The 72,089-nt window shown below is 43.1% G+C and overlaps 1 protein-coding gene, 1 long non-coding RNA gene and 1 pseudogene across 5 annotated transcripts; 1 reads left to right on the forward strand and 2 right to left on the reverse strand.

Annotated features, from left to right (window-relative positions):
• Positions 1-15,446: 15,446 nt before the first annotated feature.
• On the forward strand, positions 15,447-33,011 carry LOC104660073. Of its 4 annotated transcripts, none has more exons than XR_747662.2 (3): positions 15,447-15,782; positions 16,155-16,224; positions 32,786-33,011. It is a non-coding gene; the product is annotated as an uncharacterized LOC104660073 (long non-coding RNA). The 4 variants fall into 4 exon arrangements; XR_747661.2 differs by lacking the exon at positions 32,786-33,011 and adding an exon at positions 23,041-23,096; XR_004053267.1 differs by lacking the exon at positions 32,786-33,011 and adding an exon at positions 23,044-23,088.
• A 10,326-nt stretch (positions 33,012-43,337) lies between these two features.
• Positions 43,338-45,553, reverse strand: LOC115893256 (annotated as a pseudogene).
• On the reverse strand, positions 44,586-47,277 carry LOC115893278 (testin). Its single transcript, XM_030916900.1, has one exon. The coding sequence runs from the start codon at positions 47,146-47,148 to the stop codon at positions 45,883-45,885; it is 1,266 nt and encodes a 421-aa protein (XP_030772760.1). The 5' UTR covers positions 47,149-47,277; the 3' UTR covers positions 44,586-45,882.
• Between the last annotated feature and the right edge of the window lie 24,812 nt (positions 47,278-72,089).

Here is a 72,089-nt window from a genome sequence, read left to right on the forward strand (position 1 = left end):
CCTCCATGTGGAGTGTATCTGAAGGTGGGGCCCAGTCTTCACATATCCCATCAGAGAAAGTGAAAGATTCCAGTCCTGGATTTTTCTGCTTTACAGTGAAGTTTCTGCCTTCGAGGTAAGGAGCAGATGTTTCCTAAGCTCCCAGGGATTTATCTGCCTTGTTCACACCTTCAGCAGACAGTTCATTGCAGTTTTAATTTATATGGTTCTGTCTCACTGGTGGGACAATAATTCTCGCTCCACTTTAAGTCACAAAATGGCAGCATAAAGGAAAACCAGGCTGTGTCTCATCACACCCAGCTTGCATCCCTCCCTGCTCCTCCTTTTCTTTATGCTTCACATGCTCCCTGAATCCAAACAATACAGTCAATCTCAGGTTTGCAACTTGCTGCCAAGAGAGGCCCCATGGCACAGCAGGGAGATCATAAATCTGGAAGCTGCTTGCTGGGTTCAAGGCCCAGGTCAACCAACAACTCACCAGCCAGATCACCGCCCATCTCTGAGCCTCAGTTTATTCATCTGTAACCTCAGGGTAGGTTGATCTTAATGATTTGTAAGGTCCCTTCCAGCCCTGACATTCTGTTAAACTCAAGTTTATTTGTGAAAGGAGGCTTTCAATCTCTGTTCACCTTGTCCCATCCCAAGCCTAAAAAAGCTACCCAAGTGCCCCTCTGCTGCGCCCAGCCTTTAGGCTTAGACCCACAGAGGGAGAATCATTCCCAGCTGCTGGCAGCCTAATCCAGTTGCCATGCAGGGAGTTTCATTATGCCTGTTTCACATGGGTCATGTCAAGTCAATGTGTATTTCTTAAATGCCTCTGACAAGCCCAGAAAGAGGGTGGAGCCACCGGGATCTCAGTGACTTCCTCTGTGAAATAAAAGGCTTGCACGTGCTACACTTCTAAGTGTAGCCTTCAGAGATGCCTCCCACCTCTGAAGTCCTGAGATTCAGGACTCCGCTGGGGGAAGGGTGGCTACTGCCCAGGGTTGCCAACTGCCAGCCCCACTCCTGACATGGCCCAGGCCCAGTTCCTTTCAAGCCTGTGCACCTTGGGCTTCATGTGGGCAGGGTAACCCCCAGTCCAGATATAACCACATGGAGATGAGGGGATGTGTGTGCGTCACGAACACAGTCACATACCCAACACTTTCTCCATGGCTGAGTCCCAGCCCTGCCCCCTCCCTGGCCTCCAGCTCTCTGGGCCACTCTGAGATGGATGGCAAAGAGGCAGATGCTTGTCTAGATGGTGTGATTGAAAGGGAGTTCCCCACACACCCTCAAACTATCTCCATCACAGACCTGCCTAAAATCCTCATCACAGGCACTCCAATTCTTTACATTCAGGCATCTTACTTCCAGAAGTTTCCTGTTAAATGCAAATATACACAGAAGAGTCACATGTACTCAGCCTTGGACTTCTTTTTCCAATGCCACCCTTTCACTAACATGTACCAGCTCCCTTCACTACTCCCCAGCAGCCTGAGTCCAGAGCAAAGATCTCTGGTAAACACAAGAACTCCCCCACTAAGAGAAAGGCACGAAACCTAAATTTATGGGGGAAAAAAAAAAACTAGATAGGAAGAAGGAGAAAACAAATTGTCATGCTATCTGACTTCCAACCTGATTTATGCCCTCCCACAACTAGGGAAAGAAACAGGAATTGGAAGAGGAATTGGTTGGAAAAGAAGAAAAGGATAAGGGATAATATAATGGTGATTTTCATACCCATTGTCTTATGGGTGTATTTAGGAATAAAAGTTCTCACTTTTTAGAGTTGTAAAGCCTCATCACATTTTATTTGATTTGGCTACATGCAACTCTCCTTAAATTACTGCACATGTTTATAAACTTGAATGAATAAAAATTAATTTTGAGTGGGGAGACTTAGAGGGATACGTGTAGATATGCAGAAGTAAACCACAGATATGCAGAATTGGAATTAACTCTCTGCCCTTCTCACTGAAGCCAGGAGGAAAACTGGAGTCACCCGCATGGAGCAGAATTTAGACCACATGGAAGACTTTCCTAAAGACAGAGTTATTGAACTGAAAGAGAGAATTAGAGGAGATTGGGAGATTCCTTTTTTCATAAATATTTTTTAAACAGAATCCATCCCATTTGTGACTGGATGAAATATGTACCCCCCCTCCCCATCGTTCATATGTTGAAGCTGTAATCTCCAGAGTGGCTGTATTTGGATACCGGGCCTTTAGGAAGGTAATTAAGGTTAAATAAAGTCATTAAGGTAAGGCACTGGGTTTACTGGCAGAAAATACGGCAGCATCCCCTTCAGGAGTCCAGCAGTCTCCTCACAATACTCTGGCCCATTGGTTCTAGAATCTGTGTCCTTTTTTCTAACATGCCACCTCCAGGCCTACTCAGCCATCCCTTTTTCTTTTTTTTTTTTTTTCTTGGAGTCTCACTCTGCCACTCAGCCTGGAGTACAGTGGCATGATCTCGGCTCACTACAACCTCTGCCTCCCAGTTTCAAGTGATTCTCTTGTCTCAGCCTCCTGAATAGCTGGGACTACAGGCATGCACCTCCACGCTCCGTCAAGGGGTCCAGATTTGACCTGTCAAGAAGTAAGAGGATGATGCTGTAGAGAAATGGAAAATAGCCATTGTCCCTCACAAACAAACCCAAGAGGGGCAGGCAGTGTGAACCTGTACACCTGGATGGAGATTTTTGTTTTGTTTTTGTTGTTTGTTTGTTTGTTTGTTTGTTTGTTTGTTTTTGAGACAATCTCACTCTTTTGCCCAGGCTGGAGTGAAGTGGTGCAATCTCAGCTTACTGCAATACCCACTTCCTGTGTTCAAGTGATTCTCATGTCTCAGCCTGCCCAGTAGCTGGGATTACAAGCATACACCACTACACCCAAGTAATTTTTGTATTTTTAGTAGAGATGGGGTTTTGTCATGTTGGCCAAATTGGTCTCAAACTCCTGGGCTCAAGTGATTGGACTGCCTCGGCCTCCCAAAGTGCTGGGATTACAGGTGTGAACCACCACATCTGGCCTGGAATGGCTTCTTGAATCAAAAAGAACCAATGAAGAGTCTGACGTGTTACACTAGGGACAGTGTCAGGGGACAGCTGCCTTCAGGAAGCTGGAGGTGCCAGGATGGGGAAAATGAGGGAAATTTAAAAGGAAATTTGGGGGCAAATATCTCAGCTAAGCATGGGCTTAGGAAAAAGAATTGAACTGCCTCTAAAAGTTGGGACAACTTGCCTGTTTCTAACAAACCTCTGATTAACATTAACAGTAGAAATCTGTACTTGATAAAGGACTTCTGTTTCAAAGCTTTTGAAGGAGAAGAGTGAGGCTATTTTTTCTTTTTTTCCTAGTAAATATTTGCATCAAAAATTCTCAAGTTTGTTGCTATTAAAATGAGGTGATGTGGGTGTTTTCATTGGTACTAAGAGGAGCAGGTAAGCTGTAGAGTACTGGTAAGCTGCTGGAGGCCGGACTTGATTTGTAGTGTTTGCCAATTTCCGGGTTATAAATACTCCCACCAAGGGTGATTTCAAGCTACCAATGGTTTAACAAGCAGCTTGCAAAATTCCTGTTTAACCAGAGTCTCTGGCAAGTCACCACCAGCTGTCTGCAGCCAACTTCTGCAAGGCCTGCTAGCTGGGCAGGTGGCAGGTGACCCAGCACAGAACCAGCAGGGAAAGCCAGAAGACCAGAGAGCAGAGGAAAAACCCCAAAGGTGATGTCAGGAACGGAGGCAGATCCTCCTTTCCGGGATGCGTCTCTTCACGAGCACTACATAAGGTCCAACGTCATGGTCACCCAGCCATCCCACTTCCTGGAAGGGAGAAGCACATTTCTGTTCTTTGGGACGTGCTACCTTATCCCCTGCACACTGTGATTGTGCCATCTGGAGTCCAAGGGAAGAGCAGCAGCCACAGAGAATCCCCCAAATCCACCACAGTCTTAAACTTCCAACATGTCCACAAGAACTTTAGTTTACAGAAGAAAGAAAACAAAGGGAAGGAAGGGAATTTGATTCAGAAGAGATCTTCACTAACCATCGTAAAACCAATGAGCCCCACTTCCCCAGGGACCCCAAGAAAATTCCTATGGTTTCCTCCATAAAGTGAGGAAGAGAAAAGGAGTTCCCCAAATCCGTGTTTGGATTTGGCCAGACACATGCTGAATGTTTTTCCCCAGCAGATAGCAACAGGACCAGAGCAATTCCATCACCCATCTACCCCTGACCTTCTGTAGATGACACCTCTTGACTGACCTATACTCTGCACACTCACGTATAATTCATTTAAAACTTCATTCTGTGGTCCAGTGTGAGTCTCAAATAAAATACAAACATACATTTTTGTTTCCAAAACCAAACCAAACGCAGGAGCCAAGACTGGGGCTTATACCTCCCTAACTTACCCTTCAGTACCCAGCCCTGAGCTCTCCGCTTGGCCAATGTTCCATACATTTTTGTCTTTCTCCCCTGCAGAAATTCACCAGGGGATTCTCTCTAAAGGCTTATGCCAGTCACTTCCAGGGTGTTATGAAACCTATTTTTTGGCCCATGGGGCAGAGAATTGGGTAGAATTTGAGCCAGCACTGGCAAGCATTAAACTAATGCTTGATGAAGTGGATTAACAAAAAGGATTATCAATACATAACCTAGTGGTTCTTATTATATGTATGTGAGTTATCCATTTAAGAGTCCAGGTAGGGTAATACGTTTAAACAGTGCATACGTAAGAAGACACAGAGGGTGTGAATGATGCATATGTTTCCACCAGCCCTCTGGCTGTGCTTCAAGCTGAAAACTCCTGCATTTCCTTGGACTAAGGAACCACAACTAAGAAGCCATTTATCGGGAACGATAAAGGAGAAAGGGTGACCTCTGCTGGGGAAATGAGTTTGTATCTCATTATTTTCCCCAGCTCTGTGAAGAAAAAAGTGAATAGAGTGAGTGGAGGTAGAAATGTAACAATATCCTCCACGAACAAATGATCATTTTTCCCCACTAACAATTTTTACAGTCTCACCAACAAAAGGTCATTGTTTGGCGCAAGATCTCTTTAATGATGTGTAGAAATGAGATTCGACTAGGTTTTTATAATGTTTAATAATCATTCTCTAGAAAAAAATGAAGAAATGCTTTCATTTGGAACTGAATAATTTCCTTTATTTTCCTTTTTCTTTTTTGATATTTCACTAATGAAATGAAGAATTTGCAACTGCTTTTTAAACATGAGAACCACTTAGAATAAATGAAAGTCCAGCCACCAAATGTCTCATTAACGTCTACATGTATTTGTTGAATAAATCCATATTTCAGGAATTAAAATATTAAAAACACTTTCAAACAATCTCTACGTTTTACAATTGAATGTTTTATGAAAAACGGGAAATACATTACATTGCTTTAAAACTCAGCAATGCTCAGAACAAAATCACTTCCGTGTCGTTCTCATTACGTTGCTTGATTTCACTCCTTTGCATATCTTTCATCACCTTTTGACAAGCAAAAAACATGTTGTGCTACTGACCCTCCAACAGCAGTCAGTTGTTAGTCAGACTTTCCCTGATTATAGACATCACTTTGGTCTCTAGCTTTGCCAAGTTTAAAGCAAAATACCTAACTTCAAGTTTTCCATAGAAAAGCTGGGCGAGATCTTTTTAAATCTAGTTTTTGAATTGTGTGATGCCAGTGCATATGTAATTCTTATGTGTGTATAATTAGGCTCATCGAGGGAGGGAGTGAAGAGGGGACACACAGGAAAGCAGACTTGGAATCTCATTCAGAGTTATAGAAGCTGGATTACTCTTTTGGGAAACCATATGTCTTTTGGGAGCCATGACTATAAAAGACATCAGTATCCACTGTAATGGAACCCATGCTCTATCTTTACCAATAAAATTTAACAAATCAACTTAAATAGAGTGTTTCTTTCAATGACTGTTTATAAGCCGTACATAATAAAAGATGTATATCTTTGTCAGATGCTTTGCTTAAACCAGTGCACACTTCCTTCCCACTTCCCTCAGCCTGATGAGACAACAGACTATTTCACGGTCAACAGCTTTTTGGAAATTGGGCAGAGAGGACAGAGAAAGGGAAAAGAGTAGATTTAACGTTTATTGGTTGGGCTCCTGCCTGGGCCTAAACTGGGGTGGGCAGGGAGGAGAAAAGAATAGGAGTGAAAACAGGTCAAACAGGACTCATTCCCAGCACTTGCCATGACCTCTTTACTCCCTTGCTTTTTCCTCTAATATCATAAATGTATTCATTCTTTCCTCAGAATATCAAGGAGATGTATCATTCCTTGAAGGCAATGTTTTTGCTTTCTTTTGTTTTATTTAAAAAAGTAGACAATGAATTAAGAAATTAATCAATTCTAAATGTTCATATTTATTTAAATGCCAGTAGGCATCAAGTTTTTTAAAAATTAACATAAGACCCTAAAAATTCAAGTAATTGTATCTAATATTAATGACAAGAAACAGTAAAGATGGAAGAAGCATATTCCTGAAACCATATGTATTTCTTCGACTTTATAGGTGCAATCATTCTATTAGCATTTGATAGACAACCATCAGTTAGGGAAGTCACTGCAAAGGCCTAAGTCATTTCTCTCATTTGATTAATATTTATTAAGCACCTGCTATATGCCACACACTGCTCTGGGCATTAGGGAGACAACTCTAATAAAGTCAGATTTCTTTCTGGTCCTTCTGGAGCTTATAATATCATCCCAGACATCAATCAACCATCCACAATTGTAAATATAAAATTGCAATAGTGATGAGTGCTACCACCGAGAGATAGATGGTGCTACGGGAGCATTGTTTTTCTTAAAGAATCCTGTTCTTAAAATCCATCTGCATAGTAGGAAAATCCAGCATTGTTGAATTCTGGCCTACAGCAGAAATAGCTCAAATCAAAGAACTAAAATCAACATTTTATAGGAACAACATGACCGAGCAAACTCTGAGGTAATAGTCAAAAAGGTTCTTGATTCAATTTAAATATATTTGTTCAGCATCTATGCTATGTAAAGAAGTGCTTATCAAACTTTCATGTGCTCGGGAATCTCTTGGCAATCTTGTTCAATGCAGATTTTGTCTCTGTAGGCCCAGGGTGGGGCCTGGGATTCTGCATCTCTAACAAGCTCGTAAGAGATGCTGATGCTTTCGGTCCCTTGATCATACCCTGAGTAGCTCCAGCTCAGGCAAAGATGCTGAACTAACGAGGCCACTGGATGTCCACCCCACCTCTCACCCCCATTAATCCCACAGGAGCCAGAAAAGTAAAGAAGAGAACATTGTGAGAAGCTCTTAAGTTGACTGGTAATGTTTTTTCAAATGAGGTTGCAAAGTGGTGGCTTTGTCCCAAGGCAGGAAGCAGCCCAGCAGGGTTGTGGGAAGAGAAAATAGAAAAACTGGTGGAATTCTACTCCTGCTTCCTCTCACCAACCCCATATCACCTTGGGGCAAACAGTGTCTACACCTCACCTGCCAAGCTCAGATATCCTCAGAAGAAACTGACCTCTGGAAGTTATTTCTATGTCTCTTCCCCTTCAAACTCCCAGGGCTGGAAAATTACAATCTGATCTTGATGGTGGGCCTCAAACTTGGCTGCACACAGAAATCACGTGGGGAGTTTGAAAGTCCCGCTGCTTGGATTCCACCTCCAGAGACTCCATTGAAATTGCCCTGGGGCACGACGTGGGCATCCAGATTTGTAGAGGCTTCCCAGGTCATTTGAATGTGCAGCCAAGATTCAAAACCACTGAATTCTATCTCCTGCAAATCCGCTTCTCTCTGAGGGACAAAACATGAAGGCCTTACCTAAAGGTTTATTTTGTGGGATAAGGAGCAACAGAATATAATTTTCAGAGCTTTCCACTCTGGGGCTCACCTAGCCCCATCCCCTGAGTTCACTGGAGCTAACAGGCCTGGACCTGCCTTTCTCAACATGTACTGCCTGTGGAGTCAGTGCCCTAGGGAAAAAAATGAGCACACAAAACAAAATAACAGGGCATTTGAGGAGCACAGACATCTCAAAAGGAAGAGGGCCTCCTAGACGACAAATTCCAACAGAAGCAGAAATACTAGGACAGATGGATCAGGTATTTTTAATCATCCTGGTAAATATATTAAAAGATAGAAGGAAAATTAATAAGAAGCAAAGAATACATAAAAAGAATCAAGCAGAAATACTAGTAATAAAAATATAAAAATACAAATAAAGAGCAGAATTGATACTACTGAAGAACAAATTAGTGATTTGGGATATCAGATTGAAAAAAAATACATCAGAAGGTAGAAGAAAAGGACAAGGAAATAGACAATATATTAACAAAAAGAAAAGCTAAGAGATAAGGAAAACAGATGCAGAGGTACTAACATCCAAACAATAGGAGCTCCATTTAAAAAAAGAAAAAAATGGAGGGGAAAAAGATTTGAGGACATAACAAAGATCAATTATTCTGCCACATCTATAGAGAGAGAAAGAGAGCGCAGAATATACACAAACACACACACACACGAGAGAGAAAAAAAAGAAAAACTCATACCCAGGTACACTATAATAAAACTTAAGATTTTTATAAAACAGAAAAAGTTCTAAAAGCTGTCATAAAAAGAGACCACATACAAAAGAACGAGAATCAGATTGGCATCAACGATATTGGATGCAAAAAAAATAGAGTAATGTTTTGACAGAATTGAAGGAAATAGAATTTAGAACCTATTATTTTATAGTCAACCAAACTGTCATTCAAATATTAAGGTCAAATAAAAATATTCTCAGGCATAGAAGATTTGCTGCAGAAAGATGTGCACTGTAAACTGTTTTGGCTAAAGTATTATGTATGAGAGAGAAAAATCCAGGAGACTCAGCAAGAGATTTGTGGAACAAGGGTGATCAAACACCTAAACACTTATTGCTTAAAAAGCAAAAAGCAAGCTAAGACCAATGAAAAGGAGAAAACATATCTGTAACAATGCAGAATTAAAAGCCTAGGTTATATCAACATAACAGGGCAGGGGAGGGAGCAAGGAATCCTATATTTTCACTTTGTTAAGAAGAATTAGGGAGATAAAAATATATTATTAAAAATAAAAGTAAGAAAAATAAAAGAAAGCATTGAAAAAGTAGCACAGCTGAAATAACAAGTTAGAATTATAAAAATTGGTCCATGTATGTCATTTATTATAACAAAGGTAGATGGATTGAGCTCACCACTTAAGACATTAGGTGTGACAGATTGGATTCATTTGTAAAATTCTGACACATGCTATTTACAAAAAAAATACCCCAAACATATAGATATGCAAAGACAGAAAGCAAAAGAATGGAAAAAGACATAGTACATAAATATTAATCAAAAGAAAACTGACCTAGCTATATTAATTCCACAAAACATAGCCTTTAAGTAAAGAGCATTATTAAGAAAAGAAGACCCTTGGACACAGCAATTTGCTCCCAGGTATAAGCACAGAGAAAATCATACGCATGTGTAGCAACTGAGGCAGATAGAATCTAAAATGGTCACCAACTATCCCTTCCTTCTGGTATTTATACGTGCAATCTCCTTCCTTTGACTGTGGGCAGGACTGGTGAATTACTTCTAACCAATAGAATATGGTCATGGTGATGGATGATATGTCTGTGATTACTTTACCTAAGAATATAAGGTTTGTCATGCCTGCAGACCCTCTTCCTTGCCAGCTTTAATGAAGCAGGTGATCACTCTGAGGAGGCCCACATGACAAGAAACTGAGGGTGCCCTCTGCCGAGAGCCAGCAAGAAAATGAGGCCCTGGCCTGGCAACCTGCAAAACCCTGAATCCTGCCAACAACCACATGCACTTAAAAGTGAATCTTCCCCAATCAAGCCTTGAGATTAGACCACAGCCCTGGACAACACCTCACCCTGGACAACACCTTAACTGCAGACTTCTGAGGACTTGAAGCAGAGGACCCAGCTAAGCACTGCCCAGACTCCTGACTCACAGAAACTGTGAGATAACAAATGTATGTTATTTAAGTAACTGAGTTTTGGGTTATATTGGCTGAGCACAGCGGCTCACACCTGTAATTCCAACATTTTGGGAGGCCGAGGTGGGTAGATCACTTGAGGATGGGAGTTCAAGACCAGCCTGGCCAACATGGCAAAACCATGTCTCTGCTAAAAAAAATTTTTTTAATTAAAAAATAATAATAATAATTGGGTTATATTGTTATGCAGACATAGATAACTAATACAAGAGACATATTTAAGACTATCAGTAGTAAAACAAAACAATAACAAAATCCTGGAAACAACCAAATGCCCATCAAGAGGAGACAGGAACAAACTGTGTAACAATATGGATAAATCTTAACATTATGATCCTAAGTGAAAAAAATGTTAATTACTAAAAGATTACCTCAGCATGATACCCTTGTAAAAAATTAAAAACAAAATCAAATTCATATATTATTTAGGAAGACAAACATATACAAATTTCTTGTGAAATTAAACATGACATTCTTATAAAGTTATACATAAACTTACCACATGACCACTATATATGTTTATTATATATAAACAATACCACTCCTAGATATTTACTCAAAAGAAATAAAAACATGGCCGGGCGCGGTGGCTTACACCTGTAATCCCAGTACTTTGGGAGGCCAAGGTGGGCGGATCACGAGGTCAGGAGATTGAGACCATCCTGGCTAACATGGTGAAACCCCATTTCTACTAAAAAATATAAAAAATTAACCGGGTGTGGCAGCGGGCGCCTGTAGTCCCAGCTACTTAGGAGGCTGAGGCAGGAAAATGGCATGAACCCAGGAGGCAGAACTTGCAGTATGCTAAGATCAGGCCACTGCACTCCAGCCTGGGCGACACAGTGAGACTCCGTCTCAAAAAAAAAAAAAAAAAAAAAAAAAGAAATGAAAACATATAGCCACACAAAAACCTGTATATGAATGTTTAAAGTAGCTTTATTTATAATTGCCAAGACTGGACATATTCCCAGCGTCCTTTAACTGGTGAAGAGCAAAACATACTGTAGTCCACAACAGAACCCTGCTTGGCAACACAAAGCAACAAATGACAACAAACATACCACCACATGGATGAACCTCAAATGCGTTACGCTGAGTGAGTAAATCCAGACTCAAAAGACTACACATTGTGTGATTCCTTGTATATGACTTCCTGGAAAAGGCAGAACCATGGAGATAAGAAACTGAGCCGCTAGGTTGCCAGGGGCTGGAGGTAGAAGAGAGGAATTGACAACAAAGAAGCAGGAGAGAACACTTTAGAGTGACGGATCTGTTCTATATCTTGATTTCGGTGGTAGTCATGCAGCTGAATTTATGTGTCAAAACTCATAAAAGTATACTCTAAGAAGGGTGAGTTTTACTGCATGTAAATTATACTTCACTTAAATAGATACATATACACACATCAGGTAAGTGCTCCTTTTGACAATTCCCCAAACCACATCCTCCACCCTGCCATACCGTAGTGCCCCTTCCTGCTCCCTATGCAAAGAACAAAAGGAGAAGTTGTGTCATTGGAAATGTTATGGTTAAAATAACTACAGAGAACAACCTGGAATGGGAACCGGCAGAGAAAAAGGAGAGTTTCAACAATTAAAATGATGACTAGAAAACAATCAGGAAAATAGAGAGCATGTTCATTCCTCCGTTTGCTTTGAGATGCATGTCTATGACTTGACAATAGTGAATCTCATTTAGCTTAAAGTGGGAAGTCACTGAGTCATTGTCCAACCACCTGCAACACAGGGAGACTTATCCCAAAGTCAGTAGCCCTATTTCTTCCAGATTCACTTTGCCTTGGAACACCCTGATAAACGGCCCATTAGCAGCCCACAAAGAGATTAAGAAACAATTCCGTTTAAGAGAATGCACAGTTTAGCAAAATGATCCTTGAATCAGAATGTTCTGCTTCTGCTATCTTTTATGAACAAAAGGAGCAGAAGTTTTGAGGTCAGTCAGCCTGACCATATTTTGTTCTTATCTCCCTATTTTCTACTCCATAATGAAATTTAAATAGCTCACTATCACTAAGTAAATAATTGGCGCTGTAACAGCCTTCTGGAAGCTTTTAATTGTGTCAAAGCAGCTCTTCAATTCTAAACATTCCTTACAACCGAATGATACTTAGAGCTTTGTGTGTCTTCTTGGCAGATGGAGATAGGAACACAAAACGGGATAAGAAGGCAAGAACTTCCCATTAAACATGGCCGTGTTCCTTTATTCCAAGATCATAAAATGCCTGAAATCACAACTTTGTCTTGGTGAGGGAGGGAAAGGGGCCTGACTGAGAAGCAGAAAGTCTAGGTTCTAGTTTCTGCTGGGCCCCTGCCCAGCTTCCTAATGTGGAACAAGGAGCTTAATTACCTCTTTGGACCTCATTTTCCTTCTGTGTACCCCAGATTCTGTAGCCAGGGCGTCCCCTCCACATTGCCCCAGGTCAAGGTGCTCTACCAAGCAATAGGCTTACCCCCAGTTCCAGATTTGGAGCTTCTCCCCTTCACTTTGCTGTCTGTCCAGGGATCTGTTTTGATCTTACCAATGTCCTAGGGTCCTTGTGGAGAAGTGTCCCCACAGGGTGGCCAAATTATGGCATGCAAGAGAGACTCCAGGCACTGGCCAGACACTGCTAACCCAAGATAAGGGTTACCCCAGACAACACTTTCCACGATCAGAAACCACTGGGAAATCCATCTGAAACAAATGAAATAAATTTCTTTGCCACATGACTTCCCAGAGTCTTTATTTTCTCATGTACTTTGAGACTCTCCTAGAGGGAGGGACTGAAGTATTTGACCAAGGAACCAATTTTTTTTCAAAGATCTATGCTCAGGTCTGGCAAGCCTTAAAAATGCTGGTCCAGATTTATGATTCCGTCTGTTGATTTTTCATTCATTATCTTCACATCAGGAGGGACTCAAACTTGGCTGCAAAATAGCATCACCTGGGCCCACTCCCTGGGTCTCATCCCAATGTGACAATGCAGTAGCACTTGTCACTCTGTGCTACAGACAATCACATTTGTCTGAGAGGTGGGTACTGCTTTCAGTTCTCCTACAAAGTCTGACGTGCAGCCAGATGGAGAGCCGCTAGCTTAGGCAGCAGGAGAAGGGGCTTCCTGCTCCGAAGCGTATTCTAGAGTATACAAAGGGGAGCCCCACTCCCAGGTCAGTGTTAAGGAGTAAACCCAAGAAAGTGTTTGTCTCTCCACCCAGAGTCAAACCTACAAGCCTCCTAAGCCCCCTACCTACTGGGAGGATCTCCGTGGAGGATGTGGAATGAGTGACAGAGCATTTCCTAACAGTTACTCAATTAGGATTCTGGCCCTAATCATCTCTTTTAAAAAACCTGTGGACTTTTCCTTTCAAAACAAAAATAACTTTACTGATTTTCTGGTTGCAAATTTAATGCCTCCTCATAGTAGGGGGTGGGACTACGTAGAAGTGTAAAGCGAAAACTAATTGTTCTTAATTCCCCTGCTGTGAACATTTTGTATTTACTTCTAGGCCTTTATATGTTTTTAATGTTGCTTTGTAACTTGTTTTTTTGTTTGTGTTTTTGGTTTGTTTTTTTACTTATCAACATTTCTCAAATGTCTTTTCATCTCAATATAAATAAAACAAGATCATTATTTTTAATGGTATCACCATATTCTATGTAGACCATAAATTATTTAACTGAACCCCGTGTTTAGCTATTCTAGTGTTTACCATCAATAAAGGAATAGACATCTTTGCACATACACCTGATTGGTTTCGTAGAATACATTTTTAGAAGTGGAAGCACTCACTCCAAATCCCAGAAGCCAACAGAACCCACTTAGGTGGGCTTCCCTTTCTATTTACCATCCAGGGGTATTGCTTTTCCTTCTCATTTCCCCACCCTAAGTCCCTCCAGCTTTCTCCACTCCCTAGCTCTTATAAAGTATTTTCTAGCTGCTGTTGATCCATATCCCTCCACCTTTTATTGAATCTCCCTCAAGGTTCTCTGTTAAAGCCAGTATTTTACTTTAGAAAGTCTTGGTTCTATGCAAATCTTCACTCTCTTTGCACCCCCATCTAGTTCAGGCTGGAGGTCTCATCCCCCAGCAGGGGTCACCAAATCCTCTTTTAAGGAACAAGCAAGGGGAAGCAAGCTGAGGTTGTTCATTCTGCAAAGTCTTACGTGACCTCCCTTCCACACACACCCTGGCCCCTCCAGCCTTCCCCAGAGCACCTGCCCTTCCTTCTGCAGTAGCACTTGTCACTCTGTGCTGTGATTATTTATGCATCAATTTTCCCTTGACACTGAGTCCCTTGTCCCCATCCCTGTGCCTCCCGACTTCACCACCACCCTGCCTGAGAAGATGCCTTCTGGGTTTACTGAATGTCTGCTATTAAAAGGCCACATTTTTTCCAGGAAAAACTCCAAGTGGTCTTTCTTTATAATATTAAAAGTAGTAACTATGACCCACATCCTCTCCTTTTGCCAAAAAAAGACACAGTCTCAAACTCACACCTAGGCTGAGGCTGACTCCTGTGACCTCGCCACTGTCAGAGGCATGTGAACCACAGCAATTTCATCTTGAATTGGGGCTGAGTAAAATAAGGCTGAGACCTGTTGGGCTGCATTGCCAGGAAGTTAGGCATTCTTAGTCACAGAATAAGATGGGAGGTCAGCACAAGACACAGATTACAAAGACTCCACTGATAAAACAGGATGCAGTCAAGAAACTGGCCAAAACCTGCCAAAATCAAGATGGTGACAAAAGTGATCTCTGGTAGTCCTCACTGCTCATTTTACACTAATTATAATACATTAGCATGCCAAAAGACAGTCCCACCAGCGCCATGACAGTTTACAAATGCCATGCCAATGTCAAGAAGTTACTCTATATGGACTAAAAGGAAGAGGAATCCTGAGTTCCAGGAAATCCTCGCCCCTTTCCTGGAAAACTCATGAATAATCCACCCCTTATTTAGCATATGATGGAGAAATAACCATAAAAATAGCCAACCAGCAGCCCTTGGCAATGCTCTGCCTGTGGAGTAGCCATTCTTTACTCCTTCACTTTCTCAATAAACTTGCTTTCACTTTACTCTGTGGACTTGCCTCGACTTCTCTCTTGTGAGAGATCCAAGAACCTTCTTTTGGGGTCTGGATTGGGATCCCTTTCCAGTAATAAATACCACTGAACTACGGAGAGCACATTACATCTTCCAATGATCAGGCATCGAAAGGAGCTCCGCTTTTCTTACTGCATTTTCCACACTGATGCCTCCTGATGTCCCCGCCTGGCCTTTGGCAGGGGCAGCAAAGTTGCTGATAAAAACCCTCTCGATGCCAGGGAGTGACTCTACCAGCAAATGGCTTAGTGTGTTTCCTTCCTGCCAGCTCCATTTTTACATGACTCACAAGTTTATTCATTCATTCAACCAGTCCTTTGCGACTGGAAACCCTAGGGTAAAGCAGAGAGACATAGTCCCAGCATTCAAAGAGGTTAATTTTAGGGAATCCAAAAACCAGTAAACAAACAAATAAAACATGTATGAATTTTGATGAAAGTTTTGAAGGAAAGAAAAGGAGGCTAAAATAAAGAATAAGAAGTTATTATTGATTACTCTCAGTGATCAGGGTGATCAGGGAAGGCCACCTGTCTGCAGTAGGAAAGGAAGGAGAATATCCTTCCAGGACAGGGAACAGCACCTGGAGGCAACTTTGAAGAAGAAAGGGAGAAAGGGGCCTGGAGCCTGGTGAGGCAGGGGCAAACTGGAGGTGAGTTTGGGGAGACAGGCGGGAGTGTTGATGTGTATATTTAGATACATGAGTTTTAGATTATCTGTTGGAATTCAGGGTCCAGTTGGTCATTATCAGTAAGTTACCAAGAAATTACAAAATACCTCGGGTTTTTTAAATTTCTTCCATAAACAAAAACTTATTATATTTGACTTTTCAAAGTATCTCAAACCATGGTCATGTCAAGACCATCCACTTGGATAGAATGAAACTGGGGCACTATATTGAAGGAGAGTCACATAAAAATTATTTGAAACTCTGATTTTAATGTGTTTTCAGTTTATTTGAATCAAAAAACAAAGCACTTCTAGAGGTGTCATTTTCATTTTGTTTTTTGTTTTTTTTTTCTAGTTTCAACTTTTTAATTACAAGATCTTCACAGATGCTTCCGTGAAGGAGGGAGGATACAAGAGGAGGAGAGGTAAGATAGAGCCATTTTATACAAGTTTCAACATAGAAATGTGGGCCCTCCTTTGGCACTCTAAATAGTACGGCTTAAGCTGCTCTTTCTTAGTTTCTTGTACCTATTTCTGCTCCTCTCTGGGGCCCCATTTCTAGCCATGACTTCTTTCAATGGAGGTATTTTTGCCTTCAGCCTCCTGTTTATTTATCTGGCCCCAAAGTTAGAACAGAGAACATATGCAGGCAAGTGTCCATGTAAACAAGGTCTGACCTGAAAGGACTGCATAGATAAGGACCTGGGTTCTGCTTCAGAGAAGGGAGGGCCACACTGGCTAAGGCAAGCAAGTGTTACTGGGAAATACAATGACATTCACACAGTCTTCCTTAGTCGCGGCTGTTTGTGAATACAACATGCATTGAATCCTTCTGAGTACTGCCTTTAATACGCTGCCTCCCAGTAAGAACATCTCCAGCTACTCAGCTTCAGAAAGTTGGTCTTTGAGGATTTCCAAAAGCAACTGAAATCTGAACACCTGGAGAAGGGGGAAAAGGCAGAGAGATGGAAGGCACAATTCCATCACAAATTGCCTAGGTTAACACGGCTCAGTCAGCCTTTTTATTCTTACCCTGAAAACAATTTCAAAAACAAGTGTCTTTGAAATAAGTCACTTTGCAAACACATACTAGGGTCTTAGAAGGGTCTTTGAAGGGGTCTTTGCAACACTGCCAGGAGTGCTGAGAAGACGAAGAAAAGTAAAACACAATAATTGTCCTTCAAACATTTTTGCTGATTAAATGTTAGAAGATTTTCATCATCTATAGGGCAAGAGGGGGATGAAGGGGAACCTAATGAAAACAAAGCCAAAAGCACTACATAGTTAACCTAAGAGGTTAAAAATGCTGTGGGATTCAAGGGAGGAAAATCCGCCATCCATCTGTGAGTATCAGGCATAGTTTGACAGAGGAATTTTCTCTAAATTCTATTCCGCTTCTTAGGCCTCAGTATTGAGGTAGGTGTTGAGAGAGGTTGGGTCTGCCAGGGTCAAATTTTCTTGGCACTTAAATTACAGGGAAACATCGCAGAGTTTGTGCAACTACAAGAAATTTCAAGGTTCTGAAATTTTAAAAAGAAAGGCTAAGATTCTAAAATTTCAATATGGACATGCCAACCAGCTGAACTCAAACATATCTTGTTTGGTACAGGCTAGGGGTGAGGGGTGCACTTCATTTACCATACTCTGTACTAAGGGCTCCTTTGTTGCAATGGGTTGGAAATATGTGTGCAGGAAAATCACCCAAAGCCTCAGCAAGTGTTCTCTGGTTCCTCCCATACAGGGCAACACAGCCAGGGTTCCTTGTTTAGTAAGAAAGCACATGAAATAGACCAGTGCTCATGGCCAATGAAGGACCACGGTCTTTCCAAACAAACAGAGCCCCTGAGAGTTATTTTTAGGCCAGGAATATCATGTATGCTGCAAACACCTGGATAATGTTCCCATTCCACACCCAAGTAGACATCACAAATCGATCATAACCCTCATTCTCACCAAGCCCAGATGCTACCCCAGAAACCTTTTCAACATAGGACTCCAGGAAGTTACTACCATTAACAGGAATTGTCACAAGAGATGAAACCCAGGGGTCCTCTCTGTCCTCAACTTTATAGCAGTTCATGATGTGGGAGTCTCGTCTTCCCATGCAAAGAACAATGGGGTGGGTGGCCATTAAGGGTCTTGCGGTCTTGGTCCCTGCCAAAAGTTTTACGGAAACTTGAGGTAAATCATTAAGAAGATGGCTGCATCCTTTTCGACAAAATGAATTTGTTATGTACAATCTTCCAAGGCTTCTTGAATAAATAATACTCTTACATTTTAGGTTGACTCGGGTTTGAGCTATAAAGTAGATATAAACCTTTGGAGGTTCCAACTTTCAGAGCAGTTGAGGGGCTAAGTCACTTTCAAAAGGGCTTTAAATGCCAAGCTCCCCTCCACCAAACATGTTAAAGACTCTTAACTACCTGACAGAAAAGGAAAGGAGGAAGATAGATAAATATAAATTCTACCTGCAGCAAGGCACCATGGCCATTTGAAAATGAATCTCAAATGACCATAAAGCAGCGATGGGAAAATGTGATTCTATTTACATAAGTCTGATCTATACACACTTCTTCAGAAAGGACTCAACTCTGAAACCATCACACGCTGGGCTTGACCTGCAGAGCCTTGTGGCTGAATAGTTCTCAAGTGTGAACCACGGGCCAAGGGCAGAGTAACCTCATGGAGAGGCAGGAAAAAAAACTGGACATTTATCACTGAAAGCACGCATGAGGCCATGTTCACAAAGCACAAGTCAACTGCTCTGAAGTCATTCTGAGGTTTTCACCCAATCAAGAACAGTCATTCTCATTCAGGGGCTGCTAAGGTCAGTTGGACCGTGGCCAGTTTAATTTTGAGCAGTGGTTGTCAAACATTCCCTGGAGGTGCCTCAGAGCTGCCCAGCAGGCAGAGGAGAGGGAGGCACAGTGGACAGGACTGATACAACACCCAACAAGCACACACATGCTTCCCTCAGAGCGGCTTCTGTCATCTCCTCTGCAGCTTGATGCCCCACATAAGATTTTATTTGCAAAGAAAGCGTTTCACTACCCAAAATAAAAGATTTTTTTAATTCCTGGCATTATCTATTCTAAGACATGGTCAGACATCAACAGGATCCCCAGAACCAAAACCAACCTACGGCATAGTAGGGAGACAAATGTTCCCGAACCAAAGCAGAACATGCAGGACTGAATATTTTTTATTTCAATATAATTTTAAACTTAAGAGAAAAACTGTAAGAAAAATAGTAAAAGAATGCCTGTATTTCTAGGCTGGGCACAGTGGCTCTCGCCTGTAATCCCAGCACCTTGGGAGGCAGAGGCAGGCAGATCACCTGAGGTCAGGAGTTTGAGACCATCCTGGCCAACATAGTGAAACCCCGTCTCTACTAAAATCAAAAAAAAAAAAAAAAAAAAAAAAATTAGCCAGGCATGGTGGTACATGCCTGTAGTCCCAACTACTCAGGAGACTGGGGCAGGGGAATTGCTTGAACCCGGGAGGCAGAGATTGCAGTGAGCCGAGATCGCGCCACTGCACTCCAGCCTGGCAACAGAGCAAGACTCCGTCTCAAGAAAAAAAAAAAAAAAAAAGAATGCCTGTATTTCTTTTTTTTTTTTTTTTTTTTTTTTTTTTTTTTTTTTTTTGAGACGGAGTCTCGCTCTGTCACCCAGGCTGGAGTGCAGTGGCCGGATGTCAGCTCACTGCAACCTCCACCTCCCGGGCTCACGCCATTCTCCTGCCTCAGCCTCCCGAGTAGCTGGGACTACAGGCGCCTGCCACCTCGCCCGGCTAGTTTTTTGTAGTTTTTAGTAGAGACAGGGTTTCACTGTGTTAGCCAGGATGGTCTTGATCTCCTGACCTCGTGATCCGCCCGTCTCGGCCTCCCAAAGTGCTGGGATTACAGGCTTGAGCCACCGCGCCCGGCCAACCTGTATTTCTTTTACCAAGATCCACCCATTATTAACAGTTAACCCATTTGTTTTATTATTTGTTCTTCCTCGCTCTCTCTCTTTTTCTATGTGTATTAGTTGATCCTTGAATAATACAGGTTTGAACTGCACTGGTCCACAAATACCCAGATTTTTTCCAATAAAAACTTTGGAAATTTTTTTGGAGATTTACAACAATTTGAAAAAACTTGCAGATAAACTGCATAGCCTGAAATACCCTAGATGAAGCTATTTTAAGCACATAGCTATAAAAATTAAGAAAAAATGAGGTATGTTATGAAAATATATGTAGATACTAGTCTATTTTGTCATTTACAACTGTAAAATATACACAAATCTATTATTATTAGATGATATTTATCAAAGCATACACACACAAATACTTCCAGACTATATGTGGTATCATTCACAGTCGAGAGAAATGTAAACACACATAAAGATGTAGTTTGAAATCGCCACTGCATAAAGTTCACTGCAGTACATACTGCACTACTGTAATAATTTCATAGCTACCACCTATTGTTATTGCAGTGAGTACAATGATGTGAGTAGATGCTGTGCAACACTAATCATCTTCACGTAAGCAGTTCGTCTCTACTATATCCTTCATCACAGTAAAATGTAACCTTTCGCGGTTCTCGTGTATTTTTCATCATGTTTAGTGCAATACTGTAAACTTTGAATAACACCATGGAACCCATACCAAGTGCCACAAGTGATCCTGGAAGTGCTCCCAAGAAGCAGAGAAAAGTCATGACATTACAAGAAAAAGTTAAATTGCTTGATATGTACCATAGATTGATGTCTGCAGCTGCGGTTGCCATCATTTTAGATGGACGATTCATCTTGTAAACAGATGAGGCAAACTTACAGCATCAATAAATACAGTACAGTGCTGCAAATATACTTTCTCTTTTTTATTATATTCTTCATAACATTTTCTTTTCTCTAGCTTACTTCATAACAATATAGTATATGATGCAGATAACATACAAAATATATGTTCATTAACTGCTTATGTTATCAATAGGGCTTCTGGTCAACAGTAGGCAATTAGTAGTTAAGTTTCAAGGGAGTTAAAAATTGTATGAGGATTTTTGACCATGGGAGGAGTCAGTGTCCATAACCCCTACACTGTTCAAGAATCACTGTATGTGTTGGCCGGGCACGGTGGCTCACGCCTGTAATCCCAGCACTTTGGGAGGCCAAGGGGGACAGATCACGAAATCATGAGGTCAAGAGATCGAGACCATCCTGGCCGACATGGTGAAACCCCGTCTCTACTAAAAAATATATAAAAATTAGCTGGGCGTGGTGGCACATGCCTGTAGTCCCAGCTACTCAGGAGGCTGAGGCAGGCGAATCGGTTGAACCCGGGAGGCAGAGCTTGCAGTGAGGCGAGATCACACCACTGCACTCCAGTCTGGGCGACAGAGCAAGACTCTATCTCCAAAAAAAAAAATCACTGTGTACGTGTACGTGTATACATTCTCTTATATAGCCAGAATATCATCCTCAACTTCAGTAAATTTAACAGTACTTTTATCTAATCTACTGTCCCATTTTTGTCAATTGACCCAATAATGTCTTTACAGCATTTTCCCCTCCAGAATGGAATCCAGTCTAGGGTCAGGGATTGAGTTTAGCTGTCTCCATCCTTCATTGATCTGGGGCACTTCCAGACCCTTTCTTAGCCCTTCATGATGATATTTTCCAAGTCAAGAGCCCTGCCCCATTTTTAACAGAATGTTTCTCATTTAGAGTTTGTCTAATATTTCCTCATGACTCAGGTTATACATTCTTGGCTGGAATACGACAGAGGTGCCATTGTGTCCTTCCCAGGGCATCACATCAGGAGGCACACAACATCCATCTGCCCTCATTGCAGATTTTGAAAACCCAGTCAAGCTGTCAAATTTCTCTACAGTATAATTGCTACTTTTGTTTCCCTTGGAAATAATACTCAGTCTGTAGGGAAATATTTTTAGACCAAACAAATATCCTGCTTCTTATCTAAATTCCTCCCTAGTTTTTGCATCCATTGATGATTCTCGCTTGATGATTCTTGCTGATCTTTGCCATAATGGTTCTAAAATGCTAACTTACCAGCTCCAGCCCTTCCTCCCAATTTATAAGTTGGCATTCAGCATTTCACTGTAAGCAAGAGCCCTTGCTTTTCCCCATATAAATAAAGTAAATATTTTACCCATTTATTATCAATAGGGACTCATAAATTCTGATTTTTAATAGCTTATAATTCATTATTATACTTAATTACTTAAATTGTCCCAGATTTAGCCAGCGGGAGTTCTTTCAGGCTGGCTCCTGTGTCCTTGTGACGTGGTCCCATCTCTTTTTGAGCTCATTCTTAAGTTCTAGTATCAGCATAGCAGAACATTCTGTTATACTAGAAATTTAGAAAGTTCCAGGCTCACCTGGTACAGCCTGCCCTAATCTGGAATCAGTTGGTTCTCCCAAGAGCCCTGAGTCCTTTTGGTGGGGAATGGAATTAGAGACCAAGATGTGGGCACAAGGTGTGTCCATTGCCACTGAGGTGTTATTGCTTCTTGGCCCTTTCAGCAGACAAAACTAGGTAATACACACAGGTGTATATATTCATGCAAATTTATACACACATATACGTATGCATTTTAGAAATATAATACACAGTGATATCCCAAATTTCAATCCATCTCAACAGGGCTCTTTCTTGCCTTCTCCCCATTCCATATATTGTCACTTTTTCCTTAATGAGAACCCTGCTTCCCAATAGCAACACATTTAGTCATTTGCTCACTCCTGTAATACATATGTCAAACCTAAATAACAGAGTGGGAGATTCTCTGAAAGAAAATGATATTTATTAAGGAGTCGCATTGCAATGGGAATGCACACGCCATAGTAAACTACGTGCATATTCAGGGAGGTTGAGACAAATGAAAGTTTTTAAAGGAAAAATGAGGGAGATTACATAAGTTGCTTTGAGTCAATTATCCTTGGCTACAAGGATCAATAACAAGGGTGGTGTCAGTCTGAAGTCGGATGGGCAGTTGCTGGACAGACATCCTTGCAGAAGTATTTTCTGTGTAAAGTTACAGTGACCTTTGTGCAAGGTTGGGGTTTTTGCAGTGTTTTGCAATAGTTCTTATTGTCAGGCATACATTCACGAGAACCCTCCCTTCATATCCTTCCCTGGCTCCACTTGTCAGGATTGTAACACAAGTGACTTCCTTTTGATTGTGACAACTTTCACAGATATAAAGTTGTTTCAGAATTGCTTTTTCTCAGCAGGGTGCAGTGGCTCACACCTGTAATCCCAGCGCTTTGAGAGCCCGAGGTTGGTGGATCACCTGAGGTCAAGAGTTTGAGACCAGCCTGGCCAACATGGCGAAACCCCATCTCTACCAAAAATACAAAAAATTAGCCAGGTGTGGTGCCACGTGCCTGTAGTGCCAGCTACTCAGGAGGCTGAGGCATGAAAATCGGTTGAACCCAGGAGGCGGAGGTTGCAGTGAGCCAAGATCTCACCACTGCACTCTAGCCTGGGAAAGACAGCAGGACACCATTTCAAAAAAAAAAAAAGAAGAAGAAGAAGAAGAAGGAGGAGGAGGAAAAGGAGGAGGAGGAGGAGGGAGGATAGAGGAGGGAGGAGGGAGGAAGGAGGAAGGAAGGAAGAAAGAAGAAAGAAGAAGGAGGAGGAGGAGGAGATGTAGTAGTAGTGGTATGTATGTATGTACAGTTCTACATATTCCTTCACCTAAGTCTGAGGGTATATAGTCAAATACTATGTTCATAAGTTACTAGGATTAGTCCTTTCTTTTTTTCTCTTCGAGGTGCTTATGGTATTCATTTGAAAAACAATTGGCTAATTTGTTTCAGCCTGCATTCAGTTTTAGGGATTTTTGCCCTTTTCCATCCTTATTAATTTTACTTTAGAATATATAAAACATTAACATGCTTCTGAAGGTCAAAACTACACAAAAAGATCTATTCAGAGAAGTATTCCTCCTTCCATATTTCTTCTGTCCTATTCCCTTCACCGACTTTAATGCTTCCTGATTTATCCTTTGTTTTTTAGAGATAAACAAATATATGTTTTCTTATTTTTCCTTGTCTCTTACATAAAAGATAGCATACCATATATATTATTTTGCACTTTGCTTTTTTCTCTTAACAATATCTCTTAGAAATAATTCCACATCAGTTGATAGATAGTTTCCTCTTTCTTTGTTGTTGTTGTTGTTGAGACAATGTCTCACTCTATCACCCAAGCTGGAGTGCAGTGGCATGATCTCGGCTCACAGCAACCTTCACCTCCCAGGCTCAAGCAGTCTTCCCACTTCAGCCTCCCAAGCAGCTGTGACTACAGTGACATGCCACCACTTCTGACTAATTTTTCTTTTTTTTTTTGTAAAGACAAGATTTCACCACATTGCCCAGGCTGGTCTTCAATCCCTGGGCTCAAGCAATCCACCCACTTCAGCCTCCCAAAGTGCTAGGATTACAGGTGTGAGCCACCTACCCAGCCACTCACTCTTGTTTACAGCTGTATAGTACTCCATTGTGTGTGAGTACCCATAATTTAGTCAGTTTCCTATGCTTGGACATTAAGATGGTTTCCAACTATAATTAATAATTTTGTGCATTTTTTTGTATTATTAGAAGTATATCTTCAGAATAAATTACTATCAGTTTAATTGCTGGGTCAGAGGATAAATGCATATATAGTTTTATTAGCTATTACCAAATTCCCCTCCATAAAAATTATGCCGTTTTTCATTCCTACCAACAATGGATAAGAATACCTGTTTCCCTATAGCCTTGCCAATGAGTGTATTGTCAAGCTTTCAAATTTTTGCAGATATGATGGGGCAAGTTTGGATTTCAAGAAAAGGAACACAGCTATGCACATTAAAGATTTATGATGGAAAAATAAAAACCAGACATAGAAAGATTGTTGGAGAGATTGAGGTCAGGATAGATGACCAAATGCATTTTACATTATAAATATATAAATTAGGGATTAAGAAGTATAATGAGATGAAAGAAGAAGAGACTAGAACTAATAAAAACCCAAATTACTTCTCAATCTCTGGAATTCAAAAGATTAACATTATATGCAAGAAAGAATCCAGTTTTGCCAAGTGATTGGTGAATTCTGAGGTTACACACTTAGACAGTGATGATATCAACATGTATCTTCTCCTCCCAGCTGAAATGCCAAGGTGTCTTTGTTCCTTCTTCCTGAGATGCCACCTCTGTACCCTGTATATATTTATTCGATGGCATTTGTCTCGTGTATTGCAATTATTTATTTTCAAGTTTGTCTTCTCTCCCAGACTATGAACTTATTGAGGACAGGACTACATCTTATTCCTGTCTATATTTTTATTATGGAATAATTACAGATGAGCTTGGTCTCCAGCAATTACATCTTGGTTGAAGAAAAAGAAAAAGAAGTGGAATGGAAAATGAAAGTATTTAGTAACAACTAAAATAGAGGCACTGTATATCAAAACATTGAGGTTCAATCCAGTGTGAGATTCTCCTTCAAAGAAAGCCCTTTTTTTTTCCATTAACTTACTGGCTCTGAAACAATACTTTCTTAACCTATATTTAAATATATGTTTAGAAATCAGGATAAGAGAAGGATGTCACATACCAGGGATGATGGCTAATGTCTAGTGAGCAGAAACTTCATGAATTTTGTCAAGATTAATCTTTTGGTACCTAAGTAAATATTCAAGCTTTGATTACAGGTGTCAGTGCAGAATGGCACCTTGGTGAGAAAAGGAGATCAGTAGGATTCAATGAAGCATGAAATTTAAGCACAGAAGCCTTCACTAACAGACATTAGTGGCTAATACGGCATCATTATCACTAATGTAATAAATAACTAACCTTGAGAGATTGAAAACATTTTACATGTTACTTTTTAGATTCTTACAGCTTCGAGAAATAAATTTTGTGATAGTCATTTCACATAAGAGGAAACCAGGTCTTACTTACTTTATCCAAGATCATTGGATCCTGGTTTTCTGAACTCTATGGCTGTACCCTGCAGGCCAAAGAAGCTGTGTTAAAATCTAGCAAATGATTAGAATTGACTGGAAAAACAGGAACCCAACTTTAATTAAGGAATTTACTAATTACCCTTCTCTCTGCAGACATTACTCCATTCTTGGTCTTCAGCCCTGGCATGGATTTGGCCTCTATCATGGTTTTTGCAAAACAGAGGTGGCAGACAGATTATTGTTTCCAAGTTACATTTGGCTACAAAACAAATCCCTTCTGTCCTTTCTAGAGCTATATCCCCAGCCCTTGGAAAGCAGAGCTGCCCACTGCACCCTAGAAACCATATTAAGCCTAGCTTCTCACCTAGGCTTTCCCAGGCATCAGCTTCCCAAGGCTCTGGGTCCCACTAGCTTGCCTCTTGGCTTTTCCTTCCTCTCTTGTCCCATTTGGACCTGGTAACATAGGCTCTGGGCAATCTACTTCCTGACCAACTGGGACATCTGGAATGCAGCCCCCAGAACCACCCCCAGAAGAAAGTGCCTTCCCATCAGCTGCTGCAATGGGCCCTGGGGACTCTGAGGTCCCTGGTTCGAACTCAGGGTGCCTTTCGGGCCCGCTAGGGGTACCAAAAAGAGGGCCAGAGGCTACTGGGGGGAAAGTAAGGTTTGAAATGCCCCAAGGCATTATCAATGCTCAGTGCCTACCCCAGGCCAAGGCTTGAAATTGTCAATGACCAAAACAAAGGGCAGGTTATCAGATCTGTGTGTGGTCTTCCAAGCCCACGTGGGAAAGTCAACTCAACAAGTTTTCTATACCACGTACAACAGAGCACTACAGAAGTTAAATATAATCAAGGAAAAAGGAGAATAATGTGGAGAAAATAAGTGGTATCAGCACACAGATCTAGATATTTCTGTGTTCCCTCTCTCTCTATTCACAGTGCCACCACAGGCATAGTGGTTGTCTTAGTCCATTTTGATTGCTATAACTAAAATATCATAGACGGGTGGCTCAAGCCTTCATTTCTCACAGTTCTAGAGGCTGAGAAGTCCAAGATTAAGGCATGAGCAGATTCAGTGTCTGATAAGGCCTTGTATTAGATTGTTCTTGCATTGCTATAAATAAATAGCTGAGACCGAGTAGTTTATAAATAAGAATTTTAATTGGCTCACAGTTCTGCAGGCTGTACAGGAAGCATGATGCTGCCATGTGCTTATCTTCTAGGGAGGCCTCAGGAAACTTACAATCATGCCAGAAGGACAAGGAGGAGCCAACACTTCAAATGGCTGGGAGGAAAAGAGAGAAGAGAGGGGTGCCATACACTTTTAAACAGCCAGATCTCACAAGAACTCACTATCATGACAACAGCATCAAGGCCAATGGTGTTAAACTGTGAGAAACCACTCCCATGAGCCAATCACCTCTTACCAGGCCTCATCTCCAATACTGGGGATTACATTTCAACATGATATATGGGCAGGGACAAAGATCCAAACCATATCAGGCCCTCCTCCTGGCTCACGGAAGACTGTCTTCTCATTGAGTCCTCATGTGGCAAAAGGGGTAGGGAGCTCTCTGGGGTCTTTTTTATAAGGGCACTAATTTCATTCATGAGGACTCCATCTTCATGATCTAATCATCCCCCAAAGACCTCCCCACTTCCAAATACCGTCACACTGGAGATTAAGTTTCAACATTCAAATTTTGAGGGGACAGAAAGATTCAGTCTACAGCAGTGGTTAAGGGTACCAGCTCTGGAACCAGCTGCCCAGGTTCAAATTCTGGTTCTGCTACTAACTGTGATGCTTGGGCAAGCAAATTACCTCAATGTCCCATTTCCTTCATCTGCAAAATTGAGATAATAATAGCAGGACCTACCTCATAGTGCTGTCATGAGGAATCAATGTGAAATACATGCAAAAACACTTAGACCAGTGCCTGGCACATGTTAGCTATGGTTTCCACCACTTCACTTTACTCAGGCTCCAAACCTCTCTTATTTCCAACCCATTTCTAATCACTTGTCAAGCCCAGTCATTATGTGCCTGCATATCTCACATATTCTCCCTCTCCTCTCCATTCTCTTCACCACTACTTGAATTCAGACTCTGAGGCATAATACCATTTGCCTTCCCCAACATCCCTTCTCCCTTTTTTCCTTAATGAACTCTCCATTTTAGCCGGGCACATGGCGACTCAGCTAAAAGACTACATTTCCCAGACTCCCCTCCAGTTAGATGTGGCCACATGACTAAGTTCTAGCCAATGGGAAGTAGGCAAGCATGTTATGTGGGACTTCTGGGAAGCTGTTCTACAAAAACATGCTTTTCTACCCAGTTCCTCAACTTTGCTGCTGCAATGACCTTGAGAACGACAGCAGCACCCTAGGGATGGCACAGCAAAGAGCTAGAAAAGGACTAGATCCCTGATAACTTTGTGGTGTGTACATATCAGTTCTGGACTGCTTACCATAACTTCTTTTATATGAGAGAGAAATAAACTTAACTTGTAAATGATCCTAGTACAGGCAGAGGAAATTTATCTTGACCTCTCTGTTTCCCAGATTGCAGGAATGGGTTCCTAATTTCTCTCCCTCTATATCCCCATCTGACCTCTCTCCCTACACTGCTGCCAGACTGATTTCCCTGAAGCACAGCTCAGCACCCTCACGGAGTCTTCAATGACCTCCCCATTGCCCAGTCTTCTCAACTACCATGATTTGCCCCCACCTTCTTTTCCACTCCTACCCCCACTCCTTCCCTCTTTTTCCCAACCAAACCCAATTATGTCTCATTTCACATTGTCATTCCATTCTGTCCTGCCCTCTGTCTTTACCTATACACTCTCCCTTTAGACTTTATGTGCCCAATTCTGGACAGTCTTTCAGGGTTCAGATGCCATTCGGCCTCCTCAATGGAGCCAGTCTACCCCTAAGCCAGGAGTAATTCTCTATCCTCAGAACCTCCCCAACGCTCACCTCCTGCTTGTGTCAGGGAAGGTAACAAACATGATAAATGTGAAGCAAGTCACAGGCTTAAGGAAGCTCACAAGCCTCTTTTTCTTCTTTTTAAACTTTTTGTTTTGAGATCATTATAGATTCACATGCACTTGTAAGAAATAATACAAAGATATCTCCTGTACCCTTTACCCAGTTTTGCTAATCACACCATATTTCAAAACCATAGTACAATATCAAAGCCAGAAAAATGACATTGATACAATCCACTAATTTTAGTCAGATTTTTTTTTTTTTTTTTTTTTTTTTTTTTTTTTTTTTTTTTTGAGAGAGTCTTGCTCTGTCGCCCAGACTGGCGCAATCTCGGCTCACTGCAAGCTCCACCTCCCGGGTTCAAGCGATTCTTCTGCCTCAGCCTCCTGAGTAGCTGAGATTACAGGCACGCATCACCATGCCCGGCTAATTTTCTTTGTATTTTTAGTAGAGACGGGGTTTCACCATGTTGGTCAGCTGGTCTCAAACACCTGACCTCGTGATCCACCCACCTCAGGCTCCCAAAGTGCTGGAATTACAGACGTGAGCCACCGTGCCCAGCCTGGATTTCCTCATTTTTATGTGTGCTCACACGTGTGCATGTGTGTGTGCGTTTGGGCTTCTGCAGTTTTATTACATGCGGAGATTAGCACATCCACTACTACAGTCAAGATACAGAACTATTCCAAGGCTTCCTTCCCCTGTTACCCTTTCATAATACCTGCATACATCCACTTCACTCCCACCCCCACACTCCCGTTGCTAACCCCATCCATCCCTAATCTGCTTTCCATCTCTACCATGTGTTATTGTTCATATAAATGAAATCATACAATATGCAATCCTTTGGATTGACTTTTTCACTCAGCACATTTCCCTTGAGATTCATCCAAGTTGTTCCATGCACCAGTAACTCATTCCTGTTTATGGCTGAGCAGTATTCAGTGATATAGACGTACCATAGTTTATTTAACCATTCGCCCACTGAGAAACATCTAGCTTATTCCCAGTCGTTGGCTATTACAAATGAAGCTACAATCAATATTTGACTACAGGTTTTTGTGTAGTCTTCCTCTTTTTTTAGAAATACAAATACAAATCCCGGTGGACTTTGGCTACAAAGATGTTATTTCCTTTAAAGCTGTAAGTTAAATAAGAGAGTCACAAGCCTCCTCAGACCATGACCCCTGCTCAGAGGCTCTGGCATCTTCTTGAGCAGGAAACCATACCAGCATTGGGCTTCCTCCTTCTGGCTTCACATCTATCGGTGGGGTTCACCAAACCCCCAAACCATGCCCCCCATTTTAAACCTGCTGTCAATGTCCTCCATGAAAGCCCTCTTTCCAGAAGCTAGGAAAGAAATAGAAATAAAAGCCCAAAGCAGATTTATCCTGGCTCAAGTAGACATTACGTATCTCAGAGAACCTTCAAACTAGAAACTGCCTTTTCAGGGGTTCTCTGCCCCTTATGAGGAGTCACTGGGGCCATTTCCTCCCATCTTCTTTCATTACATTTTGCCTCTTTCTATCTTAACACACCCTATAGTAACGGTGTGTTTATGTGCATCCCTTCCCATCCCCGGCTATACTTGACTTCTCTCCTGGTAGACTGTAAACTCCTTGGGGAAGAATCTAAATTTGGTTCATCTTTGCAGCCCAATACCTAGACCAATACCTCGCATGAGTAGCCACTCATTCAAGCATTAAATTAAAATAGATGAGATTTATCAATTAACTGCATCATTGAAGACCAGACTTGGCAGAAATAATCTATGGAAAAGACAGAGCCCAAAACCATCATACAAAGAAGGGACCCACTTGGATTTGCTGAGGAAAAGAAGAAAAACTGTTTGTTGAGCAGGGTTTTCCAGGACCCTAGATTGGTATTCTGGAAGACACTCTCCCTCTGCCTCTCTCATGAGCACATACTGGCCCTCCAAGCTTCATGCAGGAGATCCTCTAGCTTTATGTTGGCTTTGGGAACTCAAGAATTTCTGAAGTCAGGTATCTCAGGGCCCTTCGATTCTACTATTAATATATCTGGGATAGCTGGTCTTCTGGAAGACCAGTGACAGTTTCAAGGGAAACCTCAGACCCAGGCTCTACAACTTGCACAAGTTTTCAACTCCCACATTCTCCATTCAGTTTTGGAATTAAAAATAATAATAATAGGCCAGGCACGGTGGCTCATGCCTGTAATCCCAGCACTTTGGGAGGCCGAGGCAGGCAGATCGCGAGGTCAAATCGAGATCATCCTGGCTAACACGGTGAAACCCCATTTATACTAAAAATACAAAAAATTAGCTGGGCATGGTGGTGGGCACCCAGTCCCAGCTACTTGGGAGGCTGAGGCAGGAGAATAGCGTGAACCCGGGAGGCAGAGCTTGCAGTGAGCCAAGATCGCGCCACTGCACTCCAGCTTGGGAGACAGAGCGAGACTCCATCTCAAAAAATAATAATAAATAATAATAGTAGCAGTAATAAAAGGCTATGTGTGTGTGTTGAGAATATGGAGGGGAAGGCTGGAAGTAAACTTATTGAGTAAATATCCTCCAATCTGCATAATTCATTGTAAGGAAAGTCATTAGACTCCTATCAGGTCATCTTTGTGAAAGCCAGTTAAGTGAAATTGTTTGGACTTGCAACCAAGGCAAGAAATCCTATCTTTGGAAAGGAAACAGTTATTTTATTATAAGATAGGCCATCAATCTCAAAATAATTACTGATAGTCAAGGAAAGATTCAAACCAATTAGGTTTTTTGCTCAAGTTGATTCTGTCCCCGCTTCCAGTACTCTTGTGAAGTCTTTATATAATCCAGAGCAAGCCCCTCCTGACCACAGGAGGTCACAGATGAGAGGGGCAGCCTGACCCAGGTTTCATGCAGAGCAGATGTCCCCACTTCAAGCCAATTTGGAAACAGGAACTGTGCTCTCCAACTCTAGCCTCTCATTATCTGTTTATATGAAGTTCTATGTAACTGGAACTGCTTGGAAAACTAAGCCATGTGGAAGCCATTTAAAATCATTTCACTTCTAATTATAAACCAGATAGAGTCATTTTCATGCAAGGGCAGGAACACTTCAGAGATTGTCAGGGTTCAGAACATTCCTTGGGTGACAGGTGGCTGGAATATTTAAAGAACTCTCTGTGCCCAAGATAACCTTGACTAGAGGAGTAAGTAAGGGAATTTTAAAGATATAAAATTGGTGCTAGACCGAGCTGGGCTAAGTAAATGAGCAAGTTATAAGTTTCTCAGAGCCTCAGGTTATTTATCTATAAAAGATGAGAAATGTCTATTTGCAGGATTATTGTTCTAAAAACTAAATGAAGCTGGACGCAGTGGCTTACGTCTATAATGCCAGCACTTGAGGAGGCTGAGATGGGAGGATTGCTTGAGGCCACTAGTTCAACACCAGCCTGCACACCATAGCAAAACCCCATCTCTACAAAAATTAAAAAAAAAAAAAAATTAGTCAGGCATGGTGGCACATGCTTGTAGTCCTAGCTGCACAGGAAGCTAAGGCAGGAAGATCACTTGAGCCCAGGAGTTTGAGGCTGCAGTGAGCTATAATGGTGTCACCACACTCCAACATGGGCCACAGAGCAAGACCCTGTCTCAAAAATAAATAAATAAAATATAAGTGAGACAATGTATGTGAAACCATCTAGCCCTGTGTTCAGCACATGGCTGCTCCATCACTACATGACAATTATCATCCTTCTTATTATAAGTCCTACTTATTATAAGTCATAATTATACGTTTGGAATAGTAGGTCAGGACTGGCCTACCACATATGACTGGCTGTGCTTATGCAAGAAGTATTTACGATGGCCCAGGAAAAGTGAACGAGAGAAATACAATCTCCAACTTCAAAACTGTTACATAACTCCCAAAACTTTTTCCCGTCTTCCTCCCCATTCTCAGCCCTTGCAGACAGAGTGATGCATCTGAGAAATTCAGTGTAGGATACAACATTCAGGACTAAGGACTCAATGTGACCTGGGGATCAACTTTCTTGATCTTGCAGGAAAGCACATGTACAACTCCACAAGAGCTGACCTAATAAGCTGAACCATCAGAGTCATGGAGGCCAGAACATGGTTGGACCAGAGGAACGTGTCCACTAGTCTGGACTCTAGGGAGAAATGGTTACAAGTAAGGGATGTTACTGACCTATGGTCCCAGGTATGATCAACCCTGGTTTGGTAATCTGCCCACTGGAAGTTTAATGGACTGTAAATAAAACAATTATTTCAACAGCACTCAGTTGCCTCATTTGATGAAGCCTGGGGGGTAGCTCCTTGTAAATCCACTGCATTTCACCAGTTGCCCATAAAGTTTAGACATGTCAGTGGGGTTTATTTTCATGGTTGGACAGGTCATCTTGGGTTACAGCTTGGTAATCCAACCTACATGTGAAGAAAAGAGTGCAGATGTAAGTCAGAAGCAATATTCAAAATATTCTGATAGCCAGGATGACACTAATACAGACCAATCAAGCATGAGCTCTGTAGCAGGAAGGACACTGTCCCTTTCCACAAAATGGATCCAACAGCACCAGTGCATGTAGGCCGAGTTGCCTGAATTGAATTAATTTTTCTTCACACTGGTAGTCAGAATGCACATTTACCAGCTAGCACTGGCTTTATACAAAACTTGAAAGCCAAGTGTAATCCTGTGTGATTAAAAACACTGAGCGCCACATTCCCTCAAACTGGGCTTAAACGCAGAACTCAACAGGCTTGTAATTACATGCAGTGCCACTATCTGGCATGATTATAATACCATTTTACAATACAAAGGAGAACTATTGAGTTCTATTCACAAGAGAAAGTGCTACAGTGATTCATCTCTTGGTGGGATAGAAAGCATATGTCACAGCATATATTTTTTCTGCAATTAATTTTTATGAAACCAAGCATAAAAGATAATGCACCTGATTTCTGTATTTGTTTTAATGTGCCCTGGAGAAGTTCTAACAAACTAGGAGAAGCAGGAACAATGATGGGACCCATCCGGATTTCAGCAACTGAGTAAGCAGATACCCCCAGTGTGAGAAGTAAACTTGTTTTGTTATCCTTGACTGCCTTTCCTCCTCCATCCCCTATCCCCCATTCCCTACCAGGCAAGACCACACAAAATCCAAAATCCACCTCCAAATGGATGAGACTTGCCTATTTCAAAGATCCCTAAGGAAAGCCCACTTGGTCTTCATCCCAGTGACTAACACACTTCATTATCAGAAAACTCTGCCTCACAACTAAGCCCTATGCTACTGAGATGTCCAGCCCTTCTGACTCACCCACATTTCCCCAGGGGGCACTTGCATGCTTCAGACTCCTTCCAAAGTATGGGCACTGGAGCCCCTCTCCCTGACTGGGTTAGTGGATGCCATTGCCTGCAGAGCCCCCAAGAGAACCCTGGAGCACAGCCTCAGTGGGTAGGAGGGACAAGCCAAGAATGAGGGACACAGGGACACACCAGGCCAGGCTAGGTGGGTCCATCGCCCCACTCTTGCCTCAGGTGCTGGCAGGATGCCAGTCATCACAGCTATTTCTCTGTGCTCCCTTCCTCCCCCACTTTGTGGACTGCAAGCCAGCCCTAGAATGCAGGATTCAGGTGGGCTCAGCTTTCACTGCCTCATGGCCCCAGGGCCCCAGGCACCATCTCTGCTCCAAGTATCCTCCAGAGAATTATTAGTCTCTCCTCCCAGACCCTGGTCCCAAAATGTCTGCTCACACCTCTTTTTCGGAAAAATAAAACTACCTGTCATCTTTCTCCATGTCTCCAGGAGTCCCAGACCTCCACATAGGAGCAGGAGACAGGGTACTTTCAGTTATTCAAAGATTTATTCTCCCTAAGAAACAAGATATCATCAGGCATGGTGACTCATGCCTGTAATCTCAGCATGTTGGGAGGCTGAGGCAGCAGAGTCGCTTGAACCCAGGAGTTCAAGACCAGCCTGGGCAACATAGTGAGACCCTATAACTACAAAAAATTTAAAAATTAGCCAGGCTGGCAGCATGTGCCTGTAGTTGCAGCTACTCAGGAGGCAGACGTGGGAGGGTCACTTGAGTCTGGGAGGTCAAGGCCGCAGTGAGCTTAGATTGACACTGCCCTCCAGCCTGGGTGACAGGAGTGAGACCCTGTCTCAAAAAAAAAAATAAAGCCAGGGGAAATAAGATATCTTTCCAAACCTTTCTTGCTAGAACAGGGAAGATACAGGTTTAATCTCCAATAGAGCACACTGCTACATTTACAGTATACATTTATTTTCAGTTTTTTAATTCCCTCTATAGTGGATACAGAATAAAATTGATGAGTCCTCTCCATGCAGTCCTTGAAAATTATTGTAGTAAATCTCCCTATGATTCGTTTTTCTTCAGTTAGAACTTAGTTCATTTCCTTCACATGCCAGATAATTCAGATAAAATCCCACTAGAGCAAATACAATTAAGTGAATGTTCTACATAAAGCAATTGGCCTTTTATTAAAAACTTCATTGTTAAATGCCAATGTGAAAACAGTAAATTTTTTATTTCAGCAGCTTTATATTTACACTGACTATGAATGCATGTCTCAGTTCAAATTGGTAGCAATTTACTAATTAATTAATTGCATTAAAGAGATTATAAGGTTAATAGCTGCTGTTTCTGATCATCGTTGCTCTTTCATGCAGAGTATTAAAAAGTAAAAACATACTAGTATTTATAGAATGTGTGTTTGCACCAAATAAATTCAATCTAATCCAAGAAGAGGGGTTCTTTCCAGTGCAGGGAATATCAAATTTGGTGCAAAACCCGAAAAACTAGATTTGACTTTTGATTCCCCAAATTACTCCATCTCCTTTTTCTCTCCACTAAAAATGTATTTGACAGACTTAGATTTCAAATGGGAAAAATGACACCCTAGTGGTAGCTATAAGGGGGTAACAAGATCTGCCCAAGTTCCCTGAACTTGGATGTCACTCCGCAGTCTCACTTTCCTATCTGCAATTGTCCTTTGCACCTGACCTTGGCATCTACATTTCTCTTTGGAAGCTGAGCTCTGTGCACTGTTGAGCCCATTCCATTCTTCTAAATATTAATACAAGCACAGAGTTGGACACACAAGCTTAGAGAAGCTGCATTGGAGGTAGAAGCTGCATTAGAATCAGCCATAGACCCCCTCAGACCCACTGAATCAGAATTGCTAGGAGCAAAACCCAGCAATGAGCATGTAAACAGGTTCAGGCTGAAGCGTGAGCACACGAGGGACACCAAAGGAGATGATGATGCTGTAGACAAAAGGTCTCCTGCAAATGTCCATGCAGGAGGTTATTGAATTATTAGCCACAGTGCGAGGCTACAATACTGTGAGTGATAGTGTGTGTGGCCTACCTAAAGCGCAGATTCTTTCCAAAGCCAGTTGTCCTAGATCAGGACATTAAAACATGGTTGGCGGGCTTGAGATAAGAGGTGGGGACTTCCTCTTCCTGGATATAGTTCTCCTAGACTGGACTCTAAGTATATAGAGATTCTCAGGGTGCCCCTGGGCAATGAGATGGAAAAATTGTCTTTGATGAGGGCCACAAGCTGGGGGCTGCCAAGAGAGGCCCCAGGGACAGAGCTGTTCCCATTGCAGCCACAGCTGGCTGCCCATACTCACTAGCTGTCTGTGGGGAGCCCCCTTTGCTGTTCCCCCAACAAGCCTGCAGAAACATCAGAACCACACACCAGCCTGGTCTCAGCTGTGCTCTACGGAAAGATCTATGTCTTCCCTTGGCCAGAGCGGTAATCAGAGAATAGAGTTAGAACTAGTGAGTGAGGACAGCAGTAAACAGTCCCCCAGGAGGATGACGAACTTCCAGAGAAAAGAGTTGGAACCAGGAGTTCTGCTGGTGAGAGTCAAGTAGTGGGGAGAGGGCTGTGGCATTGGGGGAAGACTGAGGAGGGCCTTGAATGCTATGCTAGGAGCCCAGAAGGCCTGGGAGGCCTTTGAAGAGTTTTTAGCAGAAAGAGCATTATGATAAGATTTGTGTACAAGAAAAATAACTGTAGCAGGCAGAATGGATTGCCTGGGGGAGGGCAGTGTGGAGGGGAGAAGGAAGCAGAGGGATGGGTTAGGACGACATTGCAGTCATTAGGTACGGATGATGAGTGAAAGGGAGCACCTGTATCATTTTCTCCATCTGTCACTTCCAGACATGCCATCAGGCCCTCATCCTTGTCCCTTCTGCCCAGGACACCCCTCCTAGGAGATACTGTCTGGACAGCCCCACCTAGGACTGGCCAGAACCCTGCTAACTCCTGTCTCCCTCTCCTCCCCCGGCACCAGCTAAACTACTTAGAATGATTATTTTGTTTAAAACTAACTCTGTTCAGCTGTGGTTATTTATACCTTTCTTTGGTCCCTGGGAAGGCAAGGCCCTTTGGGAAGAAAACAACCCCTCCAGCTAATGCTACTGAAGACCCCTTTGCTGTTCCCCCAACAAGCCTACAGAAACGTCAGAACCACACACCAGCCTGGTCTCAGCTGTGCTCTAAGGAAAGATCTGTGTTTTCCCTTGGTCAGAGCAATAATCAGAGAACTGAGTTCAGAGCTAGTGAGTAAGGACATCAGGAAACAGTCCCCCAAAAGGACAGCAAACCTCCAGAGACAAGAGCTGGAACTGGGAGTTCCTTGTTGCAGTGAAGCTCACAGGCCCAGTCAACACAAATACTCCTTCGTGCTTCCTCACTGGTAGGGTTAGGGTTAGGGTGAGGGCTCAGGGTGAAGGTGCTCCTTGCGTTGTTTTGTTCTTCATTTTAACTATAATCATATCCCTTTTGCTGTGCTGCTTTTTGCAGTGCATCTGGCTCAGCTCTCACCACTTACTATGCGGCAGCCATGGGAAGATACCTCACCTCACATGCCTCCAAATCTATGTGGATCATTCCCCAAGGGCCCCAGAGCCTGCACTCTGAGAACTATGTCACCTTCGCACTGAGGTCAACGACTGCGCAAAGCCCAGATGCCAAGGCAGGTCAGTCTGAGGCTGGTGGATGACTTTGGCTCTGAGACTCCCCAGCAGCCTTGCTTAACCTTGCTTTATTTGCAAAGCAGTCTAAGATGCTACCACCCAGCCTTCCCTCCCCGCTCCCTCCTGCATTGGGGTGGGGTGGTCACTCTTGCATCATACCCTGACAGCTCCCAGACCTTTTCCCAGCTCTCTCCCCATTTTCCCTCACCTAGGAGTTTCCTCTAATAAAATCCTTGCATGTCTAATCCTGTCTTGACCTCTGCTTCTCCAAGGACCCAGATAAACACAGCTGTCCAGAAAAGAGAGACAACAGTTGTGCATTTGGAACTGGGACCCTGTAGCCCCTTATTCTTTTTTTTTTTTTTTTTTTTTTTTGAGACGGAGTCTCGCTCTGTCGCCCAGGCTGGAGTGCAGTGGCCAGATCTCAGCTCACTGCAAGCTCCGCCTCCCGGGTTTACGCCATTCTCCTGCCTCAGCCTCCAGAGTAGCTGGGACTACAGGCGCTCGCCACCTCGCCTGGCTAGTTTTTTGTATTTTTTAGTAGAGACGGGGTTTCACCGTGTTATCCAGGATGGTCTCGATCTCCTGACCTCGTGATCCGCCCATCTCAGCCTCCCAAAGTGCTGGGATTACAGGCTTGAGCCACCGCGCCCGGCTAATTCTTTCATTTCTGAAACATTCATGGAGAACTTAAGGAACTCCCAGCACTGGGGTGGGGGGTGGGAGAGCAGCACTAAGGTGGCGCTTCCAGGAAGAGGCAGGTTGGGGATAGGAGCTCCAAGTCAGGTCAGAATCTACCAGTCTGAACAGCACCCTGGACACTACCAAGAACTCAGCATGGCTCCATCTCAGACTCTAACAGAAGGAAAGATAGAAAGAAAACCCTTCCTTACACTGCCCTCTCTGGGAAATATTTCACACCCCTAATAGAATGACACAGTTGTGAAGAACACCTAGCCAGCTTGATTGACAGGACCCAAGTACAGGTAAGGCAGAAGAGGAGCCTGAAGGATTAGAAACCATATAGGAAACACTTCCCAGCAAAAACCCAAATGTGAAATCAAGCGATTAAAATGGCTTACTTGCAACAGGACTTCATGGTGGAAACACATAAAGTCGCTGCCAATCAGGTGCTCTTGGTGAAATTTTTTTTAAAAATTCATTTAGACTTTTAATGAAAATGAATGCTGGGGCATGAGAAAATTTTGTTAACCCTCAATGTTGCCTAATCGTGGCTAACAAGGATTCTCATACTTCTACATGACTGGGGATTAAGCTGCTGACCGCAAGTTTATTAAATGAAGTCATTGTAATGAGGCAGCCAGCTAACTCTGCAGAGCTCTGCCCTGTGGTTCATGGTGGGTATCATTTAACCAGGAATCGTGAGTTGATGGACCTCAGTAATCACGTTAATCTGCCTTTTCGTTGTGATCTGGAGGATGTGACAAAAAGGAGTTTCAACACGATCTGCAGACAAGTTGGATCAGAGGAGTTGACAGAATAATTTCTTTATCCCACCAAGAAAATCAAGGGACCTAAAAACTGTTAAGACTCCACACCTGTCACTAGGAGGTTAAACACCCCCAAAGATCGTTCACAAAGACAGACCTGTGAGAGAGCTAACAGACAATAATGCGGAACTCGGCCAGCCTCGGCAAGCAGACTTTGCGTTGCAGTGTAGTCGGCTTACCCAGAGGCTGGGAGCCAAAGGAGTGTTTAAAGACATCCATCTAGGTGGGGGATTGTTGCTGGCAGAGCCAGCTGCAGGCACACTGTGAAGTGGCAACTCACTCTCTGCAGCTCCCACCTTTCCCTTTGCTTGTCCTGAGATGCTGTCTCCCTCTCTGTCCTAAAGATCCTGTTCCAGACCTAAGAGAGAGAGAAAGAAAGAGAAACTGTTCAGTGTTCCATTTAGTTATTCTATTTCCTGCATTACCACAAGCCCACTACGGTGGGGTTGGCTGATACATTTCTAGCGGTAATGTTTAAATTGCATTTGTCCCCTGTCCTGCACCATAAGCACCCTCTAATATCTCCAGGCTTTTAGTGCAGACCTGCTCTGCCTGGGCCTTGTCATTACTGTATTGGAAGAATGAGGACTGGTGGTTTCTAACAGAGAGTGAAGCAGGAAAGTAAGAAGTGAAGGCAGTCCCAGGAGATGGCATGAAGGTGAGGAGAGAACAACAATGAAGACACAGGCAGGGACACAGGTCAACACAGTCACAGCAGAAGAACAATATCCTAGAGGAAGATGACCCTCAAAAGGAGAAGGCAGACACTTGGGAAACATGTATACACCTAGCTTTGTTTCTGCTTTTTAAAAATTTATTGCCATAAAAGACATGGAATCAACCTAGGTACCCATCAATGTGGCCTGGATAAAGAAAATGTAATACACAGACACCATGGAATACTACACAGCCATAAAAAAAAAAAAACAAAATCCTGTCCTTTGCAGCAACATGGCTGCAGCTTGAAGCCATTATCCCAAATGAATGAATGCAGGAACCAAAAACCAAATACCACATGTTCTTACTTATAAGTGGGAGCTAAACGTTGGGTACATATAGATGTGAAGATGGGAACAATAGACACTGGGGACTCCAAAAAGGGGTAGGGAGGGATAGAGGGAGACAAGGATTGAAAACTATTGGATACCATGTTCACTATTTGGGTGACAGAATCAACAGAAGCTCAAACCTCAGCATCACACAATATTCCCATGTAAGAAACCTGAACATCTACCTCTTGAATATAAAATAATTTTTTTGTTTGTTTGTTTTTTGTTTTGTTTATTGAGACAGAGTCTTGCTCTCGCCCAGGCTGGAGTGCAGGGGCGCGATTTTGACTCACTGCAAGCTCCACCTTCCGTGTTCACGCCATTCTCCTGCCTCAGCCTCCTGAGTAGCTGGGACTACAGGGGCCCGCCACCACGCCTGGCTAATTTTTTTTTGTACTTTTAGTAGAGATGGAGTTTCACCGTGTTAGCCAGGATGGTCTCGATCTCCTGACTTCATGATCTCCCCGCCTCGGCCTCCCAAAGTGCTGGGATTACAGGCGTGAGCCACTGCACCCAGCCAAATATAAAATAATTTTTAAAAAGAAGTCAGATTTAAGTATAAAAAAATTAATGCCATAATGTACATAATTGAAATGAAGGCTAGTTTTTGATGGTGTAGGCTTACCTGAAAGGTGGTACTGTCCTTACATTTTGGTTTATACATTCCAAAAATGTCTGACCTGCCCAAATATCGCCTATATAGTTTCTAAATACCATAATGTTTGCTAAAAATCCATAGCATAAGAATTAAGACAACCTGATGTGAGAGCAAAGTATTCAAAGAATCTTAACCTTAAAAAGGGAAAGCTTTAGAATCGGGGGAGTGAAAGGGGCTGAAGACAAACGTAGCCTCAAATCAGGGATCAAGGCTCAGAGAGGTTAAGAGTCTCATTCAAGGTCACACAGTGGAGATGAAGCTCCCGGAGCCACGTCTTCATTTAACTAATGCTGTGTTCTTTCCACTATAGTCTGGCCTGAGAGTGTCCTTACTTGTCTTCTGAAGAAAAAAAAAAATTAGTATTTCACTTTTGAGGTTCTCAATCATTTGAGACTAGAACTTCTGTAGGACAGTAAAGCCTTGTTTAATGTTTTTTTAACTAAACTGTTTCCCCAGGAATTTGTTCTGGTCCTTTGCTTGTCGCTCCCCTTTTCCATGTTTGATTCAAGCCTCTGGATTTATTTAGTCATGGCTGGAGTAAAGAGAGGGGAGGAGACGGCACAAGAACGTCTTTAATAACCATAAGATGGCTGGCCGCTAAATCCTTTTCAAGAATTGAAGCTTTTGCTGTCTCGCTGCTTTTCAGTCAAATTACAGGGAATAATGTCTTGGATGATTAGGTCTGTGATGAAACTGGTTATAGAAGCTATTTCAGAACCCACAGTGGTTCCCACTTAAATCTAAACACGAAGACCTGCCGCAGATACTCTATCTAAAACTATTTCAACGTGTTATGCTCTTCTGCACATGTCAATATTCTCTCCTTCACAAAGGTAATCAATAACTAAGGAGAAAAGAAAAAAGCAGATATTGGTGAAAAAACATATTTGGCAATCCTTGGCTACGTAAAATACTGCTTCAGTGCAGCAACCTTCAGTTGTATTTGCTGGCTTTGTTATCTGTGTAAGCTGTCCTCTGAACTATTTTTGTTCTCTGTGTTTACTTTTGAAATTGAATTTTTTTCATTCTAAAGTGCACTGAGGATGCCACTGCAGACAATCCAAGCTCATGCAGCATAGAGTTAAGATTTGATAACCATCTGGTTTAGTTTGATCATTCGAGGCCATCAAATCAGTTCTTTTAGTTGCAAATGACCATTTGTGGGTCTGAGGGCATCCCACATAGCTCTGAAAAATCAATCATGTTAACTGGATAATAGGCAAACTCCCAAAGCCCTGTGTACGGTAAAGACCTCTCCTAGTTGTTGTTAACAGGCTTGAACTATTACCAATGAGTCACCACCGACTTTTGTCTTAATTCATACCTTACTCTAAGAAGAGTTTTCCAAGGCAAACTTTACATGCTATGATGTGGATCACAACAACCAAACAAAATAACTAGGTCAGGTGGTATTTTCCTTTATTGAATATCAATGTGTTTTTTAATTTACCATATGAAGAAAGCTACGGCAGGTACAGTATTTAGGAAATGCTAAGCAACTTTCTCCATAACGCTTGAAGCAACTGGTTTCTGCCCTCAATGTACCAGGGCTCTCCTTCCACACCCATGACCCCTGGGGAGAGAAACAAATTCAAAGGTAACCACATCCTACTTACTTTTGGCAAGTGGGATTACTCTCTACTGGAACCGTTAATAACCCCTTTCCAGGGTTTTTTTTCCTGCCCTGAATTCACTGCAGATTGGGTATAATAAAGAGGATAGGAAAGGGCAAGTAAACTCCTTTAATACCATGTCTGAGAGGCCGCTACACCCTGGAGAGCGAGCCTGTGTCTATGGTAACTAGCCCCCTCTCCAGCTGCGTGTGAATTGCTAAAAACAGACATCTTTAGAAGTACGAAATAAGCTAAGAAATGTAGATGTGCTTTGTAAATGATAAAGCAGATAAATGTTTGTCGTCCCTGTTACTTTGATAAATGTAAATGCAAAAATTCTCAAATGCCCTTAGTGATGAACAAGACGTTCACTCACAGGAGACCTAAAATGAGACCCAGGAACTGCTAATGCTGTCCTCTACCTGCTCAGGTTTCAGTTCTTCCCATGAAAGCCTCAGTTTGCAGGGAAGTTTTTTTCCCCCCTCTTTGGACATCCCCAGCTGCCTGAATGTGCTCACTTATAGGGCACTCTGTGACTGAGGGGAGCCAAGGATAAAAGGAAAAATGGTATTATCAAGGACACAGATCAAGAAGGAAAATCCACCAACTTCTACGTGACCAGTAAGAGAGTAGTGGGAATATGCCAATAGTGTGGCATATTGGTTTTTGGCGGGTGTTTTGGGAGGCGGGGACAGAGTTTAATGGTTTGTTGTTTTTTTTTTAATTTTTTATAAATATGCTAAAGATTCATGCAGTGCTGCCAGCAGTGGACGTCAGCCTGGGCCACGTGGCTGCATACTCCTTTGCAGCTGGCCCTGTGATGGCAGAACCTTTCATCGCACCTTTATTGTTTACTACAACCCTGGCGTTATCTTCAAAATAAAGAAACAAGCCATCTTTTCTCTGGCATGACTTCTATTGTCACATGACCACTGCTGGATGCACCTTCCTTCTGAGCTCTGGCTTGCCTTACTGACCATGGCCATCACCATGTTACCCACACCAGCAGAAAGTTCCACTGTCCCTTGGTCTCATTCACAGAGATGACATACAGATTTTTCACTTCTGTGTGGTCTGCACACTTGATCACATTTCCTACAAGAAGACCCAGGGAAATCCAGAACTTCACATAGGAGGACCTACCACATCCTCACACTTCAACATCTTCAGAAAGGGCATTGGTAAATATTTAACAATTACTCTCTGGGAAAAAATGAATGCATACATAGACATACAGCATGTAGATGTTTGATATAAATCTTAACAATATAAAGGATCTATAGCACCCAATTTACAGATAATAACAAATTATACTCTTTATTATAAACTCCATATAGCCAATAGATTCTCACACAAAGCTTTGTTAATTTTTGCAAAATTCTTGTATCTGTACTCAGTCGATGGTTGGAACAGATAAATGAGTATGGTTACAACATGAATGTTGGTTGATATTTTCCTTTACATTAATAAGAAAAAAGAAAGTGAGATAATAAAGATGTGTATCAGTATTTTCACTTGCTCTTCAATGACATGAGTAATTGCTTGCTGAATCAGATGATAATTTCAAATACCAGGAGAATTTCCAAAGCTTTTTTTACTATTCACAATGTAACAGTTATGGACATGACACAATTTTACGTTTAATATGCACTATTCACATCTTCTCCATCACTTTCTTAAGTCTAGGTAATCAATGAGACAATAAATCAAGCCCTGATTTGTACCATTTGCAGATTTCCAAAGTGTAAATGTTCCTACCAAGGTTGATTCCAAGCTACCATTTTGATGTCATGGACCACAGAATTGGGAAGAAATGTGCAATAGCACACCATGATATACTGTTTCCACCATACTGATAAAATGGGTAGAAATAACCTCAGGATCATAGAGAATAGTAAAAAGGTAGTAGAATAAATAGGAAGTAATGAGTTTTGAGAATTTATTGCCTTTTTCATGTAATTTACTTAATTGTTTTTTTTTTTTTTTTTTTTTTTGTTAAAGTGAAAGAAACTTTATTTTGAATAATATACATATCATTAATTCCATTTAATTTCCATGGTGCATAGCTATGTGTAGAAGTACACAGGGAAAAATAAACATTAGAAATACCTAACCATGAAAATACACAAGTGAAGACATTTGATATATCCATGGATAGGCTTGGAAGTATTATAAAACAGGATCCGTTAGAAAAGCATAAAAACCATGCAAAAAAAAAAAACTTATCTAAATCATGGCAGGCACGTGCAATCAATATAAATCATAGTTTCTAGGTACAAAAACTATACATGTTCTTTGGATTAAAAGCAAATGGGTGGCTTGGCTTTTTATGTCCAAGCCAAAAATCACGTATAGAAGTAAAAAGTATGTAGGTCAGGCATGGTGGCTCCCAGGCCTGTAATCCCAGCACTTTGGGAGGCCAAGACAGGCGGATCATCTGAGGTCAGGAGTTTGAGACCAGCCTGGCTAACATGGTGAAAACCTGTCTCTACTAAAAATACAAAAATTAGCTGGGCATGGTGGCATGCACCTGTAATCCCAGTTATTTGGGAGGCTGAGGCAGGACGATTGCTCAAAAAAAAAAAAAAAATTGAAAAAGTGTGGATACTGTTATGCCACATGTGATAATAAAATATTTAAGGCCACAGATGGAAGTCACCCACTTACAAAGAGAATACTGAGAGGTAGGGTACATAAAAAAAAAATAGAGAAGTGCAATAAAGAAAATGCCACCTCTGCCTGTATCAGGAAAGAGGAAATGTACAGGCATTAAAACGGCAGCTTTGCATACTACACTGCATTTCTCTGTCAAAAAGAATTCACTGTGTATTATTACAAAGGTCAGTGAATAAGATGAGGCAGTAAGTGTAGCGCCTTGATATTAGGGCAAATTTAGTTTCCTTTTCATTTTACACATGAGGGGAAAAAAAGGAGTGTATAACTAGAAATGCTCACCTTTCCATTCAGTACACTAACTTTTAAGTGTTTGGCACAAATGGAACAGAGACATGAAGTTTAATGAGATCCAAGCTTCCAACTAAATGATTTCACATTGGAAAAGCTATGGAAAGATAAAATTATTTACTGTTTTACAAATCAAATGCTTAAATCAAGTTTAAAAGCTGAGACAGAAAAAAAAATTGATAAAAAATGGCCAAAAAAATTAAACAAAATCTCTTGGTTTCCTTTACAGTTTCTTTTTTTGCCTTTTATTTTTTTCAAATTGCATTTTACGGTAGCAATGCAGACCACTTTGGATAGCTATGGCTCGATACTTCTGGGTGCCCTCCTCCTAAGACATCATCTTCTTACATTCCACTGAACAGAAAACCATCCCTTCTACTGGCATGAACTTCTGCCCAATGAGGCATTTGCTGCAGCAGGAGCACAGAAAGCACTCTGTGGATGCATGCCAGCTGAAGTTGTTATAGGTCACCCGCTGCACTTCTGGGTCGATGGCATTGTGGCATCCCTGACACACCACAGCATGATTCTTCACATAGCAGGGCTTGCACACGGGCTTGTCATTGACCATCACGTATATTTCCCCAGCTAGAATGCTATCACAGTCAAAGCAGCAGAAGTGTTTCAGGTGCCAATTCTGGTTTTCTGCCTGGGTATACTCATTGCTGAATATCAGCTCGTCACAGCCAGCACATCGGGGTTTCTCGCTGTCACAGTAATGTCTGCCACAATATAGCTTCTCATTCTTCCAAAAATAAATCATGTCAACCAGGAGTTCATGGCAGGTGCTGCAGACAAAACAAGCTGGGTGCCACAGTTTATCATAGCCAGCCCTTTCGGCATAGATGGCGGGGTCGCCTTCTTTCATACTCAGTTTGCAGCAATAGCAGGAATACTGAGTTCTTTTGTTCTCAGCAGACTTGTCCTCCATGGCCCCCACTGCTGCTGGGGTGCTTCTGTCCCCTCCAGGAATGTTCATTTGTTTCGGGCCTTGGGCATCCATCTCACAGGGAAGTTTGACATCTCCTACTCCCAGAGCTTCGCTCTTATATTTCTTTACAAACTGCTCCATCTCCTTCACCTCTCTGGGAGACAACTCATGGCACTTTGAAGGGTCCTGGTCATGTGCAGGGAGCTGCTTTGCCAGCTGCTTCTTCCGGTACTGTGCCCCCTCTGAGCCTGCTACTGGCTGCTTTTCCTTGGGTAGCATCTGCATGTACTGCCTGGCCAATGCCTGATTCTGGACAGGAGGTGCCCACTCATAGGTAACCGTATTGATGGAGACATTCTTCTTGGCAGCAACTGGATTGGTCAATATCATAACATTGCGTTTATACATGGGAATTCCATCTGACTTTAGTTTTGCAATCAGGGTGGTATACTTGGTGTCTTCAAAAAGTTTTCCGACTTTTCGATCCTCTTCATTGCTCAAGAGGACATCATGTTCTTCTTGGCCACACTTGCAGTTACGACATATTTTTCTCCAGAAGTGCAGTTCGAATCCTTCACATTTTTCTTTGCATTTTAAACACGGGGCTCCAAATCCTTGCTCGTGACCTAAGCCCATCTTCTTCACTTTGTTTTCCAGGTCCATGTTTATGCGTCCTATGGGTCCCCTCCTCCTCCAGTCCGGAATCCCACGGCCGGGCTCAGCTGGCCTCCGGCTCCGCTGCGGACACTGGGAACCTGCGGAACTCCTACGCCGCCGCCCAGCAGCCACTCGACCGGCCTAATTTACTTAATTGTAAGTTTACACAATTTAATTTTTAAGAATGGCTGTGTTTAACAATTGGCTTGCAAATTTCCTGAAAATTTGACAATCAGCTCTCATGAGCTGGTAGGAGCCACTCCAGGACACCACAGGAAAATGCCCAAAACACACCTGTGTGGGCTGGGAATTTTTGAGAGGCTGAGCATTTGAGGCATTCATATACCTGGATTTTAGATTTTAGGGAAGTTGCCTAATTATGAGCCTAAGTTCTTGAAGTGGTGGTTAGGATGGGGAGAAGCCCATCTGAGCTTCTGGCCAAGCTCCTGGCCAAGCTTTGAAGGCTCCTCCTAGATGTCATTGTTAATCTTCATGTATGATCTTTCTAGTCCAACTAATTATACCTATTTTGTTTTGTTCTGAATATCACCCATTTGACAAGTAGGTTTACCAAACCCAGCCTTCTCCAAAGCACATCCTGTGCCTGAAGTCTGATAAGCTTGGCTCTACCATGAACCAACCATCAGCTGATAAATCACAGGAAGATGACTGGCCAGGGGAAGGCTGAAGGATACCTGAATAATTTCATGATAATCATCTGGAAGATACATTCCAGATCTAGGAAGAGGAGGCAGGAAAAGAAAGATTGCTGGACCATGTTTGCATGCAATAGTATGCCTGGTAAGAAGAGGGAGGAGACAGTGAGCAGTCACATGGGTTGGTACCCAGACTCTTAATTTAGGGTTTGGTGAAATCTTGCTACCACTCCTTTGCCCCTATTGCTTAGGGGAAATCCAAACATCAAAATCACCTAAAGTCAGAGGTATCTTATTTGGTGCACTTGAAGGTTGACATGGTTCTCCTGTAAGGTCCAATCACCCTTGGGTCAGAAAAGCATTGAAGTAGAGGGCTAGTTGCACACACAACTTGGGGACATCCTCCTGATATTTCCTACAACTTCAAAGAATGATGGACATCTGAACACCCAACAAGAGGGAAAGAAGAATCATGATGAAAAGTCTGCTAAGAGTAAGTAGAGCCAGAGAGATCAGGGTTAAAATCTCTGCTTCCCCACTTACTAGCTGTGTGACCTTCAGTGAGCTTCCTTAATGGTAACATGGGAATAATCATTTTCCTTGCATTTTAGAGTCATCTGCAGATTACATTTAAAGCCTCTAGCAAATAGTAAATATATAATATATTAGCTTTAAAAAATATAAAAAGAGGAAGCACCTATAGTTGTTTTTAAAAGCAGAAAAATACAAATTTATTTTCATTTCTGTAATATATCAGGAAAAATAGCCACAATATTTTGCAGCTTCTCTCATCAAGTGGTAAAATCCATTTATCCAATCCTCAGATATGGGCTTGGCATGTAACTGGCTTTGGCCAGTGGAATATTAGCAAATGTGACACAAGCAAAGACTTGATAAGTACTTGCACGAGTTCTTGAGAATTACTTCCCTTCTTGCTGATGGGAATGCTTTTGCTGTCATGTGACTGGCCCGTTGGATAATGGGAGGCAGGTGGTCATCATCTCAGTTGTCACCACATCAGCTGCCACACATGTGAGTGAGGTCATCCTAAACTATCCAGTACCAGCTTAGATGACCAGAACAGAAGAACCACCTAGTTGACTCCAAGAATCATGAACAAATAAAATGGTTCTTGTTATAAGCCACTAAATTTGAGGGTTGTTTGTTTTGCAGCAACAGCTAACTGATATAGTTCTGACTGCAGCTATATAAAGATACTTATGCACTGAAACAAGATTTAAGGGATACTGAGCTAAAAGTCTCTTACCCTCAACTGGTCACAATCATTTAAGTGAGAGAGACAAGACATAGAAAGAGATAATACAGTTTAGCACAGTAGTTACCAATGGGTTCAGGGTGGTATTAATTTTTTAAATGTTCTCTTAATATTATGATCAGTTTGTTCATACAGTTTTTAAATTGAATTAAAAGAAGTGACCTAAGACTGTTAAGCTAGCATCTGCCTGGAGTGGAAGTTACAGTAGACAGAAAGAAGATGTCAAGTTTTCCCATGTGTACCCTCCTGACTCTAAAGGAGAGAGCCAGCCCAGCCAAATCATTTTCATTACCTTGAACAACCCCATATCAAAGTCAGGATGTGTGGATTTACCCGAAGTTATCTACCTCATCATTTCAATTAAACATATGCTTGAGGAATCTAATGAAGAAGGCTTGAGTGATGGCCGTAGAATCAATAAAGTCTTTCTGGACGTATCGATTTAGCATTCTCCATGCAGTAGAATTGATTTATGTCCTCAGATTTATTTTGATAACTCAATGATAACTCCACTATTCCTAAATTAATGTCATCTTTTCCTCAGGCTAAACTTTTTTCTAGACTAGAAAAAAATCTTATATCAAGCCAAACTGATTTTGCTAAGTAATTCCATGGCTAACAGGCTGCCATAAATCAAAGAGAACCATGTACTACTACACTTGTAAATCATCCTTGTCATGGAAAAGTACAACGGCATTTATTTGTCAGTATTGTGATTGTATCATGCAGGGCCTCTTTCCTGTCAAAATTCACATCTTCCAATACAAACTCTATCATTTAATTGCAATTTAATAAATTCAATAGATTGCTTAAAAACTACATTAATTTCCATCTCCTACAGCTTAAATTCTCAGAACATGTGAGATGGATAGGTCCTAATTTCTAATTAGCACAATCTTATTGAATGAGATAAGCCATCATCTTTGCATGAGACATATTCATCTTGGGCCTACACAAGCAAGACGGTACCACGTAAATGGGTATATTTGCAAATGCTTTTTGGGAAAAGTGTTTTCCAACCATATCTACAAAGCAAAAGGAAAAATAGAGAAATTTTTCAATTAAAAAATATCAGAATGAGATAGTCCAATTAATTACCAAGTCTGTGAGTCCACCTCCTACACAACTCTGAAATCTACCCAATTTTCTCTATTGGCCCAGCCACCATCAGGACAAAGAGAGCATCACTGCTTGCTGGATGCTGTGATAGACTCCTTGCTTCTCTTGCTGTCACCACTGCCGCTTTTTCCAATTCATTTTCTACATTGCAGCAAGAGAGCTTGTTTTCAAAAATGCAAATCTTATTATAACATTACTGCCTACTCCTTCCCCAGCTCTCAGAATAAAGAAAAATAAGCTATCAAAGCCATCTGCAAGACCCTGCCTGCCTCTCCTAACTCATTTGTCCAGGCCCCTGCACTCTCTATTCCAGCCAGGCTGGGCTTCTCTCAACACCTCTGACACGCCCCTGGAGTCCCACACACATGCTAGTCGCCCGACCTACAGCACACCTGCACCCTCTCTTTGCCAAGCTAATCCCCACCATCCTACAGCTCTGGGCTCAAACACCACTTGATATGATTTGGCTGTGTCCTCACTCAAATCTCAAATTGTAGCTCCCATAATTCCCACGTGTCATGAAAAGGACCCGGTTGGAGGTATTTGAATCATGGGGGCGGGTCTTTCTTGTGTTGTTCTCATGATAGTGAATAAGTGTCATGATATCTGATAGTTTTATAAAGGGGAGTTCCCCCGCACATACTCTCTCTCTTGCCTGCTGCCATGTAAGATGTGAGTTTGCTCCTCGTTTGCCTTCTGCCACGATTGTGAGGGCTCTCCAGTCACGTGGAACTGTGAGTTCATTAAACCTATTTTTCTTTATTAATTAGCCAGTCTCACCAGGTGTGAGTCTCACAGGCTCACGCCTGTAATCCCAGCACTTTGGGAGGCCAAGGAGGGCAGATCACCTGAGGTCGGGAGTTCGAGACCAGCCTGACCAACCTGGAGAAACCCTGTCTCTACTAAAAACACAAAATTAGCCAGGCATGGTGGCACATGCCTGTAACCCCAGCTACTCAGGAAGCTGAGGCAGGAGAATCGCTTGAACCCAGGAGGCAGAGGTTACCATGAGCTGAGATCATGAGATTATACTCCAGCCTGGGCAACAAGAAAAAAAAAAATTAGCCAGTCTCGGGTTTGTCTTTATTAGCAATGTGAGAACAGACTAATATACCACTTCTCCCAAGAAGGGTTCCCTGAGCCCCGAGTGGGTTAGACCCTTCCACAACCTGTACTTCTCCTTTACAGTCTTTCGTGCTTCTCTGCTTAGTTCCTGTCTTCTCTGTTAGACTGTAGCGTCCTGAGGATAAGGGCAATGTCTGCTTACTCCCCACTCCCCTGTCATACTGGTGCTTAGCCCATGTTTGATTACTTCTTGACTGAGATGGGGCAGGCAAGTGGGGACAGGGACCAAAAGAGCAGCAGCATTCACTGGGACAGGGCTGATGTAAATCCAAGTACACACCAAAGGGCCCGTGGGGGAAGGCGGGCCAGGCCAGCAGTGTACAAATGGCAGGTGCTGCTGTGACTGAATGTTGACCCACCTCCTTAATTAATGGACCTTTTCGTTTTCAAAGAACTTCAAACCAACAGAAAAGCTGCAAAAATAGTGTAACCAAACCACCATATATCCTTCACCCAGATTCACACATTCAAATTTTACCAACATAATTTGTGTATTTAAACCTCTTAAACAGTTATCAATTGGAGACAGCTAAAATACTTAGTCTGGCCAACTAGGTGAAACCTTGTCTCTGAAGTTTTCCAGAGGTGGCAAATTATTAAAACCCAGTAAAACCCCAAAACCAGGAAAGTTTCAGGTAAAGTAAAATTCCTAGATTTTCTCTGAGCAAATGCAAACCACCTCTGAGCACAACTCCAGGATCAGTCTGGCCTCTAAAAATCCTCCAGAGGCAACCCCTTTGGGCTTATAAAACTTTAAATCAGATCAAATCCATCTTTAATGCATTGCTGGGTAGGTCAATAGCCAAGCACAAGCTCATTCCCAAATATAAGTGCCACCTCTCCCGACTGGACCAAAGTGAGATACAGAAACAGAGTTAATAAGGGCAGGGATAGGGGCTGGTCACAGAACAAGCACAGCCAGGGGACATTCAGTAAATTAAATGGCCCATGGGAGGCAGTTCACACTCGAAAGAGCAATTTAAACTATTTATGATCGTTGATGGGCCCTGAATTAGTTATAACTTCCTAAAGAAAAAAATCTTGAAATTATCACAAAGCCAGCACTGAATATGGCTGCACAATGCTCACTGGAGGTCAGGAAGGAGAATGAGCTATTAGTCTGTATTAAGGAGCAACCACCACGGTAATGGCGAACTAGTGTGTAATACAAATGCGGGCGGCCCGACCTTGACTGCCGTTCAGTGCTGGGCACTCCATCTCAAAAGGAAATAGAGGAGGCCACAGGAGGGCCACAGGGTGATTAGTGCATCGGTGAGGGCTCAGAACCTCTCAATGAGGAAAGGTTTAATTATACAGGCAGCTAATTAGGAAGAAGAAAGGAGAAAATGGACAGAGGTGTGTACATGAAAAGATGAGGATTCGTGGGTGACTAAGTGAGGCCCCAAAGGTTCTAAATGAGACTTTCACAAAACACATCCATGAGGTTGCTTTTGAAAGAAAATTTTCAGTGGATCAACAAATTCTTTGGAGGAAATAAAGGGCTGGGCTCCACAGAGCAGTTCTAAATATCTAAATAAATATGTGCCTGTTTGGAATTGACCAGACATTTTAACCAGTTATGAACTGTGTTTTATCCAGGAAACTGGATAGAATAGAGTCATGAATTCAGTTGTTTGTGATTGTTAGAAAAGACTGCCATAGCTACAAAGAAATGATGGGATACTCAGATGAGGGTCAGCAAACTAGGGCCCTCGGGCCACTTCCAGCCTGTTGTCTGTTTTTATACTGTCGGCAAGTTAAGAATGATTTTTCATTTTAAAGCGATTGAAAAAACTCAAAAGGAGAGTACTATTTCATGACACATGAAAATTATATTCATGTTCGTGAAAATTTTTTGGAACACAGTCACACCGTTTCGCTTTCACACCATGACAGCAGAACTGAGGAGCTGCGACAGAGACTATATTGAGCCACAAGTCTAAAATATTTACTTTCTAGGCAGGGTACAGTCACTCACGCCTCTAATCCCAGCACTTTGGGAGGCTGAGGTGGGCGGATCACCTGAGGTCAGGAGTTCGAGACCAGCTTGGCCAACATGGAGAAACCCTGTCTCTATTAAAAATACAAAAATTGGCCAGGAGTGGTGGTGCACACCTGTAGTCCCAACTACTTGGGAGGTTGAGGCAGAAGGATTGCTTGGGAGGTGGAGGTTGCAGTGAGCCGAGATTGCACCACTGTACTCCAGCCTGGGCAACAAAACCAGACTCTGTCTCTAAATAAATTGATTAATTAATTTAATCAAATATTTACTTTCTGGTCCTTTTCAGAGAAAAAAATCTGCCCACCTCCACTCTAAGGTGTTGTGTGTTAAATATTTCCACTGTGGCCAGGGCCCCACACAATCAGCAAGTGCTACCGTTCCCATGCCTGGTATCAGGGGACCGTGTAAACCTATGGCTAGGGTCCCCTGCCTGGGCCCCAGGGTGGAGATGCTCAAAGGAATGCAGGTAAAGCTTCCGGAGGAAGCTGCTGCATCAGCAAAGAGGGCCACATACCACAGCAGATCCCAGTCAGGGTCGCCCAGAGGCCTGCTGGCCTCCTAGAGAGGCTCCCTAGCAACCAGGAGTCAGCCTGCTCGGAACCTTTGACTTCACACAAGCATTTGGTGAGTGTTCAAGGGCTTTTTGTGCACCAGAGCCAGTAAAATGCCATGTTTGCCAGCATGTGAAATGCCGAGGGATATCAGATACCTCTCAATTTTTCAGAAAGTATTTTGGAAAAATAAAAACTAAGCTGTAAGGGAAATATTTTAATCCTATAAATATAGTACACTGCATTGTGACTCGGTTAAATATATATATATGGTTTTAAAAAAAAAAAACAAAAACAAAAAAACAGTCTATTATCCCTAAAAACAAGAATAAAATCACCAAGCTAAAAAGAAATATCTTGGTATTTATGAATATGAGTTGCAGTGAGAAAACACTTAAATTCATAACATAGTGGAATTACTCAAATTCTATGTTCATCTGTGTGGTCTCTGGTTTTCGTTTTTTTTTTTGTTTTTTGGTAAGAGGATGAAAAGCACTCGCCTTTACAGAAATGTATGTTGCCATCCTCTGCCACTAGGGGGTAGCATGCCCCATTATTTTACCTCTGTCTCAGCCTTCCAGCTGTCCCTGATACCAACGTGTTTAAGACTGACAAGAGGGCCAGGCGCGGTGGCTCAAGCCTGTAATCCCAGCACTTTGGGAGGCCGAGACGGGCGGATCACGAGGTCAAGAGATGGAGACCATCCTGGCTAACACGGTGAAACCCCGTCTCTACGTCTCTACTAAAAATACAAAAACTAGCCGGGCGAGGTGGCGGGCGCCTGTAGTCCCAGCTACTCGGGAGCCTGAGGCAGGAGAATGGCGTAAACCCGGGAGGCGGAGCTTGCAGTGAGCTGAGATCTGGCCACTGCACTCCAGTCCGGGCGACAGAGCGAGACTCCGCCTCAAAAAACAAAAATAAAAAAAAAAAAAGACTGACAAGAAAACTCGTGTATCTAATAAACAATTAGATATTGTATAATGCCATATATTTGATGGATATGTTATGTGTATAGTATTATACAATATGTAATATGTCTCATGTTGTAACATATACATTATTCATATATAAAGTATAAAATTTTATTTTGCATATATAATACATCATTTGGGAAAAGTGGGGAATGTACCCTATACACCAGTAAACACAGCAAGCCTCACTGGAGCACAAAAAAATCCAGTCAGAGTTCACCTGCTTCTATTAAAAGAATGAGGGCAGCTCTGCTTGATGTTAAAGAAGGGATTAGGCCTATCAGGGTCTTCCCAGCAGAAAGCTCCAGAAGGTATGGATCACCTAGAAGGCTGCATGGTCACTGACCAGCTTGTGGAAGGAGAGGGAGGACGGGAGTCATGGGATGTACAGACTCAGTAGCCAAGGAATCTCAGAGATGCCCAATCTAACTCAGAAGCCAAGAGGCCAAGGGACAACAAAACCAAGAGGCCAGAGCATCGCAAGGACACAGGGAGCCCTGGAGCCTGAGGGAGAGTCCAGAGCTGCAGGCAAAGCCAGGTCAAGAGTCCAGGCTTAGAAACAGCCGCAAACCAGCACTCCAAATAGCTCAGTGCGTCACATAGTCAGAATCTCAAAAATGTGACTTTAAGTTCATTTCCAAAATAAGACAAGGAGTGGCAGAAGGGAGATTCAAATTCCAACCTGTTCAGACATTCTGAAACATAAAACCCTGAATGTTTGGGGGCAATTAATCCAGAAAACATCTCAGTCAGCTTCTAACATCTGCCTCTGGAGCAAGGATGGAAAGCACTGGAAATGAAGGGCTTTCCTGGATCTGGGAATCTGGGTGCACAGGCCAGTTCCCAACATTCATGTGAACATCCCTTTTCTGCAGTCAGGACTAAAGCTGCCTTCTGCATGATCCACGTACATGAGGTCCACACACATGAAATGTCTTTGTGCTGCTTCTCAGCATACATCATACTTTTCCCATGAAACATTTCATTTAAGACCAAAAAAAAAGACCTATGAGATAGGTATTAATATCATACCCACTGTACAGATGAAGAAACAGACACAGAGAGCTTAAGCAACTTGCCCAAGCTCACAATAGTGAGTGACGGTGCCAGGACTTAAAACAGAAAACTCTTTGTATTAGTTTTTTTCATACTGCTATAAAGAACTTCCAGAGAATGAGTAATTTACAAAGGAAAGAGGTTTAATTGACTCACCGCGCAGCACGGCTGGGGAGGCCTCTGGAAATTTACAATCATGGCAGAAGGCAAAGGGGAAGCAAGACACCTTCTTCACAAGGTGGCAGGAAGGAGAAGTGCCAAATGAAGGAGGAAGAGCCCCTTATGAAATCATCAGATCTCGTGAGAACTCACTCACTGTCACGAGAACAGCATGGGGAAAACCACTCCATGGTTCAATTACCTCCACCTGGTCTCTCTCTTGACGTGTGAGGGTGACGGGGATTACAATTCAAGATGAGATTTGGGTGGGGACACAAAGCCTAACCGTATCACTCTTCTTGCTTCAAAATTGCCTGTTCTTTCTGCTACATTTGCTGCCTCCAAAAAAAAATATTTCTCTGAGCCAGGAAGTGTATAAAAAGGCAAGCTTCAATGAGCACAATGGATTGGTACACATCAGAGGCACTTGAAACAGAGTGACTCCATCTTGAACAGTGGCTGGGAGAAATGAGGCTGAGACCTGCTCGGCTGCATTCTCGAGAAGTTAGGTATTCTTAGTCACAGGACGAGATAGGAGGTTGGGCCTGATACGGTGGCTCACGCCTGTAATCCCAGCACTTTGGGAGGCCAAGGTGGGCGGATCATGAGGTCAGACGATCAAGATCATTCTGGCTAACACGGTGAAACCCCGTCTCTACTAAAAGTACAAAAAATTAGCCAGGCATGGTGGCGGGTGCCTGTAGTCCCAGCTACTAGGGAGGCTGAAGCAGGAGAATGGCGTGAACCCAGGAGGCAGAGCTTGCAGTGAGCCAAGATCGCGCCACTGCACTCCAGTCTGGACAACAGTGCAAGACTCCGTCTCAAAAAAAAAAAAAAAAAAAAAAAAAAAAAAAAAAAAAAAAGAGGAGGTTGGCAGGACCATTATGGCAAGATACAGGTCACAAAAACCCCACTGATAAAATAGGATGCAGTAAAGAAGCCAGACAAAACTTGCCAAAATCAAGATGGTGACAAAAGTGGCCTCTGGTCTTCATCACTGCTCATTGTACACTAATTATAATGCATTAGCATGCTAAAAGACACTCCCACCAGCACCATGACAGTTTATAAATGCCATGGCAAACTCTGGAAGTTACCCTAAATGGTCTAAAAGGAAAGGAATCCTTAGTGCTAGGAAATCCCTCCCCAACCCATCCACCCCCCGCCCCCCACCTTTCCCAGGAAATTCATGAATAATCAACCCCTTGTTTAGCATATGATCAAGAAGTAACCATAAAAATAGCCAGTCAGCAGCCCTCAGGTCTGCTTTGTCTATGGAGTAGCCATTCTTTTATTCTTTTACTTTCTTGTAAACTTGCTTTCACTTTACTCTGTGGATTCGCCTCAAATTCTTTCTTGTGTGAGATCCAAGATCCTTCTCTTGGGGTCTGGATTGGGACCCCTTTCTGGTAACATATACATTAAAAAGAAAAAAAAAAAACAGGCAAACATAATAGAATTTTGCCAAAGGCTAATGGGTAGCCAGAGGCCGTGAGAGAAAAAGAACAGGAATTAGGGAAGAAAGAAGGAAAGGATTCGAATCACAAGATAGGAAGATGGGGACTAACCTCAGAAGTATATTTTCAGAGCAAGCATAAGAGGTGCCTGCTGGCCGGCGCAGTGGCTCACGCCTGTAATCCCAGCACTTTGGGAGGCCAAGGCAGGTGGAACACGAGGTCAGGAATTCAAGACCAGCCTGGCCAATATGGTGAAACCCCATCTCTACTAAAAATACAAAAATTAGCTGGGCGTAGTAGTGCTCGCCTATAGCCCAAGCTACTCGGGAGGCTGAGGTAGAAGAATCACTTGAACCCAGGAGGCAGAGGTTGCAGTGAGCCAGGACGACAGTGAGACTCCATTTCAAAAAAAAAAAAAAAAAAAAAAAAGTGCCTGCTGCATTTGGTGGCTTAAAGTTCTTAAAGTTCTGAGGGAGTCTTTGGCGGAATAATGGAATCAGGAAAGGTGCCTGGTATGTAAAAGGAGCTGAATCAACAGCAGTAGAAGGAATGCAGGAAAAAGGCAGATTTCTGCCTGGTCTAATGGCAAAGGACAGCAGTGGAAGCAAGGGCACTCCAGGGACTGAGCAGAAACAAAGACTCTAAGAGCAACTGCACAAAGCCACATTCTTTGCCTAATTACTTAAGCCTGAGTGTGTTCACCTGCAAGGTTCCTGCTGGTCAGAGGAAGCAGTTTTGTTTCTGTTGCTGATGTCTTGGTTGAGGGAGGGGCTCCGGGTGATTCTAGAAGATAGACAGGGCAGGACAACAGGGAGCAGGGAATGTGGCACACCAGATGCCACGATTCCACACACCACAAGTGATTCTATTTCAGCCCAGAAATGATGAGACCAGCCTGGGATTTGCTACTTTTCCCATTCCTCCTGCTATGTTCTTTGCTTTAATGAGAGAGAAAAAGGGAGAGAAGGAGAGAGAGATATAAAGAGAGAGAGAGAGAGAGTGAATATGTGTCTCTAACAGTAAGAAAATAGCCATGTATCCATCCAACAGGAAGGCAGGTAAAGAAAGGGGGAAGGCCGGACATGGTGACTCACGCCTGTAATCCCACCACTTTGGGAGACTGAGGCAGGCAGATTGCTTGAGGTCAGGAGTTCGAGACCAGTCTGGCCAACGTGGCGAAACTCTGTCTCTACTAAAAATACAAAAAAAAAAAAAAAAAAAAAAATCAGCTGTGCATGGTGGCGGGCGCCTGTAATCCCAGCTACTCCGGAGGCTGAGGCAGGAGAATTGCTTGAACCAGGGAGGTAGAGGTTGCAGTGAGCTGAAATCACGCCACTGCACTCCAGCCTGGACAATAGAGTGAGACTCTGCCTCAAAAGAAAAGGAAAGAAAGAAAGAGAGAGAGAGAAAGAAAGAAAGAGGAAAGAGAGAGAGAGAGGGAGGGAGGGAAAGGAAAAGAAAGAAAGGGGGGAAATGGTCATTGAGAAATTTCCAGCAAAGACTGGCCTCATGGAAACCCTGGCATGTCCCTGGAGGGGCTGTAGATCAGGTGAGGCTGAGTCAAGCACTCAGGGGCAGATCTAATGTCTGCTGTAACCTCTTCTAGTCGTGTTGTAGGACTTTCTCCTTAGTTCAGCTAAAAACAGAGTCCTTGTCACATAGCCAGGAGAGATTAGGCTCACAGCCACTTCGAAGGGTGAGAAAAATTGAATTTATTGGGCAAAATGGAAAAAAAAGGAAATAAGAACTTTCAGTGAAAGTCTGGGAACTGGAGGGATCCCCAAGGAAGCAGAGGCCAAGGGATATGGTCACTTTTCTCTACCTGCACTGGATTTCCATCTTTTGGAAGTAGATTTTCTTCTTTTGATACAGGATTTATTTCAATCGGGTCACTAGGTCACAGGGGGCCTTACTTCATTCTCTTCCATGTCCTTTGGGGGTAGTGGGATGGGCAACTTCAAATTGATATCAAATTCTACTAAAATGGTTAACAGCAGAAAAACCACAATGAAGAGAATTGTCAAGAAAGAGTAGAAGTTGAAGATGACAGCCAGTTAAATGATGGCCAGTTAAATAAAGTCCTTAACAATACATGGTGAGGAGCAGGCAGCAGCTGTGCTTGGATAACAAGCAATTCAATGCACGCATTTAACAGAAATGTTCAACTACAACAAGCACTATTTGAAGACTAACAGGAACAATTTTTTGACGATTTCAAACAAACTTGCCTTTCAGCATAGTTGCACCTAATTTAAAGTATTTAAAAACAGCTCATCAGAGCCCCTATTTGTCGTAGACTTTTGAGTTTATCTGGGACTGTATTAGTCCATTTTCATGCTGCTGATAAAGACATACCTGAGACCGGGCAATTTACAAAAGAAAGAAAAGAAAGAGGTTTAATTGGACTTATAGTTCCACATGGCTGGGGAAGCCTCACAATCATGGCAGAAGGCAAGGAAGACCAAGTCACATCTTACATGGATGGCAGCAGGCAAAGAGAGAGAGCTTGTGCAGCGAGACTCCCATTTTTAAAACCATCAGGTCTCATGAGATCCATTCACTATCACAAGAATGGCATGGGAAAGACCCACCCCCATGATTCAATCATCTCCCACCAGGTCCCTCCCACAACATGGGGGAATTATGGGAGCTACAAGATGAGACTTGCGTGGGAACACAGAGTCAAAACAGAACAGGGACCATTTTTTTTATCTTTAAAATTGTTGTAAATCTCCGTATGCACTTTGCTTTTTTATTAAACTTACTGCAAGGTGAGCCTTGACTCTTTAGTGGTAGGACAAGATCATACACTAATACCAGCATGGACCTGCTTTTCCATTGTGTCTGAAATGTGAGTCAAGTAGTATCAGCCTGCTATGACATTAACATTGCCAGGATAAATCTTTTACAGAAATCATTTGGATTTTATTCAGTATTTAGTGGTGAAAGATATTCTTCCTTTAATGGTAATACATTTCTGGTTTAATATAAATTAAGGATGTTTTTCAGTTGTGCACAAATGCTGGTGGCTTAGTTTTGACAATTGTTTATGTATGTCATGTTAAGCTTGGGTTTAAAAAAGTAAAGCCAGTAAACTAGGTCTTTGTTATTTGCTTTAAAAAAAAAAAGAAAATAAATGTGAATGTGTTTGGTGCATTAAAAACAAACAAAAAAAAAAACAGTCCAGTCTTCTCGTTCCACACACGTTTCTAAGCTGGAAGGATGTGGGTCTGACACCACTACTGGTCATCTTATCTGCCGCTCAAAGGCAGCTCTTCAAGGACAAAGGCAGAAAGAAGAGCTGAAAAGGCAGCAAACTCCCAACGATAAAATGTATGTTCTTGGATACAAACATGTCCGAAGTGAGTCCATTCTTGGGCTTCCCAATCACACGAGTATTTGTTGTTCTGTCAGGCTTGGGTTTCATTTCTACAACATACTCACCTCTTTTCCCCAGCGGTTCTTGCTTCCCACATGAGCCTCTGCCCACGCCATGGCTTACTCTCCTCCCATCTCTACATATTTAACCCTGAAGTCTTTAAAGTCTCCACTCAAATGCCACGACCTCCCACATGAAGTCTTTCCTTACCTCTCCTGTGCCAATTCACCTGTCCCACCTAGACAGCCCCCTGATACTTTATCTGTACTTTTCTCTGTCTGTATCAGGATGACATTAAGCCTCAGGGCACAGAAAACTACAGCAGCTTAGATAAATAGGGATTTGTTTTTCTCACATAAGAGGTCGTCTCATGGAAGGCAGCTGCCAGCTTTGCTTTGGGGGCCTGACAATGTCAGGGACAGCATCTCCACAGTGGCCTTTATCTGGTACAGTCCCCAGATGGACTTGGAAGACCCAGTTCCTATCCCCTTCCTTCCTGCATGTAGTTCTCAGAATAACTTTAGAATGTGCTGGAGTACAACATCCTGAGATAGGACTGCCTGAAAGAGCTTGGCTCTTTTCCTGTTCCTCCTTGGGTATGTAAGATCTTGAGTTAGAGGGAACTTTTCAGGACAGCCCACACTTTGTTCTTCTCTTCCCTGGAAGCAGGATGTCCTTCCAAGCTTGGCTCAGTGAGTCATGGAACCCCTGAGGCTTTTAACTGGAAATGAGCTATCTTTTAGGGGCCCTCAGCTGCCATGAAAGTGGGGCACAAGCAGTGGAAACTCCATCCACACTGGGCAGCTTTCTTGAACACATTCACATTCCTTAGGGGACTGACTCACAATGGATCCCAGTCTCCTTTGTCCCTTGCTGACTGTCAGTGAGTAATAAATCCATTTCCTGTAACTTGCTGCATGTGAGTATGTTCTATCTCACAGGACTCAGGCAATTGGTAAAACTACGGCCTGCAATGCAATGGGCAGAAGTGTTCAGACTTCTAGTCATGGTGGTTGGCATAGTGATGGTCTTTGCTGTCCTCCAAGCACTGGGGTCCTCTCTTGTGATTGGTTATTGGTGAAACCGTTTCTCAGCCTCATGGCTGCAAGACGGCTGCCACACATCCAGGCATCATATTTGCTTTCCAGGTAAGAATAAAGGAGAAGTAGGAGGACCAGTTGCTTACTCCTCTTTTATCCGGAGAACAAAGGTTTTCCTGGAACCCACTAGCAGACTTCCACTTAAAATTCATGACCCCAAACCACATCATCACTGACTAGTTACAACAGAGGGCAGGAAATGAGGATTTAAGTCCCCTAGAGTAGACAAAGAAAGCAAGAAGGAGATTGGGAATGGCTATTAAGTCAGCCTAAGAATAGTCACTGCCCTGCTTGATCAAGGCCCTGGTCACAGTTGTATCTTTTATTACAGTTTTTTGCATGCTAAAATCTAAGCTCCCTCTGGGAAGGGGCTGAGTTCTCAATCACTACACCCTTCAAAGAGCCTAGCACATGAGACTTTGATAAATCTATGCCTGGTGACTGTGGCACTGCTACTTGCTCAGGTTCGTGGGGCCTCCTGGCAGACTGAGCAGATTGTGGCTGCAGTGGGGTAATTAAATGTGCATCCTTCTTTGATCTCTAAGCTCTCCTGTTTGAAATTCATCTGAATGGAGTGGAAAGATACTGAGGACGTGGACTCCCCTGCCTTGTCTAATCATCCAGAAAGGGTTAAACCATTTCTATTTCGGGTCTCTTGTGATCAAGAAAGCTCTGCTAGCAGGAGTGCCTATTTGGTGCCTTAAAGGCAAGCAATTGTGGGAATTAAGAATTAGCTCTCACCCTGACTATTCTCTAGACATAGTTAGAATAAAAGCAGCAGTGACACATTGCCAATGACCCAGATGTTGGAGAACCTTGTATTAAGCCACAGAGGCCCTTGCCTCCAAATCCTATAATATTGCATTAACACAGGCTCAACCTGCAGAATTGGATTTAAATCCAGCCCTCGAATGCTCACCCTACTCCAGCCCCTTCCCCACACCTAATCTCATTTTGCCCTCAGAGTGCTGAAAATAATGGTAATGTAGTTGCCGTGGAAAGTGACTGTGTGAGCATATTTTACATTAGAAAGGCTCTTAATAAAGTAAAAGTGCTTTAAATGCAGAAGTCTCTCCCTTTACATCCCTTCTGCCTGGATAATAAATGATTTGTTACAGTTTCAAACTTCCGTGGCCTGCTGGGTCCGGGGGCTGGGGACAACCAAGCAGCCCTGTCCTGGGCACAAGGTACTCATGTGTGCTGGGATGTTGGGTCCAGACCTACATGAAACACAGGACAGGGAACGAGTCAAGACAGGCACCGCTTTATGGCCAGAGGCTCTCCTCCACGTTTACTCATAGTGTCAACAAAGTAATAATAATAATAGCAGTTACCATTTGTTGAGTACTTATGTGAAGAGCATTGCACACATTGTCTCATTCAATTTCTTCAGCCTACCTAGAGGCTGGGCGCTATCATTGTCCCCATTTTACAGATGAGGAAACTGAGGCCTGAAGAGGTCAAGTCACTTCCAGGATCACACAGATAGTGGGTGGGAGAGCTGGGACTCATGCCCATGAAAAGCCCCATGCTGCCTACTCTACCTCTATGTTGGAGTAGGGCAGTGGTTCTCAGTCAGGGGTGGTGGGAAACAACCACCTGGCAAGTTTTAGGGGCCCCACTCAGACCAATTAAATCTTAACCTCTGGATACGGGGCCAGAGCATGCTGAGGCTTTAGGCTCTCGGCTGCATGCTGGTGCTGTGGTCTGAATCCTTGTGTCCCTCAAAATTCCTGTGTTGAAACCTAATCCCCAGTGTGATGGTTTTACAAGGTGGGACCTTTAGAAGGTGATTAGGTCATGAGGGCAGAGCCTTCCTGAATGGAATTAGTACCCTCATGAAAGAGGTTCCAGAGAGCTCCTCCACCCCTTGTACCACGTGAGGACACAGCGAGAAGGCACCACCTATGATCCAGAAGGTGAGTCCTCACCAGATACATATCTGCCTTGATCTTGACTTCCCAGGCTTCAGAACTGTGAGAAATCAATTCCTGTGATTTATAAGGTACCAAGTCAACGGTATTTTGTTATAGCAGCCCTAAGGGACAAAGGCATCCAGGTAAAGTGGAAAAGGCACCTTCCCTGGCATCAGGCCTCTGGAGTGGCGTTCTGGCTCTGAGCCTCACTAGCTGCCCTGCCCCGCCCACTTCCCAAGGTGTTTGCAAACACCCTGTGTGAACACTAAAGGGTTCAGTGATATATGACAACACAGACAGGCCAGGGCCCCGGGCAACAAGGTCCAAAACCAGCTCTGAGAAGTGCACCCGGGAGCCATGATTCTGTGATTCATCCTTCACCATTGATTTTCTCTATTCATTCAATAAGCATTCAGTAAGCTCTTTTTTGGGGAGGGGGTGGCGTTGGAGTTTTGTTCTTGTTGCCCAGGCTGGAGTGCAATGGCACGATCTTGACTCACAGCAACCTCCCCTTCCCAGGTTCAAGCGATTCTCCTGCCTCAGCCTCCCTAGTACCTGGGATTACAGGCATGTGCCACCATGCCCGGCTAATTTTGTATTTTTAGTAGAGACGGGGTTCTCCATGTTGGTCAGGCTGGTCTCAAACTCCCAACCTCAGGTAATCTGCCCCCCTCGGCCTCCCAAAGGGCTGGGATTATAGGCGTGAGCCACCACACCCGGCCACACTAAGCACTTATTATGTCCAAGGCTTTCAGCTGCAAAGGGAGGAAGACAGAATTCCTTCCATCCACAGGAATCATCTTGCCGTTCCCTGCCCTCAATCTATTTATGATCTAACTGAGGAGAGCAGCTAGCATAAAATAAAGCACAACATCCACATGTACATCAAGTGCCAGATGAGTGGCACAGCGAGGAGGGCTTTAAGGGTTCTCACAGGGAGTGATCTCCAAAGTCAAGGAGCTTCATAGGAGGGGAGAGTTAGGGCAGGGCTTTGGAATGACAGCATAGCCTTCCTGCTGGGCAGTAGAGCCTACATGTTCCCGCTGGTCCAGGGAAACCCTTCCCGTCCTAGGTCAGTTCTGGCCCGAGCAGGACTCCTGGTAGCCGGTCCTGGAGTCTGCAACTCGTTGCCCACCATGGCAGGAGGGCAGGATGGTGGAGAGAAAGAGCAAATCAGGTTCTCTTTGGCAGTGGGGTGACAGCAGGACAGCAGGCATCTCCTGCCCCATCAGAATACCTCAGCAGACTTGAAGACGGGTGTTCTCGGCTGATAAACCAAGGCAACAGTACCTTCGCACAGCGCCAGTGGGAAGATCAACCATTACAATGACCATCAGCTCCACCACCATTGATGGAGCCCTCTCCAAGGGCTGAACACGGTGCTCACCACGTCATTCACTTTAGGATCTCAGGGAATCCTCCCAACAATCATGGGAAGGGCACCATTATTATACCCTGTTATCCAGAGAAGGAAACCGATTCTCAGAGAGGTTAAGCAATTTTCTCAAGGTCGCATAACGAATCAATAACACAGCTGACGCAAACTCAGACCTGTCTGATTCTAAAGCCCACCCCCATACCATGACACACCATACAACAGGAGTTTGTAACCTGGAGTCCATGGATAGGATTTAGGTATCTTTGATCTTAAATGGGGAAACAATAATACCAGAATTACATCTCTGTTCAGTGGCATACGGGGGTGAGGGAGGGAAGCAATGGGAACCTTTGGCCCCTGCAGGGATGTATTTTGTCACTGACAATCTTTTTTTTTTTTTTTTTTTTTTTGGCAGAGTTTTGCTCTTGTTGCCCAGGCTGGAGTACAATGGTGCGATTTCAGCTCACCACAACCTCCGCCTCCTGGGTTCAAGTGATTCTCCTGCCTCAGCCTCCCAAGTAGCTGGGATTACAGGCGTGCACCACCGCACTCAGCTAACTTTGTATTTTTAGTGCAGATGGGGTTTCTCCATGGTGGTCAGGTTGGTCTGGAACTCCGAACCTCAGGTGATCCTCCAGCCTCCATCTCCCAAAGTGCTGGAATTACAGGCGTGAGCCACCGGGCCTGGCCACTGACAATATTTAAAGCCCATGGTACACACCGATAATAAAAAAAAGACTGGCCAGATGCAGTGGCTCACACCTGTAATCCCAGCACTTTCGGAGGCTGAGCAGGAGGATCACTTGAGCCCAGGAGTTCAAAACCAGCCTGGGCAACATGGTGAAACCCTGTCTCTACAAAAAATACAAAAATTAGCTAGGCATGGTCGCATGTGCCTGTAGTTCCAGCTACTGGGGAGGCTGAGGTGGGAGGGTCGCTTGAGCCTCAGAGGCTGAGGTTGCAGTGAGCCGAGATTGCACCATTGCACTCCAGCCTAGGTGACAAAGTGAGACTCTGTCTCAAAAAAATAAAAAATAAAAAACGGCAAGATCAACTTCAATTTTTTCATTGTTTTTAAATTTATTACAAACCATGTACCCCTTTCTGCCTGCATTAACCTCTCATTAAAATTTAACATTTCTTTCAATTATGAATGTAGGCACTCACATGGAGGTATTAACATACCTGTGACTTTGTCACCAACAGAACCACAGATATTTCATATCACACTACAGTTGTTACAGTGTCTAAAATAAACAGTTTATACTCATAACTACTTCAATATTAGGGTGATTATAAAACTATTGCTAGGTTTTATTATTTAATGGGCTAATACAAAAGATAAACTGTTACTACATTCACAAATTTGATTTTGTTTTGTTTTTTAGTGCTTGACAGCCATATTACAATGTGATCCACTTCCTTTATAATCTTATGTATTATAAAAGAGGTCCCTGGCCAGGCACGGTGGCTCACGCCTGTAATCCCAGAACTTTGGGAGGCTGAGGCAGGTGGATCACAAGGTCAGGAGTTCAAGACCAGCCTAGCCAAGATGGTGAAACCCCATCTCTACTAAAAATACAAAAAAAAAATTAGCCGGGCGTGGGGGCAAGCACCTGTAATCCCAGCTACTCAGGAAGTTGAGGCAGAGAATTGCTTGAACCCAAGAGGCAGAGGTTGCGGTGAGCCAAGATCACGCCACTGCACTCCAGCCTGGGCGACACAGCCAGACTCCGTCTCAAAAAAAAAAAAGAGGTCCCTAACCTCCAACAGACAGTCACACACAGAAAGTGAACAGTACTCACTACCCATTCTCTTAGGTGAAAGTGCTATATAAATGCTGGAAATATTACAATCTTTGTATTATTTTACTTTACATGTTTGTGTCTTATTTCCCCCAAATAAATTGCCAGCTCTTGAGAGAATGGACTGAGTCATATACTTCTTCCTTTCCTCCACAGGCCTTTAAAAAGCATAACTCACCACTGCTTATTGATTCCCTGGCTGGTGGAAATCCCTCAAGCTTCCATAAACTCAGTATCACATGACCAGGAGATAAACAGTATGGCAGGAGGAAGAAAGGTATTGAGATCAAACCTTCCGGATAGTTGGCACACCCTGTGGATGGGGTGCTGGAACTTGCTCCTTAGAGACTAAATACATCTGTAGAGAAAAAAGTCCATTGGAATTTTCCATCAAGGCTGATAGGGTAGGGCAGAGTGCCCAAATGTCATGGGAAGTGAAGTGGACTCCAAGCTGGGAAAACACTCCTGGACAAGATGGCATCATTTTTATATGCATTGGAAGCCCTTATGAGATAACATCAGATGTCCCGGGATCCCAGTTTCCTACAAAGAACCCCACTCTACCCAGAACATCACACAACTCCTGACTCCCTGGCACTAGAAAACTGAAGGGGGTTCTGGGACCCTCGGTTGTAGCTGACATCAAGAGACTCTGACTGTTTCCATCATCTTTGTTGTATCCCCAAGACTTTGCGACAGAAAACAACCACCATTTTATTTTGCTCTGAATTCCTGTGGGGATTCAGGTACAGTGGCGACGGCTCTTCTCTTCTCCACGATGTCTGGGGCTTCCAAGGTGGCTTCTGCACTCACAGGTCTGGTGCCTGGGCTGTGATGGCCAAAGGACTGGCCAGAACACCTATACATGGCCTCTCCATGTGGGTTGGGCTTTTCACAACATGGCAGTTGAGTTAGAGAGAAGTCTTTCTAAGAAGGGGTCTCTAGAAAGCAAACACTTTCAGAGCACCAAGTGGAAGCCACGTGGCCTCTTCAGTCTTAGCCCTTCCACCACACTCTACTGGCCAAAGTGGAATCAAGAGGAAAGGTCATAGACTCCATCGCAGATAGGAAAAGTGCCAAAGAATCTAAGAGTTATGTTTTACAACCACAGTACTGGCCAAACGAATTCCTTGCTTCCAAGCTTAGAGATAATATCTAGACTCCCCAGGGGGCTAAACATGGACTGGTCTCGAACTTGGGTGGGAGAAGAGTGGGTGCTGGGGGCCCCAGCAAACTCCTCAAAGTTGATTCTCAAGAGTGTGTTCGCCCTGCCCCAAGAGAGATGCCCAGAGGAGGCTCAGTCCACAGGCAGCCCTTCACAAATGAAAAGAACCCTCGTGTCGCTATTACCCACAACCCCACCTTCATTGTTATTCCTCCTGAACATCTTTTCACCTCCAAATTACCCTCCAGCAAAAAACCTGCTCCCACAAAGCACGCTGTGCATGCCAGTGTGTCTCATTGTTCCTTTATTAAGACACATCATTCACAAACACTACGCTTCTTAAAAGATACCCTCAGCTTTCACTTACATAACAGAACTTGGCAAAAACAGATGGAGCACGCCAGCGGTGTCTTTGCCTGGGGCAGTATATGCTAATATCTTGGCACAGGCACCTTGAGCTGCTTTTTTTTCCCAGCAAAGTTCCATCAGCTGGAAAGTTCGAAGGGGCGAGCAAGATCATGGAAAAGTCAGTAGAGGAAGCTGTTCCTTTTTTTCCTCTGGAAAATAAAACCATCTTTTCATCAATCAAATAGTGGGAAAAATCTGTAGAGCTACTCCTGAAAACTCAGCAGAAAGGAGGAAGCTTGATGCGATCTAAAGAAAGATACGACACACAAAAGGAAGGGACACGCGACCCAGGATGTAGGAGAAGAGAGCATTTCGGAGAGAAGGAATGACAGGCACAAAGATAGGGAGGCAGGAATCTGCCTGACTTGTTCCCAGAGCATTGAAATAGCTGGTCTACCTGGAGTGGAGGGTTTGGGCTTGGGAGTTGCAGGGGCCATTTATTATTTCGCCTTCCCAGAACAACACCCCGGCTTCTTTTGGGAAACAGCTCTACTTCCATTTGGTTCTCTATAGCCCTAGCTGGGCTAATCCTAGAGACTGGTTCCTTTGACATCAGTAATTGACCCAGGGATAGGCAAACGACTGGGCCAGTTAGAGCCCATTCCAGCCCAACTGGAGTGAGTGGGAAGAGCTCTTTTCTCTCTGCTCTTAAGAGGAGAGGCAGGAGAATGCACAGGGCTAAGAGCCCAAGCTCTTCAATCAGAGTTGACTCCAGATCCCAAAGCTCTTTACCAGCTTTGTGAACTTTGGAAGGTTCCTCACTGAGGCTCCATTTCCTCATCTGTAAAATGGGGATAACAAGACCCACCTCATAGGTTCATGCCATGGATTAAATGAGATAAGCAATTCAGGTGCTTAGAATTAAGATGCAGCCCCAGAGGTGCCCACACCATGGTTCCAACTTTAGGATACTGGCCACCCTGTGAGTTAAGTCTGTCCTCAAAGGAAGCAGGGATGAGAGGAAGTTAAGCAACAACCTAGCCTTCCTGCAGCTTGGTGATAGGAGTCAATGAATTTGCCATTTCCAAATGTAAGCTGACTTCAGTTTTATTTCTGTGCATGGCACCTAAAAGTGCTTGAGTTGTATTTTTTAATGAAAAAATATACTTAGAAATACATTCACAATGTATTTCTCTAATTATAAAATCCATCCATTGAAATAATCCTAGAGTTTTGTAACCATTCCTTTCTTCTTTTTCCTTTCCCTAAAATCAACTTTGCTAAGCTCCCAAGACTACAAGTCAAGCTGGAGGAAGCACCAGGAAGGAGCAGGGACGATGGGACAGGGATTTCAGTTGTGGACATGGAGGAGAGGATTAAATAGTCCGCCAGCCTTGTGGGCCCCCAATTCTAAGGATCCCCTGAGCCCCTGACCTTCACTCCCCAGAACCAATGAGAGCCCAGGTCAGAACTCAGGTTCAATATCCCAAATCATAACAAAATCAGAGAAGCAGAATCCTCAGAAGAAACCAAATGGAAAACCCAAGAAGACAGGAGAAGATGTCCATGCTCAGCACTGAAACTCACCGTTGCTGTGGGAGAATAAAAGTATAAACATAACAGAGAAGATAATATTATAATTATTTGCAACTAGTTTTGACTCTACACCTGGAAAACCAAAGAGAATAGAGTTAAAAACAAAACTGTTAAAATCAATAGTTTAATTTAATAAGATGGCTAGCTATAAAAATGTATATATAAAAGTCAATAGCTTGCTACATACACACAACTGATTGGAAAATATAATGAAAAAAATCCCATTAAAAAGCAGCAATCAGCTGGGCGCTGTGGCTCACACCTGTAATCCCAGCACTTTGGGAGGCTGAGGGGAGCGGATCACCTGAGGTCAGGCGTTTAAGACCAGCGTGACCAACATGGCAAAACCCTGTCTCTACTAAAAATACAAAAATTAGCTAGGCATGGTGGCAGACACCTGTAATCCCAGCTACTTGAAAACCTGAGGCACGAGAATCGCTTGAACACAGAAGGTGGAGGATGCAGTGAGCCAAGATCGTACCACTGCACTCCAGCCTGGGCAACGAAGCAAGACTGTCTCAAAAAAAAAAAAAGGTAGCAATTCAAAAAGTAAAAACAAGCCAAAAGGCTACATACAGATACACCTAATAAGAAATTTATGGAATCTACATGAAGAAAAAATGTTTAATTTTTTTTTTCTCTGAGACAGGGTCTTATTTTGTCACCCAGGCTGGAATGCAGAGGCGTGATCTCAGCTCACTGCAGCCTTTACTTCCCAGGTTCAAGTGATCCTCCCACCTCAGCCTCCTGCATAACTGGGACTATACTATATGTGCATGCCACCATGCCCAGGTAATTTTTGTATTTTTTGTAGAGACAGGGTTTTGCCATGTTGCCCAGAATGGTCTCAAACTCCTGGGCTCAAGCAATTCGCCCACCTCTGCCTCCCAAAGTTCTGGGATTACAGGCATGCACCACCACACCCAGCAGAAAAAATGTTAAATTCTAATGAGGGCCTTATATAAATTTTTAAAGGCCAGCAGATGATAAGGCAGAGTGGGAGAATAGACATATGGTACTGGAGAATAGAGATCAGAGGAACCAGATAAAAGAGAAGCATGGAAGAGAGGCAGAAAGACAAAATCTGTCATTTTTCTGGGGCCAGCAAGAGCGGGGCTGCAGGTGCTTTCCCAGAGGACCCATGTTCTGTGCACTAGTGGGGAGGAACTGACCTGCATGGCCACCATGAATCCCTGAGGCACCCCTCCTCCCCTGGGGTCATGTTGCACTCCAGGCCACCAAAATTTAGGGGCAGACTGGAGACTGAGTAAGTCAGCCAAGGTGGCCACTGGGCAGCAGAGGCGTTGCTGTTGGCGAAAGCAGTATCCCATCCCAGCTGATGAAAATCAGAACACCCATCTCAGATCCCAATTTACAGAACATTTGCACTTTCATGAGCCTATATCTTGCTCCCAACTTCCGTGAGAGAGGAGAAACCCGGGGCAAATGTCCCTGTGCCTAGCTTCCTGAAGATCAACTTGGATTTTTTATTAGTCCGTTCCCACACTGCTGTAAAAAACTACCTGAAACTGGGTAATTTATAAAGAAAAGAGGTTTGACTCACAGTTCCACATGGCTAGGGAAGCCTCAGAAAACTTACATTCATGGAGGAAGGCGAAGAGGAAGCAGGCACCTTTTTCACAAGCCGGCAGGAGAGAGAGACCGAGGGGGGAAGTGCCACACTTTCAAACCATCAGATCTCATGAGAACTTACTCACTATCACCAGAACAGCATGGGGGAAATCTGCCCCCATGATCCGATCACCTCCCTGATCAAGTCCCTCCCCTGACAAGTGGGGATTACAATTCGATGAGATTTGGGTGGGGACACAGCAAAACCAAATCAGATACCCAGGTCACATGTGGTTCATCGGGTGGCAGACCCTTT

Source organism: Rhinopithecus roxellana, chromosome 14 (genome assembly GCF_007565055.1).
Source record: "Rhinopithecus roxellana isolate Shanxi Qingling chromosome 14, ASM756505v1, whole genome shotgun sequence".
Taxonomy (NCBI): Eukaryota; Metazoa; Chordata; class Mammalia; order Primates; family Cercopithecidae; genus Rhinopithecus; species Rhinopithecus roxellana.

Coding starts and splice junctions, on each gene's coding strand:
- LOC115893278 (XM_030916900.1), bottom strand. CDS start 47,148: ATGGACCTGGAAAACAAAGTGAAGAAGATGGGCTTAGGTCACGAGCAA.